General features: G+C 40.7%; 2 protein-coding genes across 34 annotated transcripts; one reads left to right on the top strand and one right to left on the bottom strand.

Annotated features, from left to right (window-relative positions):
• Positions 1-143: 143 nt before the first annotated feature.
• On the top strand, positions 144-6,431 carry LOC143852876 (uncharacterized). Of its 33 annotated transcripts, none has more exons than XM_077362565.1 (6): positions 145-299; positions 618-711; positions 3,469-3,518; positions 5,146-5,226; positions 5,352-5,392; positions 5,982-6,431. In XM_077362565.1, exons 1-6 carry the CDS (start codon positions 292-294, stop codon positions 6,050-6,052), a joined length of 345 nt encoding a protein of 114 aa, XP_077218680.1. In that variant the 5' UTR covers positions 145-291; the 3' UTR covers positions 6,053-6,431. The 33 variants fall into 33 exon arrangements, 7 of the variants coding, with proteins under 7 accessions (XP_077218680.1, XP_077218632.1, XP_077218665.1 ...); XM_077362517.1 differs by having other exon boundaries at positions 5,352-5,488; XM_077362550.1 differs by lacking the exon at positions 3,469-3,518 and adding an exon at positions 3,123-3,218 and having other exon boundaries at positions 5,352-5,488.
• Positions 6,432-13,144: 6,713 nt separating this feature from the next.
• LOC143852869 (uncharacterized) lies at positions 13,145-36,943 on the bottom strand. The gene is made up of 3 exons (XM_077362508.1): positions 36,415-36,943; positions 30,696-31,213; positions 13,145-14,493 (listed from the first exon to the last, which is right to left on the bottom strand). Exons 1-3 carry the CDS (start codon positions 36,878-36,880, stop codon positions 13,525-13,527), a joined length of 1,953 nt encoding a protein of 650 aa, XP_077218623.1. The 5' UTR covers positions 36,881-36,943; the 3' UTR covers positions 13,145-13,524.
• Between the last annotated feature and the right edge of the window lie 35,146 nt (positions 36,944-72,089).

The following is a 72,089-nucleotide window of genomic DNA, read 5'->3' as shown; positions in this document are numbered from 1 at the left end:
AAATCTCGGCCGAGAATATATATATCTACTACAATATAATATAAGAACCGGGAAAAGTGATTTTTTTTATCTCTCGATTTTTCTCCCTCATTCTCTCTCATAGGATTTTACTCTTAAGCCGCTCACAAATTTATTTTCATAAGCTTGACCTTACCCACCCACTCTGATATTTCCATATCTTACCCTTCAAGGTTGTCGTTTAGAGGAGGTGACATCTCAGAGAAGGATAAGAATCTGCTTCTCATCTTTCAATGCCCCTCCCTTACCACGTACCCACCGCGCCTGCCACGTATGGGAAGGCAAGAAAAAAATCTGAAAGTTTTTTAATATTTTTAAGATGCAATCTCGACAGCTGGTCTCTTCCTGTCCGCGCGTCTCTCTCTTCCCCATACTCTAACTCTTTCTCGAGATTAGTCAACTACTTTCTTCCCCAAATAGCTCTCGCTCCATCTATCTCTCTTTGTTTCTCTCGGGCTACAGCTTACCATTTCATTTAATAATTTGGTTTGGTATTTGGGTATTTGGGTTTTGCATTTAATCAGGGTATTGAGTTTGGGTTTTATATATAGTGTTTTGGGTTTTTGAAAATATATTTACTCCCTCAATTTTTATTGCAGGTGGAGTGAAAAAGACGAGAGAGAGAGAGGACCACAGGAGGAAGATGACCTGGCTTTTGTGGATGTTTTTTTCGAGCCGGTTTTCCAATTTCAGGTTAGGCTTTTGTGGGGATTTCTTTTACACATCAAAATAAGAGAAATAAATAAATTAGGGATACGGATGTTATGCCTTTTTTCAATCCGAGAAGAACAAACAAACTGAAGTGAATGTATTCCTTACCTGTAGCCAATCAGAACTATCAATGCAAACTTTATGTAAATTGTGATTTTCCTTCTTAATTTTGCTGCATTTTTTGAAACCCTAGGTTTATGTAAATTGTGATTTTCCTTTTTTTTTTCTTCTTTTTTGTTTTGCTGCATTATCTAATGCCTATGTTTAAGGCTGTAGATCTAACGATTTATATTCTTGCTTAGGTTGTTATTTGTCGGTCATTGCCGTAGATAAGGTCACAGATTTCCTACTCCCATCAAGCTATCCAATTATGTAACTCACGAGTATTGAGTAGTTCGAACTCTTAGGTTTAGTGTTCGTCTATCCCGAGTTCTGGATCTCCCTCTCATCTGTTCTGAGTTAGGGATGGCGTATTGGTCCCCCGCCAAACCCCAGCTTACACACCCAACAGAAAAGGAAAAAAAAAAGATATTCCCGTCATGCAGTAAAATTTAACAAGATTAGGACAACAAATAATATCATGAATTTAACGGAATATTTTTGCCTAAAATAAAATAGGAAGGTATCTGGACTATGTTTCATAATCTCGAAAAAAATTCGGGACTTTATTGTTTTATCAAGAAATTGCAAAACATTAAAAAAATAAGGAACATAGAAACATGTGATGTGCAGTTACCGAGTCTCCATTGATCTGTTTTGCTTTAAACAATGAGAAGACAGCTCAAGGGGGGAACATGAGAATTCTTGCCTTCAGGATGAGCTCAAGACAACTTATGAATATAGACATTAGAGGACTCCACTCAGAATGTGATAAAAGTTTCAAGAGGGTATGATCAAAATTCAATAGAAATCAGGTATCAATTAATACATACCAGTTTGTACTCTTAAGTGATAATTTAATTGCTTATAGACATCTTAGCTACTCCGCAATCAGATGTCTATGCTTCTGCAACGGCTTGAGTCTGTTTTATTCTCTTGTTATCTTTCACCTCATTCTGAACTGTATCACCTTCATCTTCTCTGACCTTTCTAACTTCGATCCGAGCAAAAATGGGCTTAGTTTCTTCCATGACCTGACCCGTTTTCAGCCCTCCCCATTTGGCATCATTCTACAAAATGAAGGGCATGAAATTGATCAGAAATCGAATTGGTGACCAACAGGGAGGATGAGCTACTTGAGAAAAAAAATATTAATAATAATTCATAAACCAATCTCATACTAGGCCAGCTTACAAAAGTAATCTGTAAAAGTTTCAATCAATTTTCTTAAAAAAGTTCATTTGAAGATCAATACAGAAAGGTCTTCAACTGAAAGGAGTTAAAATTAGATAAGTCATTCGCATTTTTTTATGAGTAAAAAAAAAAGGTCTCTAAAATGTTTCATTTATTATTTTATTGTGATTTAGTTTGATTTTTTTCCTGTGCTCGATTCAGTTAAACTCTAGAAAAATTGTAGCGGTGGGTCCCGGTGCTCGTGATAGAGGTGGAAATCTTATTCTTGTTGCTTTCAAAGAAGGAGACTCTGTTCTTTTGCCTGAATATTGAGGGACTGAAGCAAAGTTGGGCGAGTAAGTTCCTTTTTGTCTTCTTCTTCTTCATAAGGTCTTGAACAAATATTTGGTGTTGGACTTGGAGGATTATTCATAAAGCTTGCAATCTTTGACTAGTAGATTCCTCTCTATCTAATATTATTCATTTGCTAGTTACATCAATTGAATGGTTACTGCTACCTGTAGACAAGGCTTGCAATTTTCTAACTGATATAGGTTTTTTCTTATCAAAACTTTTTTTCTATTGCTCCTTGTGTTTGAAAACATTTGTTTCTCGACAAGTTGTCTCACAATCATCATAATTTTGATTTGCTCCGTGATGGCCGACTCTTTCGGTTTACTTCTTATGGCACTCATATATAGCAACCGTAGGCACATCCGTTGGCACTTCTAGGTTTCAAAAAGAGTGAAGAAATACCGTGATTCCTATATGAATCAGTTTCACCACATTGAGATCCTTTGTAAAAACCTTGAAGGTGTTTTGAAAGTTGCAAGGGCCTAAAATTATCATTTCATTTAGAATTATCGGAAAAGATATTAGATTATTCAGCTGAGACTCATCTTCATTTTGGTTGAAGATTGCTCTAAAATTCTGTATTTGGGTGGTTGACATTAGCTAATTATAGCGTCTATAGATATAATTTCCAGACAATTAACAAATTACGATATTTCTAGGCTTTTCATTGTTTAAAATGCTTAAATTGAATTATTTACTAATTATCATAATTTGTTTAAAATACTTAAATTGGATTAACTACTAATTATCATAATTGCTCTTCCAAGTGTTTTTTTTATTGAGCTTGGCTTGACTGAGGATATTTTGGTTGTTTCCCTAGCTATAGAAAATTGGTCGAGATTGGGTATTAGGGAACTTCAAAGGTGACCTTATTTTCAACCACCTCTTTTAAAGCAATTAAAATAATTACCATGCCTATTTTGAAAACCATCTGCTCTTTTCATTATTTATCTGCCCTTTTCATTATTTATTCTGTATATTACTATATTATGAAGCAATTTATACCTTGTGGAAGTTTCATGCGTGGAAATCCTGGGAATATTTGCCCAAATATTTCCAATAAATCAATCCAACCTTGATAAAGGTTCCTATGGGTTTTTTTCCTTTGCTTAGGGGTTTTATGCGATGCGAATAGGCATGTGCCCAACAAATTGTAATGGCAAGTACCATTCAAAGAGCTTCTTAAGTAGCAACTCTCTTTTTTTGCATGTAATTCAAATCAATTCAAATTAGTTACTGATATCCTGCTTTGTGTTCTTTTATGTTGCCGTTTTTCCCCTTTTGCCACTTATCCATTTATCTAATAGGAATGGATACCTCATAAAGCCACATGGGTTACATTTTTGTTTATTAATATCCTTTTGCATTATCCATTTTATATTCTCTGGAATCTACCAATAGTTATCTTGAGCAAAATATATGAAGGTTCATCATTAACTGACATTTGTATTGATGTTTTCAAGAGTTTTTGCTTTATTTTTTCTTCTACTCATTAACTCACATTAATTTTTTTCTTCTACTCATTAACTCACATTAATTTTGAGTCCAATAATCATAATAGGCTGCCACAATCGGCTACCACAATCTCAAACGAAAAGGGCCTTAGATTAGGAGATTCTGTAATATAGTTTATTTTGTGATTTCTGCCCTTAGTTTAATATTTCTTTGGAGTTTGTTTATCTTTTTGAATAAATCTTCATCGTTTCTTCTTCTACTCATTCTTTCATAAGAGAATAAAAGGAAAAAATAAATGGGTATTTCCCTATTAAATTATTTCTTTCAAGTTGGCAGTTAACAACTCTCAATGGTAAGTTAAAGAAAGCATATATAAAGCCCGTGAAGGGAACAAAAATTACTGTAAAAAGACAGATATTTTTTTGCTACAGTTTTTTCTTGGATTTATCCCTACAAACCATAGGTAGATAGACAGCTATATCTCTTCCTATTTACCTATCTATGATTTTACTTGATGCAGCTATAACATTATTTTGGTTGATTGTAAATACTGTTAAGTTTTTTTTTTTTTTTTTTAATTTCTTTCATTTTTCCACGGAATCTAGCCTAATCCCAAATGTTGTGTATGGCATTTATTTATTTTTCTTTTTTCGCTCCTCTTCTTTTCCTTTTCCCCTACCTCACACCCCATCGCAGCCCTCTCCATTGGTTGAAGAACTTGATGTTAATTGGATTCAGAAATTCTACATGATTGAGTATTATTTATGAAGACTTTTCTTTTCTATTACATGGTTGCATTACATTAAAAGAAATGACGTGACAGACTCAAGGCCCTGTTCGTTTGGGATTGTGGCAGCCAATTGTGATTATTGGACTCAAATTTACTGTGTGAACTCTGCCCTTAGTTTAATATTTCTTTAGTGTTTGTTCATCTCTTTCCTTTTTCAATGATGTTTCCTTGTGCTACTTATCCAAAAAATGGCTCATTGCCCTTTTCCTTCAAACCACAGGTCAAAACTTTTGCCTCAAATTAAATGCTGCCCAACTGCAGCCAGAACTCAAGGTTAGAGGCTTAGGGTTTATTGTAATCAACCATACAGTTCAAAATAATAGTGTGGATTGACAAACATAAATCAGTGACATGAATACTTACATACGAATGTGTTCACATTGAATCTCACATCGGACAGCATCCTTTATCAGCTATTCTGCTTATTAATTTGAAGTTCATGAGAACACATTGTGCAATTATGAAAACATGTAGTGCAAATATCAGTATTCTTTTCAGTCATCTATCTTATCTTTCGTAGGGCTGATTTCTAATTTATTTTACAGACACATACACAGACAAATGAAAGGTGTACACAGACCAAATATTAAGCTGAAGGAAATTCATTTACCCAAAAAAATTACAAGGTTGGAAAGGCTGCAGGGCCAGAATTAATGAACAACATAATCTGAAGAAAATAATCCATCTCAAATGTATTCCAAATCCAGATCAGTTATGCCCATTGCTGATTCTTTTCTCCATTTCCCCGTAGGAATTATGTACATTATCACGAGGGTGTTTCTCCTATCGAAAGTACGTTCTCTGAACCACATTTGTTTGGTTGCTGCCTTTCAGAAGGTTTCTTTTTCCATGCTCAGAAGAAATCCATTATAACTGAAGCAGAGCGTAGTGAGTATTTATAGTAATTAAGGGTCACGTTTGTCATCTAGAACATAGCCAGGTCAATCAAAGGAATTTTGCTATTGAGTTTAAAGTTATCTACGAACAAACATAATTGCCAATGAATGGGATGTGATATGGCTTAAAAGAAGTTATTAATGTTGAAACCAACAACTATTTTAAGGAGAGTACTGTATTTGATACTTTAGAGTGATAATAATGTTCTTTAAATGATGACTACTAATAGCAAACAAAGCCACAAGTGAGATTTATAGAATTCGTGTGCTTTTTTGTATGTAATATCATGTGTTTTAATCATTACATTTGATTCCTATGGGTTTTACACAATATATATGGTAGATTAATGGGTTAATGCTACAACTGCTATTGCACTTACGTTTCCTTCTTAGCATTAAGATTTAGGTGTTTGAGAGGAATGATTGTCTTGGCTAACTATGTTTTTTTTGAAATGGCTAACTATGTTATACTATTTCTTTTTTAGGAACAAGTCTGGGGAATCTCTTTTGTGATCCATTACGGACATTTGGATGCCATAAGATCAATGCAATTTAGTGGTAGCCACCAACCTCCAAGCAACTCCAAATTCTTGAAATTATTTTCAATCAATGCAATGGAACTCTGACCAAGCTGAGGATAAAAGAGATAAGCTTGTGCCTGAAACTAGGTTCAAATTATTTGTAGCCTCTTAGGTCTTTTCTAGCTATGCTTCCCGGCAATGGCTAACTATTGATTATGTAGTATGCATGCATATTTCCATGCGGTAATTTTCTACAATTATACCAATTTTTTTTTCTGTTTATGTAAATAAAATTATGGTACATATCAGGTTTCTTGGAAAATCTGATGGTGTCCATGCTCTTCCTCTTTAAACCAACAAGTATTGGTGAAAATTTTGACAACAGATAATATGATTTTGAACTTTGCTGTGCAATTTTTTTGTCCTCTTTTTTCCCGCCTTTCATAGCCATGTGTGTGCAATCTCTAATGCATCTTTTTCAGATGAAAGAATTATACTCACAAGTGACATGAATACGACTTTGCTTTGGATAATCAGAGGAAACACAACTTTTCCTAACTTTAAGAACACGAGGTCTGCTTACACACAACGCCTTTCAAAGTGTAACCTTCGGGTCACATCCAATCAATTCTTTAGTCTCTCCTCTTTCCACTTCTAATCTTTGTCGCAGGTTATTCTCTATATTTCTCTTTGTTGCCCGTTCCGTGCATCCAACGGGGTTTTATACTAGTATTTGATATTATTGTCCTAGCCATCAGAAAGCAGAACCAAAAGTCCATATCTTTAATACGTTCTGTTCTTTAAATCATGAATGCATTCCCACTTCCCAATGACTAGAACAAATCTTTTTGCGCAAACAAAACAGAAAGAAACAAAGTTCTAGATATCTTCCTATGTAAGAACACAGAGACCAACAGGCAACAAATGAACAAGTTGTAGAAAGTCATGACAAGCTTGCAAACCAACTTTGACAATCCATACGTATGAACAAGCAATGCCTATATAGATGATTTTTTTTTTTTAATTTGGTAACATCTATCCAATTTTGCACCGATGCCTTCTTACTCTCTAGACTGTCCATTTTACAAACATTAAATGAAAGGACACCATCCAAAACAAAACTAGTAAATGACTAAACTCAAAACAATATTTCAACCTTTCATGTTGTTGTTTGTTGCTTGGTCTTTCTGTTTTTGATTATAGACAAAGCATAGTTACCAGGGTGGGAAACAAATTCGGGAAACGAAACGTGAAACGGAAACGGGAAACACATGAAAAAAAAACAAGGGAAATGAGAAATGAGAAACAATAGAAAATTGTACGAGAAACGTCTTAGGAAATGATGTGTTTTTTTCCAAAATGATTTTCATAAGTTCCACAAATGTTTCATACACGTTTCATAAGCGTTTTCTATGAGTGTTGCATACGTTTATCACGCGTTTACACATTATTTACGTAAGTTTACCATATGTTTCCCATGTGTTTCAGAAACATTTCTCCAATTTTGTATCATATTTTGGAAACGTTTTCGAAACGTGTTTTTAGGGGAAACGGGTTTCCCACCCGCCCAAGGAGTTTCTGGCAACTATGAGACAAAGTATCATAAGAAAAGCAGGTAGCTTTCCTGTGGCTCCCATCTTCTTAGCAACTTGAGAGAGTCGGGATATCTTCTTGAGAGCTTCATTTCTCTTCTTTACCTTCTTTTCTGCGGCCTTCCTTCTCACCTCATTTATCCTTTGCTCCATCTTCTGGAATGCCTTCTCCCGTTTTTCATCCATTTTTCTCTGCCACAACATATGCATTAACTCCTTGTTTCGAACTTTTCATTATCCACAAAATTGCACTTGCCACTGATTTTTGAATTTTAATTATAACCATCCTGTCTGGATTGCAAGAAAAACATTTCTTGTGGAATTTTTTTTGCTAGGAAATTTTTTTTTTTCCTCAGTTTATGTGAAACTGCCAAGCACTCCAAAAGCTTAAATTGGGAGAAGGCGTTATTTACTCTTTTATACTATAAGACTCCCTCCCATGTGTGCCCCTCTTTTTAGGGTTGGCTTATGCGTGGCACATGTAGCCCCTCTTTTGGGTTGACCATTAGATGTGGATTTTTAATATCAAGGAGTTTTGAACCCAGGGCAATTGCCCTATACCATGTAAAAATACCAAATACTCAAAGCATAAGCGGAGAAGGCATTATTTAATCTTTTATACTATAATAATTTAGGCCCTGTTCGTTTAAGATTATGACAACCGATGCTGAATGCCAAACTGATTATTGAACTCAAACTTAAACGTAATTTTGAGTCCAATAATCAGTTTGGAAGTCACAATCGGTTGTCATAATCTTAAATGAACAGGGCCTTAGAGGTAAATTATATGATTATGATTAATGTAGAGGGATATCATCATAAATTGAAGGTCCCTCTAAATGAAAATTGAATTGGGTTGGGTCTAGTTATGGATTTTTCATGTTTAAAAGAAGTATAAAATTTTAGAAATATTTTCCTTTTGGCTGATTAATTTTCTCTCATTTAAAAACAGTTCTAAATTTATTAATCTAAAGTGAATACTTCGAATTCCTTCATGTCAGTCCTCGCCGTGTGAATCTGCTTTAATTCCCAATCACTGATTTCTGACTCCTTGCTTCTTAGCCTGCAGAAAGAGGAGATGAAGTCATTTTTAGAAACAAAGAAACAAAAAACTGGAGTGGAAATATCATTCCCTACGTATGTATGCATGCATAGGTATGTAGACATTCATACCTATGTGAGTGCCAAATGGATTATTGGATTCAAAATTACGTTTAAATTTGAGTTCAATAATCGGTTTAGCACTTACAATTGGTTGTTGTAATCTTAAGCGAACAGGGCCTTAAGCTGTTAGAGATGGTGTTATTTAATCATTTATACTTAAACAAGTAAGAGGAGGGGGCTAAATGTACTTATTGGTGAGCTTTAGCGCTTTAGATGCCTTCCATGCAGTAATCTTGGCCAGCTTTAGAGCTTTAGCTGCCTTCAATTCAATATTCTTAATCTCAATTTCTTTCCCTGAACTTCAGATATGAAGTCGGCAAAGGGCGTTGGCCCCGATCTTTGATGTTCGTTGATTGAGCTTTCCAAGTCTGAATCCTCGTATCTACTCAAGTTACTGCCCATATAAACTTCTGATACTGGAATAAAATACAATTTACCAACAGAGATATTAGAATATGTGGGATCCAACGGTTGGATTGAGATAAGATCTCACCGTTGGATCATCTTGGAGGTAGATTAGGTAAGTTAGCTAAATGAGGCACGTGGATAAATTAGGCACGTGGATTAGAAGAGGCAACCAAAAGAGATTAGGAAAGGAGATTTGATTAGGATTATTTTCTTGTATACTTATCTTGATCTCCCTTTTATGTTTATCATTTGAATTTTCTATAAAAACACTCCTTGTGCTTAGTGTAAATCATCGAAGTTTAGTGAAAATCATTGATTTTATCAACTTTATCATGGTATCAGAGCACAGGTCTCGAGTTCAAACCTCCCGGATAGCAAAAATTCCACATGCGATGGTCGGCCCAAAGTGGGACCACATGTGCCACATAGTTGCCAAGTGGGCCACACGTGAGGGGGAATGTTAAAGCATAAAGGATAAATAACGCCTTTCTCCAACAACTTAAGTGAAATCCCAAAAACGGAATGGCAACCCAAGAGGGAGGGTGAATTGGGTTTTAAAAAACTTTGCCAAAAATATTGCGGAATTAAAACTTAATGGCAAATTAAACTTTAAGCACACAAATGAAACAAATCACAAATGCACAAAGAGATAGAGAGAAACAGAGTGCACCCGAGATTTATAATGGTTCGGTCACGACCAAGGACCTACTCCACTCCACCAAGACTTCTCGGTAATTTCACTACGGATTCCCTTAACGGAGGGGAATCAACCCAATTACAAAGAGTGGCTCCGCCTCGCAAGACTCGTCAACTCGGAGAAAGCTCCGCGTCTCCAACACTCGCTCTTGAGATAGCTACACGCGTCTCTTCACACTCGCCCTGGAGAGATGGCTCTGCGTCTCTACCTCCACTCGCCCTTTACAAGATCTTTCTTAAAAGAAAATGAAAAATACAAAACTCTCTAGAAAGGGTGGATCAAGCACTAAGCTCACACAAATAAATCTCACTCAAAAGATTTACAAATTGAATCCTATGGAGATCTTCTTCAAATAGATTTCACAAATTCAAGCTCATTGAAGAATCAAGTAGATTTTGAAAGTTTAAGCTCAAGAATGATTTTCAATCTTTTCACTTCATGTTAAATATGTGAAGAAACGTCATATTTATAGTCCATAAGAGTTTGATAATGTTAGGGACTAATTTGGGCAAGAAACTATTCTAAACAGTAAAAAAGAAACTAGCCGTTTAAGCCCCAACGGTTTTTTTTTTTTTTTTTCAGACCGTTGGTAGTCGACTGGGCTAGACCAGTCGGTTGGCCAAAGGCTGCTGTCCAAATATATAAAAAAAACATGCTTAAGCCGCTCCTGTCGACTGGTGGGACCAGTCGGCTGCCCCTAAACTACTGGTGAACAGTAAAACACCAGTTTTGGGTGCTCCGGGATGGTCCAGTCGGCTGCTCCTGGAAAAACTGTTTTTTTCAGGTTCTGTATCCAGTTTTGTAAAAATCATATCTCTCTCATTTCTCATCGGATTTTGATGTTCTTATACTCTACGGACAAGAGAAAAATGAGAGCTACCTGTTAAAAATATTTTAAAATGTTTTGAAGCAGTTAAGTCTGGTTTAAGGTGCTGGATTCAGAATTTCTGTGCTAATGTCATGTTTTTCCACTTGTAAACTTTGGTTAACACTTAGGCTCTGGCTCTTGGGCTATGGACTAATGTTTAGGACCTTTGAAAATGATTTTCCATGAAGTACAGATAGGTTTTAAGGTTGGTTTTGAACGATATTTGAAAAATACTTTGAAATGCGAAACCACTTGAAAAATATCTCCAACACAATCTAGAAATGTAAAGTACTTTGAACTCCCTTGATTACATTGGCCTCAAAAGGTCTTCTTTGTGCTCTGGAACTTGCAAGTGAACTTTTGAGATAGCTTTGGTACAAGTAACTTCCTCTCTTGAATGATTTCTTCACTTTGTCTTCAAGACTTCAAGTCCGCCATGCTTCTTGGATCTTCCTAGCTTTGGGGCACACCAAAATCACTCCAAGTTAGCTTCAATGCTTCGATCCAAGCATCCTTGATTGCACACTAATGAGATCTACAACTTAGACAACCAAAAGCACATTAGTGATACAAAATCACTTGTGTGTGGAATTGTCAAAACAAGAAGGTAATGCCAAGGTGGAAACCATTGGGCTTAAATTAAGCTTTTGGAGAAGTTGGTAAGTTATCATGGTATCAGAGCACCTAGATCCTACACTAGCTTGACCACATCTCGTGCAAAGTAGTTCTCCAGCGGACGACAGATCTAGCCGGTCGTTTGCTGGCCCGTTCCATTTAATAAACCTTTGCTTCCAGAAAAACATGACGCCTCTGTTCATTCTCACAGTTGGGAAGAAATCCTTGCTGCTAGCCATGGTTGTCACAATCCCATACACCACCGGAGCACATGCACTTATTATTGCCTCTCATTTAGCTTCAACCCCATTCTCTCATACTTTTTCCAAGTTTTTTTCCCCAGTAGGTGTTGCCCTCATTTTTCTACAAACATCCCCTTTATTGTCATTTGTGAAAGATCCTCATATTTGATATTTGCACCCCTCTTTTTATGTCCAAGGGTTTCTTATGATCTTTGTTGTTTGCCATCAATGTCCTTAGCCATTGTTTTTGTCGCACCACTCAATTTCTTAATTTCTCTCTTCTTTTTCAAATCTTAAGTTCCTTTCTCATTTGACGTATTTCAGTTGGGGTACCTTATTTAGGTGCGTGCCTGAAATATTATCTCCTTTCAGTTGAGGTGCTTCATTTCTTTTGAAGTGCGTGCCTGAAAAAGAGTTTTCAATACCACGAGGATTAGTAAAACCGACCCATGTTGTCTTGCCCTTCGAGGCCTTTTCTTGCCTATTCCGGCTTTGGTCCATAGCGACCCAATTCTTGCCCATTCCGGCATTGGTTCATAGCGACCCAATTCTTGCCCATTCCGACTTTGGTCCATAGTGACCTATTTCTATTCGCCCATCAAGGCTTGAGTATCATCTAGTCTCATCGAGGCTATGATCTATTGGCTTTCAAGCCCTCTTCGTGACTCATCAATAAGCGGCATCTTCTTCGGCAGCCATCATCCAAGATCATTGGTAGCAACATCAGTCTTCATCAAAGGATTTTCGTCATCAACTGTTGAAAGTGTGTATCAAATCATTTGATTTTGATTACATTTGTAATTTGGGGAAGTCTATTGTATTAGGGAACTTTTTTTATTGTTGTCAAACGTATATCGATTTTCAATCCATATATGTTTGAGGGGGCATTTTAGAATATGTGGGATCCAACGGTTGGATTGGGATAAGATCTCACCGTTGGCTCATCTTGGAGATAGATTGGGTAAGTTAGCGAAATGAGGCACGTGGATAAATTAGGCATGTGGATTAGAAGAGGTAACCAAACGAGATTAGGAAAGTAGATTTGATTAAGATTACATGTGGATTAGACGAGGCAACCAAAAGAGATTAGGAAAGTAGATTTGATTAAGATTATTTTCTTCTATACTTATCTAGATCTCCCTTCTATGTTTATCATTTGAGTGTTCTATAAAAACACTCCTTGTGTTAATGTAAATCATCCAAGTTTAGTAAAAATCATTGATTTTATCAACTTTATGAAGAGAGAATTAGAAAATAACAACAAAATATGAATACTGCAGCTTTTTATTATGAAATTGAGCTAATGTGTAGTGTTTAAACTGAATTTCAATGCATAGAAGGTTGGGGGTGGCCACAAAGTAGTTGTGGAACTCAGGTCCGGTCATGGCAACCCTAACCCAACCCGAACCTCGGCTTGAGGAGAGTCAACCCTAACCAAACCCGACTTTAAATCTCTTAACCCTTGACCCATATGTTGAAAGAGAGAAGAGAAAACCAGTACTAATACTTTTTATCTGAGACTCCGTGGAGTCATGTGTATATGATGAAGTACAACAATTATGCTCGGATTGTGCCCTTCTGAAAGTTTTCATAGCTAAAATAAATCATATTATACAATACCCCATGAATATCATTAGTTTGAGAAATAGGAGGAAGTATTTCTATCGTACATACAACCCCATGAACCTGCATACAGAAGCATCCATGGTTATTTGCATCTTGCAAGGTCGACTATAGTCATAACTATCTAAGATTTTATATGGTGCCCGATTGGTCACATACACTGGTGTGGCATCCACCCTTGATATTTGATCCAACAGCAGTGCACTTTTTCAACTTTTCAAGGGGCTGCTGTTGGATCAAATATCAAGGGCAGATGCCCCGCTAGTGTACATGCCCGAGCGAGCGCCATATAATTTCTCTAATATATATGATAGCCCAACTTTTCGGCGGCCCCAATGTCCGAGTTGGCAGATCCCGTAAGAATATGTGTCCGTACTGACTCCTCAATGTCTGAGTTGGTATATGCTTGACTAACATTTCTCTTCACCTCCTCCTCAATGTTGGAGTTGGTAGATGCTTGACTAACCTTTGTCTTCTCCTTCCTCCACTCTATCTTCCTTAGCCAATGCCTAACTAGCAAAACTGCAAAAGCCACGAAAACAAACCCCACACAGCCACCTCCAACTGATGTCAAAGCCAACAAAACCCATTTGGTTTCCCTACCAGGTGGTATGATCACCCACATGGCTGCTATGTAGGCCATTGACATGAAAAACACAGCCATCCACATGACCTTATGTGTCATTACCAAAAATTTCATCATCGATTTACGTTGGAAAGGTATGATACTTACTTGGATGATGACAATGCCAAGTGACAAAAACAATGCCATATTGTTGCTGACTAAGAACACCTTGAAAGGGGCAGTTCTTCCCATAGTTGATTTTCCAGCCAATGCTCCATCTTGGTAGACACCGCCTGGTGGGTTGATTCCGGCCGCAAAGGCGACAGTGGCAATGAGAACAGCTACTACTGTTATCGTATTTCGGGCATTTTGGAGTCCTTCGAATTGGAAAATGATCTGCTTTTTTTGGTGGGGATGCGAATTGTTAGAGGAATTAGAAACCTTATTCTGTGGCAATATTTGATCATTCAATTTTTGTTGGGGGAACACTGTAGAGGAGGAGGTTTCCGTAGTTCTTGGTATTTCTGGCAATTTGGGTGGCAAATTAGTGCTTCTCTTACCACCAGCGTTCTCCAGCATGTAAGTAAGCTCGACTGCATGACATTTACTAGAGTCACTCTCGACGATATCAAGAGCTGTGAATCCACTTCGATTCAAGGAATTGACTTCAACATTGGTCTTGCTGACTAGGTAGCACACCATCTGTGCTCAAAGAAAAAAAGAACAATTCTTACAATATGGTGAAAAAGATCCTTTAACTTTTTTATGAGAATAAAAAATCTTCAGATACTTGAATTTGGGTGAATCTACAAAGAATAATAAAAACAAACAAAACAAGAGATACTAATAGGAACCTGCTATCTGAACCATCGTTTGATGCTAACAGTAGACCTTTGTTCCCACATGCTTACTCATATGTGGTTGGGATTATAAATTTGGTGGCTAATCACAAGGTAACCCACATAGTTCTGGTTAGATGCCAGAGGGACATTCAATCTATTTGAAACCAACATCTTCCCTGCTCTTTGGAACTTTAAACTCTCTTTATATATCAAGGGGTTAGAATCATCCTATTGTTGGGATTGTTTCTTGTTTCTCACAATTTAAGTGGATTATTCCTAATTTGACAAGGGTTAGAATCATCCTTTGGTCTAGGCCTTATGGTGGCGGTGGTGGGAGAAGTGACTTTAAACATTCTTGCGTTTTTTTTTCCTGGTGCTGAGGAGGTTTCCTCTATGTTATTTCTCTTGTGAAGAGAAGTGTTGGTTCTTGGTTGAGAGTGAAGGGAAAGGAGTACGGTTTTTGGATTTTGGCTTAATCCCATTGTAACTCTTTCTCGAACTGAAGATCTTTTTTTTTGCCTTGTGAATGTAGTCATTTTTGTCAAACTGCATATATCTTGTGTTTGAGCTTGTGTTTGTAACTTAATTATCTTTTTAGTAGTTTGCAGATGAGTGGATCGGGCTTACCTGTCAGATTTTTTTACAAAGTGACATGATGTTTGTTGGATCGAACTAATCGAAGAATAATGAAAGGTAGAAAGCTTATTTAGGAAATTCTTATTGGAGGTAGAGTAATGTGATGACGTATTTGTCATCTATATATTTCTTTGTGATTTCAAAAGGTTGTTGAATCAATCTGACGATATTTAGATCTATCTGTGCGGGGAAAGAGATCTAATGAAAAAACTTTACATGCCAAAATTTTTGACCAAATGATTTATATCTGAAGTGACATTTGTACGAGCTAAAGATCTAAGAGGATAAGAATCTTCTAAAACACATGAATATATTCAAGGTAGAAAGCATTTTGTTTCCTGATTTGTACAACAACATAGTGTCGGCTACTTTTAGGGAATCATAAAGTGGAGTTGGAAGAAGTAGTGACAGCGCTATAATGAAATAAAATTACTAGGCATGATCAAAAGAATAGATTGATTGTTCATGTGGAGAATTAAAGAGGAGGGTCATATAAAAGGGACTTGAAAAAGGTAGGCTAAGATCTAAGGTTGGAGAAAAGGGCTAGGTAAACCACCATCTGTGAAAAAAAAAACAGTTCTAGTATGATGGAAAAGTTTCCCAATTTTTTTGGGAATAAAAAACGTTCAGATACTTGAATTTGGGCTAATCTGCAAAGAATAGTGAAAACAAGCAAAACAAGAGATAATATTAATTGGAACCGGCTATCTGAACCATCTCTTCTAGCATTTGATGCTATTAGGAGACCGTTGTTCCCCCATGCTACACGTGTGATTGGGATTATAAATTTGGTGGGTGATCACAAGGTGACCCACATAGTCTTGGTTAGATGCCGGAGGGACATTCCATCTATTTGAAACCAGCATTTCCCTACTCTTTATGAAACTTAAAACATTCCTTATATAGAAAAGGGTTATAATCATCCTACTGTTGGGATTGTGTCCTATTTCTCACAACTTCAGTGGATTATTCTTAATTTGACTAGGGTTGAATCAACCTTTAGTTTTGACCTAGACCGTATAAGGCATGGAATACCTTATCGTAGTGGTGGTGGGAGAAGAGAGTTCGTATTTTGTTAAAAAGGAGAAAGAGGTTTCTTTCTCTTGTTTTTTCTCTGGTGTCAAGGAGATTTTCTCTTTGTTATTTCTCTTCTGACGATAAGTGTTGATTTCTGGTTGACAGAGAAGCGAAAGGAGTATGTTTTGTGGATTTTGGGTTAATCCCATTGTATTTTTTTTTCAAAGTGTAAGATCATTTTTTTGTCTTGTGAATGTAGTCAATGATGTAGAACCACTTTGTCTTTTGTTGTGTTTGACTGTGTGTTTGTAACTTTTACCTTTTTATTACTTTGAAGATGATTGGATCGGCTATTTACCTGTCAATTTTTTTTACAAAGTTGCATCATGTTTTTTGGATCAAACTAATCGAAGAAGAATAACGAAAGCTAGAAAGCTTGTTTAGTAAATTCTTGTAAGAGGTAGAGTTCTGTGACGATGTATTTATCATCTAAATATTTCTGTGATTTCAAAAGGTTGTTGAATCAATATGAGGATGTTCAGATTTGTTGGTGCAGGGAAAGAAAGATATTGGAAAAGCTTTACATGTCAAAAAAATTCTGTGGCATTTGTACGAGCTAAAGATCTAAGAGGACAAGAATCTTCTAAAACACACGAATTTATTCAATGGGAATGGGGATCAACTTCATAATTTGGATGAAAGGATGAACGAAGATGACAATGCCTTAATGTTTTTACTTTGTTTACTAATTTGTACAATAATATGGTGAATAAGCTACTATTAGGGAATGATACAGTGAATTTGGAAGAAGTCGCGACAAAGCTATAGTCAAATAAAATTATGAGGCCTGATCAAAAGCATAGATTGATTTCTCATGTGGAGAATTAAAGAGGAAGGCCATATGAAAGGGACTTGAAAAAAAGGTAGGTTAAGATCTAAGGTTGGCGAAAAAAGGCATGTAGCGTTATCATTACAACGGTTATAGTCACATCAAGCGGAATTGTCCAAAGCTAGCTAACAAGCCAGATGGTGGCACTGGAAATACACCTGTGGCGATGACAAATGAGCGGAGCAAAATGGTTGGAGATGTTCCCACTTTCTCCACAGGCTATCACACTTGTCATTATAATGAGTAGATTCTAGTTTCAAAATGGTCTATTCATATTCCATGAGAGAAGGGCCGTAGTTGTATCCTCAGGATGCATTATGCACTTGTGACGCTGCAGGAATTGGGATAGTAAAGATCAAGATGTATGATAGAGTAGGTATAACGTATGTCCCAAATATGTAGAAGAGTTTAGTGTTTCTAGACCAGTTGTACTCGAAAGGCTGCATCCATTCAACCCTAGGCGGTGCCATGAAAATCACATGCAATCGCATAATTCTAATTAATAGATCGAAGTGTGAAGGAGTGGATCATCCAGCGGGGAACACAATAAATTTTGGTGTTCCTAGTACCTCGATGGATAAATATTAGAAACGGAGGTGTGAACATGCATAGGGTCTCTTTAGTAGTTGATCCAAAAGTGGGTTTGTACGCAACATACAAGGTTGAGTTGATATTTCTTAATGGTGGAGATAACGGGTCAAGATCTTGCTCCTGAGTTGACTAAGTGATTTGAATCAGAGAAGCTAGACATGCGCATTAGCTGTACTGATTGAGTCGGGTGGAGTCAGAACTAAGATGGATTCGAGGTGTATAGCTAGTTCTTCAAAAGGGCAATATTTGTTCATAGAAATATATAGTAAACCGGTAGGGAAGTGATGTAGAGACTAGAGTGCTCAATGGAAGCCAACTTTTGTCTCGACAAGAGCATTGGAAACTCTGAAAGTGGTATCTGCTGCTCTTGTATAATATGTCACTCGGTTGAAGAAAGCAGTGTGAGGAAATATTATGACAGAATCCAGTCTAGTAAACTCAACCGACTGGTTTGAGTAGCTCATTGTCAGAGCTTAATTACATTACACTGTTGCAAAGATGATGTAGGCCAATACCTAATTTAGGGAAAATCCTACACTCCTAGCGGATTAAGACTTTAGGACAATTAAGGGCTCATGCGAAAAACTAAAAGAACACTTAACAACTTACCTAGGGCCGAATTAACGCCTAATTAATCTATGGGCAACAACAATAATGAGACTTAAATAGCATAAATAATTGTAATTAAGCATCCAAACGGATCAGATTTGATGCCTAAAAAGTAGGCTACAAACAAAATGATGAAAATAGAAAGTAAATAATAAAAAAAGATGACAATGTCTGTGACCCATGCTAGAGTCCCTGACATCAGTCTCGTCCACGTCTACGCTTGTAAACCTTGAATCCAAGCCCATTGTTGATGTCCCCATCAAAAGGAAATACAAGTTCTCTTAGAGAATCTGTCGAGCAATCAAAGTTCTGCAACCAATCCTGACCTCTGTACACTATAAATCCAGCCAGAACTAAAATTTTCTCAAGATCTGAACGTGCAACATTGGTTGCATAAATATTTCCCAGAAGAAATCAGCAAGCCCGTGAATTCTATAGCCTGTAAATTCTCACTGCTGCTAGAATCATGGCCAAAAATTTCAGCAGATTTGTTGAATTTTTTGCTACTAATCATCAGCCACAAGTACTGCCTTCAAATTGTAGGAACTGAACTACACTAATAATTTATTCCTCTAGAGAATAGTCCATGTTCAGTTTAGTTTGAACTAGCCACTTTCTTTCTATTGTAATTGGAAACTCACTAGACGTGCCATCTGTGATTCTGACACTAGTTACTACTCGAGGATATGTACGATAGAACAGTAACTAGTGTCAGAACCACAGATGGCACCTCTAGTGAGTTTCCAATTACAATAGGACTTCACCAAGGTTCAGCTCTAAGCCCTTATCTTTTTACCCTAGTTATGGATGAGCTTACGGAGGGTACCCAGGATGAGGTGTCGTGCTGTATATTATTTGCAGATGACATAGTATTAATCGACGAAACCAAAGCAGGAGTAAATGCTAAGTTAGAGTTATGGAGAACTACTTTGGAATCCAAAGGTTTTAGACTAAGGAGGACTAAGACAGAGTATATGGAGTGCAACTTTAGTAATGTAAGGAGGCGGGACAAGGATGTAGTAAATATGACTGGACAGGATGTACCTAAGAGGGATATCTTTCGCTATCTTGGTTCAATTCTACGTAAGGAGAGATTGAAGAAGATGTTAACTATAGAATAAGAGCAGGTAGGTTGAAGTGGAAGCTTGCCTCAGGAGTTCTGTGCGACCGTGAAATCCCTACCAAGTTGAAGGGAAAATTTTATAAGACAGCTGTGAGGCCAGCCATGCTGTACGGCTCAGAATGTTATACCACCAAGAAGCAGCATGTGCATAAGATGAGTGTAGCAGAGATGCGAATGCTTAGATGGATGTGCGGCCATACAAGGTTAGATAGAATTAAAAATGAAGACATTCTTAAAAAGGTGGGGGTAGCACCAATTGAGGAGAAGATAAGAGAGCACCCTTTAAGATGGTTTGGACATATCCAATGCAGGCCTTTGGATGCTCCAATGAGAAGAGGCGACTCGTGCCAAGTTGATGGAGTAAAAAGAGGTAGGGGCAGACCGAAAATAACTTGGGTAGAAACAGTGAGGAAAGACTTGATAGCTAGGAACATAACAGACAACATGACCTTGGATATGATAGAATGGAGGAAAATAATCCACATAGAATAACCCAACTAGAGCCAGGTAGATTCCTTTCACCTTCTTCATGAAATTTTTCTAAAGGATTCATTTAGCCGACCCCAACTAGTTTGGGATAAAGGCTTTGTTGAGTTGAGTTAAGTTGAGTTGAGTATTGTAGAAACTAGGGTTGCATTTAATGCATTTCACGTCGCCCATTAATGCAGGGGACACTGGCGTACTGCACAAGGCCACCTTGGCTATCATCCTTTGGTTCGTTTGAACATGTGTTTGAACCCAAAAAACCTTGGGTTTTTTAATCTTGGCTATCAGCAATAAGCAGAGACGGGTGGATCCTTGATACGTGGACAAATTTTGATGGAATGGTGGCGTCTTTCTTTATTGCTGGCTTTGTTTTGGTTTGAAGATGTGTATGAACCCAGAAAATCTCGGGTTCATTTAAATCTTGGTTGTCACCCATAAGCAGAGACCGTTGGATCCTTGACAAGTGGACATATTTTGATGTACTTGAGATCAAGGAAGCAGGAATCTCTACTCAGAATGGGGAATCTCAATTCACCGGATATCGATTTGGAAATGAGAATCTTCTCGATTCCCCGATATTTGGGAATCTCGTTTTGGAAGCCTGGGAAACACGATTCCCACTCTATGGGAAATTCAATTCCCACTCTATGGGAAGTGCGTATCTCACTCTATGGGAAGTGCGTATCCCACTCTATGGGAAGCACGTTTCCTATTACCCTCCTTGTCTCCTGCTAGTCCTCTTCTCTTCCTCTTCTTAGTATTTATATGTAAAGTCAATTAAGTACTTAAGAATCATATGAAAATAAGGGAATAACCCCCCTTTTAATTTATTAAAAATAGTTTCAAGACCCAAATCTAAAAGGATAAAAAGTCAACTTTCCAGTTCTAGTTCAAAATTAAAAAAAAAAATAGATCGGGTCAAAATCTTAAATTCCAAACGATGGGGTATTTTTTCAATTTTAAAAATTCGTAAATTCTATCATGTCCAAACATTATTAAATCTCAAAAGTCCGGAAAAAAATCTCATAATTTGGTTTCTAAATTTTTTTCTTCTTGTTAGGCAGTGGTCAACGCAGTGGTCAACACAGGTATTTCAGTTGATAGTGATTTTCCTTTAATTAAATGTTGGGTCTTTTAATAATAAAAAAAATATTTTTTAAAATGTTTGGTTCATATAATTATTTCTTCTATTTTTTTACTAATTTTTTATTTTTTTAAATATTTAAATATTAAAAAAATTCTCAGACCCTTCCCGCTTCCCTAAGAACCTTCGCTTCCTGCTCTCCGCTTCCCATTTCGCTTCCTGCTCTCGCAACCTTGCTTGAGATATTCCGGTGATGTACTCGATATGTTTGAACATGTGTTTGAACCTAGAAATTCCGGCGACGTACTCGAGATTCCGGCGGTGTACTCGATATGTTTGAACCCATAAATTCGGGCAGCGTACTTGATATTCCAGCGGTGTAATCAGGATTTTCGGGTGTACTCAAGATTTCGGCAACGTATTTGAGATTTTTGAAGATGTGTTTGAACCCAGAAATACCTGTAGCATACTTGATATTCTGGCAGCGTACTTGATATTCCGTCGGAGTACTCGATATTTCGGCATATGGTTTGTTAGAATAAGCCTATATGCCTATGGGCATTTTAGTCATTATAGTTATTGTACAGCTTTTATTATATTAATAAAAGGGTGAGGGGGAGATACCCAACTCACACACTTTCTCTCCAATCTCTTTTGCAACATGGTATCAGAGCCCTAGGGTTTCTGATCCCTAGGGAAACCTTTACCCTCCATCTTCTCCATCAACCATAACCCTAAACCCTCCCCCTTCTCCCTCTCTCTCACCTAACCCTAATCTGCTACAGTACTGCTACAGTACGGCTACTTCTCCTCTCTTTTAAACCCTAATCTATTATACCCTCTAAAACCCTCTTTTACACCCTAATCTATTTTCTGGTCTTGTGTTTCATTGTTTTTCTTTGCTCAATGTGCTGATCTTCTTTAATCCTCTTCTCCATTTCTCTTTCAGCATCTTCCTGGATCTTTATGGGTTTCTCTATACTCATGTCCTGCACCTTTGACATCGTCATATGACTCTTTCTATTGATTAGTTGGTTCTGCCTACCTTTCTCTCCTTTCTATTTGCTGTTGTCGTTGGTAGTGGTTTCTTTGTTCGTCTATATTCGTTGTCGTTATGGATCCTCCCGTCATTATTGATCCCTCCATTGGCATGACCACTGACGTCGGCGCCTCTACCACAACCTCGGCCCATTCTTCTTCTTCTTCTTCTCACTTGGCACCTGTGGAAAATTCTTACCCACAGTTGAATATTGCCAAGTTTGATGGAACTAACTATTTACCGTGGAAGGTTGCGATTGAGACTTACCTACTTGGGCGAGGCAAAGTCCATTTCCTTCGTGAGGATCCTCCTTCGCCTAAGGGTCTTACGTATACTCGCTGGGAGCAGGAAGATGCATTGATACGAAGTCTTCTATGGCAGAGTATGACTCCTGATATTTATTCTACTCTGATTCTTCTTCCGACTGCGAAGGAGATCTGGGATCATACTGCAGTGAAGTATTCTGGGGTTGAGAACATCACTCGTATATGTTCCACTTACTCTGAGTGGATACAGCTCCGTCGTGACGACATATCTCTTGAAACTCATTACGGGAAGTTCATCTCTTTATGTCAGCAGCTTGATGTCTTTCTGCCACTCACTTCTGATATTAATGTTCTCCGGCGTCAACGGGAACAGATTCGAGTGGTGCACTATCTTGAGAGCCTAGGCCCAGAGTTTACCCATCTGCGCTATCAGATTCTTGGTTCTGGGAACATTCCTTCGTTGCGCGAGACTTACTTCCGAGCTCAGCAGTGCGTTAGCGAGACTCCCTCCCGCCCTACTTCTGACCGTTCGACTCTTGCAGCATATGATGGTGGTGGTGGTACTCGTCCTTCTCGGGGTGGTGGTTCTTTTTCACGAGCTCGTGGCCGCGGTGGCCGTGGTGGTGGTCGTGTTGGGAGTGGGCGTGGCCGTCCTTATTGCACCCACTGCCAGCGCGATGGCCATGTCATTGAGACTTGTTACACATTGCACCCCAAGCTTAGGCCGCCTCGATCAGCTCACCTATGCACTTCTGTCCCATTTGACTCAGTTGTCTCTGCCCCTGCCTTGCCACCTACTGATGACTCATTCTCCTTTACGCGGGCAGACTATGAGGAGCTCCAGCGCCTTCGACAGAGTGCTTCACAGGCCACTGCGGGCTTTGACTAGCCAGGTAGTTCACATACTACATTACTTTCTAGCTCCGGGTCCTGGATCATTGACTCAGGAGCCTCGAACCATATGACTGGTAACTCATCGCAGCTCTCTTCTTTTCGCACTTTTCCATCTGCTTTTCAGTCCATTACTTTAGCTGATGGTTCCACTACCCCTATCACTGGTATTGGTACCACATGTCCTTCACCTAATCTTTCGCTATCTTCAGTATTGTGTGTACCTAAATCTCCTTTAAGTTTATTATCTGTTAGCCAAATTACGAAAAATCTTTCTTGCTTTATCTCATTCTTTCCATCTTACTGTCTTTTTCAGGATCTTTCGACTGGGAGGACGATTGGATCGGGTCGTGAGGTGGATGGCCTGTACCGTCTTGACTGTAGCCCCTCTTCGTCAGCTTTACACAGTTCAGTGGATGTCTTTCAGTGGCACTGTCGACTGGGTCACCCATCACTTCAGCGCCTCTGGGTGACATCTTTAGTTCCCTCTTCTGTCTCTCCATTTCATTGTCAGTCTTGTGAACTCGGGAAGCATCATAGACTGTCTTTCCCTTCTCGAGTTGTCACTAGAGTAGATAGTTTATTTCAGCTCGTTCATTGTGATGTATGGGGACCTTCTAGGGTCGCGTCAAATAATGGATTTCAGTATTTGCTGTTTTTATTTATGATTACTCTCGAATGACTTGGCTGTATCTATTGAAAGACCGCTCCCAAGTCTTCTCTACATTTCAAAATTTTCATAATGAAATAAAAAACTAGTTTGGTTGCAGTCTTAAATGTCTGCGTACTGATAATGCACGTGAGTTTTTTTCTGGTACTGGTGGCTTTCAGGATTATCTCTCCTCTCATGGCATTATCCATCAATCCTCTTGTGCATACACCTCGGAGCAAAATGGTGTCGCCGAAGGAAAACTGCACTATCTACTTGAGGTGGCTCGCACTCTCCTCTTCCAAATGCATGTTCCTAAAACCTACTGGTCTGACGCCATTCTCACTGCTTGTTTCCTCTCCAATCGTCTTCCATCTTCGGTGCTTCATGGGGATTCTCCATTTCACATCGTTTATCCACATCAGGATTCATTCCCTCTTACGCCCCGTGTCTTTGGCTACGTTTGTTTTGTCCATCATTTGGGACCAAGCCGCGACAAGCTTGACCCTCGGTCAGAATGATGTGTTTTTCTGGGTTACTCTCGTACCCAGAAAGGATATTGTTGCTATAGTCCGCGTCTACGCCGTTGGTATGTATCAGTTGATGTGACCTTTTTTGAATCAGAATCATTCTTTGGCTCTACCTCCGTTCCTCATGTTGTCAGAACGGAACCTGATGTGACCATTTCTCTTCCTGTTCTTCCTCCTCTTCCTCCGACTTCCTTAGCACCTCCTCCTGCTTGCCCCACTGGATAGGTTGATTCGTGTGCTCCTAGGGTGGATCGTCCCCCTACTAAAGTCAAATATCAACGTCGTCAATAACAGGCACAACTTCCTCACACCGACAAATCGTCTTCATAGGCAGAGATCTCTTTACCCTCTCATCAAGTACCTTCATTTCATGTAGTTGTTTCTGACTCTCCTATTGCTTCACGTACTCGTTCTCATTCTACTGCCCACCCCATTTCTAATTTTGTCTCTTATGATCGTCTAACTCTTCCTTTCAAAAGCTTTGTCTTGTTCGTGTCTTCTGCTGTGTTACCCCAGTCTCTAGATGAGGCTATTCATCACCCAGGATGGCGAGCTGCAATGGATCTTGAAATGGGAGCTCTGCATTCTAATCACACATGGGATCTAGTTTCTCTACCTGCTGGTGCTCGTCCTGTAGGATGTCGTTGGGTGTTCTCCATTAAATATCTACCTGATGGCACCGTTGATCGACTGAAGGCTCGTCTGGTGGCCAAGGACTACAGTTAGACATTCGGTGTCGACTATCATGAGACGTTTTCCCCAGTGGCGAAGATTCCTTCCGTTCGGGTTCTCCTCTCCCTTGGAGTAAATAATGGATGGCATCTTCACCAGTTAGATGTGAAAAATGCTTTTCTGCATGGCGACCTCCTTGAAGAGGTGTATATGGAGCAACCACCAGGTTATGTTGCTCAGGGGGAGTTGTCCTCATCAGTCTGTTGCCTCTGAAAAGCAATTTATAGGTTGAAGCAATCGCCGCGTGCATGGTTTGGTAGATTTAGCGAGGCAGTTATGAGGTTTTGCCTCTGCAGGATGTATTATGTTAATTGTATATGTCGATGACATCATTATTACAGGGAGTGACTCAGGGGGAATTCGGAAACTGAAAGCCTTCCTACAAAAAGAGTTCACGACAAAGGACTTGGGACGTCTCATATATTTTCTTGGGATAGAGGTTGCATATTCTTCTAGTGGCTTGTCTCTATCACAGAGGAAGTACGTTCTGGATTTGTTAGAAGAGAAAGGAAATCTTGGTGTGAAATTTGTAGCTGCACCCATGGATCCAAATGTGAAGCTGGTTCCAGAAGAGGGTGAGTTGTTGAAGGATCCTGGTAGGTATAGAAGACTTGTGGGCAAACTTATATACCTTACGGTTACTCACCCTGATATATCCTATGCCGTTGGGGTGGCTAGCCAGTACATGGCCTCTCCTCGTACTTCGCATTGGAATGCAGTGGTTCAAATACTCAAATATCTGAAAGGTGCACCAGGAAAGGGATTATTATTCAAAAGACATGGTCATACACGAATTGAGGGGTTCTCAGATGCTGATTGGGCTGGATCCCCTGCGGATGGGAGATCGACTACCGGGTATTGTACCTTTGTTGGAGGTAACCTAGTTTCATGGAAAAGTAAGAAACAGGATGTCATTGCAAAATCAAGTGCAGAGGCAGAATACAGAGCCATGGCGCATACTACGACTGAGATTATTTGGTTGAGATCACTCCTAGCTGAGATTGGTATTGTGTTTCCTTCGCTGTCACAGTTGTATTGTGACAACAGAGCAGCTATCTATATTGCGACGAATCCGGTCTTTCATGAGAGAACAAAGCATATTGAAGTTGACTCTTATTTCATTCGTCAGAGAATCCAGAAAGGGGAGGCACGCGATGTATTTACTCGTTCTGCAGAACAGTTGGCTGACATGTTTACCAAACCATTAAATAAATCAAAACTGAGTGACATATGTAACAAGCTAGGAATGTACAATTTGTACATTCCAGCTTGAGAGAGAGTGTTAGAATAAGCCTATATGCCTATGGGCATTTTAGTAATTGTAGTTATTGTACAGCTTTTATTATATTAATAAAAGGGTGAGGGGGAGATACCCAACTTACACACTTTCTCTCCAATCTCTTTTGCAACATGGTTGAACATGTGTTTGAACCTAGAAATTTTGGCAGCGTATTTTATATTTCGGCGGCGTACGCGAGATTCCAGTGGCGTACCATATGGCTTGACCCGAAGGAGTTAATACACAAACCGAATACCGACAACGTTCCAGATAATCTTTAAAATTTGCACGCGCTTTACATAAGGGAAACAACGTTTATACGTGATAACGACAACATCTATTTGAAAACACCAGCGCTATCCCCCTTTATTTGATGTGTATAGAGATAAGCCTGGAGAGGAAGTGAGGATTACAGGTGCAATTCCTTCAGCGTCCTATGCATTAACGGGGAACGAGAAAGGCATTAAATGCAGCCCCATTTTCTCATTAAGAAATACTAAAATAATGAAAAGGGGGCTGCAAATAGAATGATTGAGGTGTACTGCCTTCCATCAAATACAAGGAGGCTATCTGGGCCCCGTTTCTGAAGAATTGTGCGTGTTTCGTCAATAAGATGAAAGGTGCGAGCGTTCCTCGTTCTGTACTTTCTCGCTGTTCACCATTCTTGGTTAGTGGTTCTCATTGTTAGTTTTTCGCATTGTTCGTTGTTCCTTCTTCGTGTTCTTAGTCTGTTCTTCCTACAAATGTGTGTAGTCCTCTTGCGTAGTTTTATGCATTTATCGTGGTTTGCATTACAATCCACTTGTCATTGTCTCAGGCTATATGCCCGGTCGTTAGCATTGCTTTCAGCCTTGTCTTTTCAGGCGACATGCTGTTCGCCGTCGATCTTGTCTCTCCAGACGACAGTGGTCCCCGTCGTTAGCTGGTTATCTCTTCAAGAGACATGTTGTCCACCGTCGGCCTTGTCTCTCCAGATGACACGGTGTCCCCGGTCGTTAGTTGGTTATTTCTTTAGGGCTCTGTTTTGTTGCAAAAAGCAAGGAAGACGGCTGAGCATTTTTAGGAATATGAAATACCAAATGTTGTTTGGTTGTCAAGTCTTAGCTCAAATTCCATTGGACTACTAGACAGGGAAGAGACATCATTATTAGCTTTTTGCTTAGGTGGCGCCTATGTGGCGGGATTGTCCCCTCTCCTACTTTTCCAATGCAAAACCTTGTTTTTGGTGGATTTTAGAGGGGAGAAGAGTAGAATATGTCTTGTCATGTGTAATCATTACTTTTTTCTCTCTTTCTCTCTCTTCTACTATTTATTTTGTTAATGACACCCCTCCATTCTCCACATGCTTTGACATCCAACCAAACACACTACCAAAATTCCCCTAATCGTCTCTAGACAAGTCTACACATATCCCACCCTTATCACCTCCTTGTTGATTACTACTTCCACTAAAATCCCAGCTAACCAAACAGAGCCTAGGTGACGTGCTGCCCGTCGTCGGCCTTATCTCTCCTGACGACGATGTCCCCTGTCGTCAGTTAGTTATCTCTCTGGGCGACGTGCTGTCCACCGTTGTTGGTCGGTTGTCTCCAGACGACGGTGTCCCCCGTCGCTGGATGGTTGTCTCTTTGGGTAACATGTTGTCCACCGCCGTTGGTCGGTTGTCTCTTCAGGTGACGTGCTGCCCGCCGTCGTTGATTGGTTCCTCTCACCTTTATGGTGGTGGGAGTTCTTCTTCTATAGGCATTATGCTACTCAGTTGATGTCTCTACTCATGGTACTTCGCCGTTGCTCGTGTGCGCGCCTTCGACGTGCTTATTTTGTTCAAGGATCGTTACTGTTTTCCCCTGCTGAGGCGCTTCTGTTCGATCGTTGATATCGTTGTTCACCGTTGCTCTTTTTCAGGGGGAGGCCTTGTGGTGATCGCCCTCACTGTAGTGCTGATTCAGAGGGAGCTATTATCTTTGGTGGCCATTGATCATGTTGTTCTATTTACAGTTGCCGTTGCCATTTTTTTCACTATGCATTTCACCTCACCAACTTGATGGAGAGTGTTGTACCAAGCTAGCTATGTCTATGAGATTATTGTCTTTCTTGTTGTATTGGTATCTTTAGTTGTTGTAGTTTTCTTTGTAACAAGCTGGAGTTCCATAGTATATACACTCCATCTTGAGGGGGAGTGTTGAAGAGTGTATAAGGGTATTGTAGTCATTCCATGTATTGTGAGGGGTATTATAGTGTTTATATCATGTTTCCCTAGTTGGGCCTCTATATACACATCATATTACATGGGAGCTACCAAGTGGAGGCTCTCCATTCTCTTCGTTCCTCTTCTTCTTCCTCTTTACGCTATCCTCATTCCTAACAATTACATTAAAAAGGAAACATAAAGATGGAGGAGAGGTTTCTTACATCGGAGGCATCTTTAATACACTCATCAATGGAGGGAAGCTTCCATCCAAGAGCTTAGAGCTCTCCAAAACTCTAAAATCTCAAACTCATGACAGAAAACTCAGACTTGAATTTCAGATCTAAACAAACTTACAGAACTTGAGTGATTGCGTTAAAAAAGAAATATAAAGATGGAGGAAAGGTTTCTTACATCGAAGTCAATTTCATACAGTCATCAATGGAGGGAAGCTTCCACTCCCAAGATCTTAGAGCTCTCCAAAACTCTTAACACAACTACATTTCAAGAAATCAAGAACTATCTAAAAATCCTAGCAGGACACCTATTTATAGGTGAGTTTCAAGAGCCAGCTAAGTGACATCTCATGGCCCGCTGTCATCAACAGCTAAGAGCCAACTAGCACTTGTTTAGGTGGCAGTATGGCCAGCGAAGTGCTAGCTCACTCATGTGCTGATGTGGCAATGAATTCCATGCATGCTATGGTTTCATAATTCAGTTGCCATCTTAAGCTTCCTTTCTTCAATTTTCTTGGAGTTCTTTGAGAGTCTTACAGTGCTCTTAAGAACTTTGTTTCTTCCCCCTTTGATTGAAAAAAACATATATATACAACTAGCCCTTAACTTTCCTGGTTTAGATCTACTTCAAGCTAGGAAATGAGTCAAGGTGAAGATTGTTGGGATTGTATCTCGTTTCATACAGCTTGAGTGGAGCCATCTTAGTTTGACTAGGAGTGAGACTAGCTTGTAGGATTCCTTATTTTATTAAGAAACAAAGAGGAGACAGGACATGTGATTTCTCTTGAAGTTTTCCTATTTGGACCAGGAGAGAGAGAGAGAGAGAGAGAGAGAGAGAGAGAGAGAGAGAGAGGGAGAGAGAGACTTAGGTTAAGACCTAGTCAATATAAGGTATAGAATACCGAGACATAGGTTAAGACCTAGTCTATATAAGGTATAGAATACCTTAAGCTTCTGGCCATGAGAGAAATGAATTTGTCATTTTTAAAAGAGAGAAAGAAATGATTTTCTATTGGTTTTCTCTTGTGTTGAAAAGAAGGGATTTTCTCTTGGCTATTTCTCTTGTGAAGAGAAGTGCAAGGTCTTGATTGAGAGAGAAAAGAAATGATTACGATTTTTGGGTTCTGGGTTAAACCTATTGTAATCATCTGTTGTTTCTTTTTCTCATAGCGGAAGATCAATTCTTGCCCCATGAACGTAGGCATTACCGCCGAATCACATATCTCATGTGTTTGCATCCTTATTATCATTCCATTTCTTTGCACGTGATCAGATTGGGTTTTGCCTGTCAAATTTTTCCACACTATCAAGTTGTGATCAATGTCTATGGGTCAAACTTTTGGTCGCCTACGCGGGGCCCCAATAGTGATCGCTAGGACAAATTGACTGGTGACTGTTAGTAGCTCTAACAACAAGAAATCCGGGTATTGCCGGTGTATGTACACTGACAATCACAAAAAAACGCCGGTACAGTAGATTCAGTAGATTTATAGCGGCAGGCTTTTATGACCACCGGTAATTTGCATAAGTTTACCAGCAGTCCTTAAAAAATCACCAGTAAATTTTATTTTTGCCGGTGGACGGTGGTCAATCAGTCGAACCTGACTTTTTTATTGTGAGATCAAGACAGTTTTCATACTGATACTGTCCTTGAAAGTCTGGGATGTATTTAGCCATGGGTATTAGTACAGTTAAACTCTTACCCCATAAAGTGGCTAAAAAACTCTTCGCATGTTGAGATATTCCCATCATCCCAACTGTTGCATTCCATGCATATGTGAACTAAAAGTGCTCCTAGAATTGCAAGAGATTCTTACCAGAGGGAGTTTTGCAGCTGTTGCGAGGTGTAACACGGTGTCCCCATTGTTGTCAGGCAAGTTTATGAGGCCTCTAATGTCAACTGTTTCCACCAAAAACAGAACAGCCTCATACTGGTTGTTCCTCACGCTTAGATGTAGGACAGTTTCTACCTCTTTTGTTAGCATCCAAACTGGTTCGAGACTTATGGAGAGAATCTCTTTGAGGATGGAAACTTGTCCTTTGGCTGCTGCTGAATGGAGAGGTGTTCTTCCCTCATTATCTCCTAGTAAACAGAGGTCTGAGTTGACTCTTAGAAACTCTCTCGTTACCTCCAAGTGCCCTTTTCTTGATGCTAAATGGAAGGGTGTCATTCCCTCATTATCTCTTAGGCAACAGAGGTCTGAGTCGACTCTTAGAAACTCTTTCGTTGCCTTTACGTGCCCTTTGCTAGAAGCTAAATGTAATGGAGAAAGTCCTTGCCCATCTCTTTTCTGTGCAAGATCTGGACGCACATTTAGTATTTCTCGAATGATATCTGTAACAAGTAATAATTATCCAATAATTAGAAGTATGCATAGCTGTTTAGGCTATGTGTCGTGCCTCATTTCTTTTTCATTTGGTTAACAACTTACAGCTGGAGTGTTAGCATTGTATGACAAGAAAAATCATACTTTCACAACATAAGTGAGGGTAGCTTACATCTATCTCTGGTGTGAGTTGATTTTGCTGTGTTTTTTAATTTGGAAAGACCCCAAAGTGAGGCTAGCTTATTCCTTTCTTCTTTTTTTTGGAAATTTGGTATGCTGCTTCTCTTCTTTATTCTGCTGTAATAGTATTTATATTAGGGAAGATCCGAGTCAAATGTCGACTCTTGGCGTTTCATCAGGCTTCAGAACAGTTTCTAGTTAAGGTGACCTATTTATTTTTTGGTGGGGTAGTAGATGAAGTCTCTGTGGTGCTTCTTTGGCAGTGAAGTCTCTGTTTTAGTTCTGGTCTTTTTATAAACGACTAGTAACAAGAATTTTGGCAATGCATTGGTTAAAAGAGCCCCACAATGTGAACAATTTTGTTCCAATTGGAATAAAAAAACATTGTTGTTATGGCTAAAAATTTAGGAAAAATATCCAGAAATTGCATCAAATTTCAGAAATTGTTACTGAATGGTGGTTGAATTTCAGTTCCCTACTTTATGGAGCCGTACAGTCCAAAAGACAATTTTGTCCTCAAATGCAAATATAGCATAGAAAAATGGTATCTTCTTCTTCTCTGATTTTTCCTGTTTTTCATCTCTACAACTTGCAAGAGAAGGAAGGAGAAGGAAAAGGGAATGTCGGAAAAATGGAAAAGAAGAGGAAGGGAAAAAAAGGAGAATCAATGCCAGATAAAATGGAAGGTGGCGGAAAAATGGAAGGCACCGGAAAATGGAAAAGAAGCGGAAGGAGGAGGAAAAAAAGAAGAATTGATGCCGAAAAACTGAAAAAAAAAAAGAGGAAAAAGAAGAACCAACACCAGAAAAAATGGAAAGGGAAAGGAAGAAGGGAAAGTTGGGGTCATCTAGGAAAACTTGGGGTCTTGTCGCTAAAAATTGGGCTCCTGGAAGAGGCTTGGTCCTTTCCAATGGATGGCAAACCATTAGAAATCCTATCACTCAAGCTCAAGAATACAAAAAAGAATCCTGAAATTGTGGAACAAAGAGACATATGAAGATGCATTCCAAAATATTAAAAAAGAGGAGGATGAAGTCCTCATTGCAGAAGCAACTCACCTCTACAACTCGAGCCAAGCCAATTCAAAAGCTCTCTTTGAAGCCAGATCTAAACTGAAAGAAACCATCATCCATGAGAAAATCATCCTAAGGCAAAAATTAAAAGAGAAATGTCTCTAGGAAGGTGACAAAAAAAGCAGGTTCTTCCATGCTTTGTTGCACCACCAAAGGAAATTTGGAGGCATCTCTAAAATCAAACATGAAAGAAACTGGATTTCAAATAGGAGCAGGATAAGGTCCTAGCAAGTGAATTCTTTGCATCAGGGAGTAACGAAGGACTCAGATTTGCTCTATCTCATTCCTCCTCTGATTTCTAAACAGGGCAACCAAATGCTATCAGCAGTGCCTTCGAAGAAAGAAATCAAAGAAGCAGTTTTCAACAGCCCTCTAGAGAGCTCCCCCGTTCTAGACAGGTTCTCCGGACTATTCTTGTCATCTTGGTGGGATAATATAACGACAGACCTAGTGGAAGCTGCCATCTCTTTCTTCAAAGGAGATAAACTATCTACACATTACTCCTCTACTTTTCTTGCCTTAATTCCAAAAACTGAAAAACCAAGACTATTCGGAATTCTGACTGATTAGGCTATGCAATATCTGTTACAAAATATTTTCCAAACTTATGGTAACAAGACTTGCAAAAGCCTTGCCTAATCTAATACCTTTGGAACAAGGAGCGTTCGTTAAAGGTAGGTGGATATCAGACAATATCGGCATTCCCCATGATGATCTTCCTTAAGAAAAAAGTGAGACGAGGAAATGTGATGCTAAAACTTGACATGGCTAAATCTTTTGACAGGCTAAACTAGTAGTTTCTATTAGAGCGATTTGGCTTCTCAGCAAAGTGGAGATCGCTTATAGCGGAGGCAACCCAAAACTGCTGGTTCTCTGTAGTGCTAAACGGGGAACCCCAGGGGAAGAGAGGGAAGAGCAGCCTACTACCTCAGGAACATGGGAAGCATTCCCATCACCCACTACTTGTTCACAGATGATATAGTAATACTCTCCAATGGATGTAAGACAAGCCTCAATCAAATCATGAAATTCCTCTCAAGGTATGAAAAGTGCTCTAGCCAGAAAATCAACAAAGGCAAAAGTTGCTTCACAATATCGGACAAGTCCCCTCAAGCAAGGAGAACAAGCAAAGCAACTTCAACGGTTTTTAGAAGCAAAAACTCTCCAGTCACCTCTCTGGGCATTCATCTTTACTCCGAGAGGCCGAAATCAGCATTCTTTGATAGCCTTATAGAAAAGATCCATACCTTATAAACCATGATGTTATCAAGCACTGCAATCCACATTTTTCCCGCAATAATCCCACCAAAATCAGTCCTCAAGCAGATTGATAGTCTTCTTTCCGATTTCTGGTGGGGTAATAGCGATTGCGGGTATAAAAAGTGTTGGAGAAGAACCAAAATGAGAGAATAGAATGAGTTGAGGGCTTCTCCCTTCACTCAAGTATTTATATTAAGAGAGGAAAAGTGCAGAAGACAACCATGCCCTTATGGCATAACATACACACAAACACACACATACATAGCTATTCAACACTCCCCCTCACGCTGGAATGTATATATTACACATTCCCAGCTTGTTACAAATATCAATAAACTTAGCTTTGCTCAATGGTTTGGTGAAGGTGTCGGCTAACTGATCGGCAGATCGAGTGAATGTAGTACGCAACATGCCCTACTGGATCCTGTGTCTAATAAAGTGGCAGTCTACCTCAATATGTTTGGTACGCTCATGAAACACTGGATTGTTTGCAATATAGATAGCCGCCTTGTTATCACAATACAACTCTGCAGGAGAAGATGGAGGAAACCCAATCTCAGATAGAAGAGAACGTAGCCAAATGAGCTCACTACAAGTGTGAGACATGGCCCTGTACTCGGCTTCTGCACTTGACTTGGACACAACATTTTGCTTCTTGTTGCGCCGAGACACAAGATTTCCCCCAACATATGTTCAATATCCAGTAGTGGATCGTGTGTCAGCTGGAGATCCAGCCCAATCAACATCACAAAAGGCCTCTAATCTCATGTGACTATGTTTCTTGAAAAGTAGCCCTTCGCCTGGGGTACTTTTCAAGTAGCGAAGAAGATGCACCACAGCAGCCCAGTGAGAAGTGCGATGCTCACTCATAAATTGGCTAACTATTCCCACAGCATTGGAAATATCAGGACGAGTGACAGTGAGATATATGAGCTTTCCAACAAGTTTCTTATATCGGCCAGGATCCTCTAATAAGGAACACTCTTTATGATGGAACTTTAGTTATACGTTTGTGTGTTGTTCCCATCAAATGCAACACATATATATAGAGATTTCGGTACACAAGAGTTTGTCCTTCCACACCTCTAACACTAATGTGTTTTAGAGTTTCAAAACACTTGGGACATCCCTCAGACTCCCTTTGTGAATGGAATTCAAAGTGATAAAGGAAAAGCCAACATTTTCTCTAAAGTGGGCCTTACCAATGTGGGCCACACCATAAAACGCTAACAAGGCATAGCAAGAAAGCTGTGGGAGATGAACATTCGGGCAGCATGGGGGGTTTTCTACATTCATGTCCGGATGGCAATGGAGGTTCTACATCTGGTTCTTTAGGTGTATCTGTCCAAACGAGGTTTACTCGGTTGGATTTCCCTAAATACGATGGATCAGAAGAACCGACAGGATGGACTTATCGCGTGGAGCAGTTTTTTCGGTTCCATCAAACCAATGAAGAAATAAAGATGCCTCTATCTTCATTCCACATGGAATGAGAAGGCCTCCAATGGTTCCAATGGTATGAGAAGACTCATAAGATCATGGAGTGGAATGAGTTTAAAGTGGCCTTGTGTGTTGGATTTGGACCTACATAGTGTGAGGACTTTGATTCGGCACTCACAAACTTCGCCAAACGGCTTCAGTACGAGAATATAAAAAACAATATGAAAGGCTGTCCAACATGGTTGAAGGATGGACTGAGAAGGCCTTGGTTGGGACTTTTGTGGGAGGCCTCAAGGATGAGTTGGAGGATGAAGTTCAAGTCTTCCGTCCAAAGACATTGAATGAGGCTATTGGCTTGGCACGCATGATGGAAGAGAAAATCCAGCGTGGCAAGATACTTCAGAAGGCCACAATGGTTGAGCTCAATATGAATACCCCACCTTTAGATTTGAAGGCTCCTCGAAGGCTTACAATAGGCGAGATGAAGGAGAGACGTTCTAAAGGGTTGTGTTACAATTGTGAAGGAAGCTTTATTCCTGGCCACAAGTGCAAGTTTCCCCAATTTTAGTTGATTAAAAGTTTTTGACAGTGGTAAGGAAGACGAAGAAACTCAGGAAGAAAAGCACCCGCCTTGAGAACAAAGCTGTTTTCAAGGGGGAGGAGTGTTAAGTTCCAGATTTTCTGAGATTTTTTAGCTACGATTAGGCTCACTAGGAATGGTTTTTATTGGCATTACTATAGTGGGCGACCGCCGCTCCCCGTCTCTCTGCAAGTCCATCCAAGTGCGAGGCATGTGGTTGCCACGCACAACTCCGCCAAGTCTCACGACCCAGCCGTTAGGCAGTTTCGATTAGGAATCCTGAATAATAGGGTTGTCATTATCGTATTTATGTTTTTTCATGTTGTGTTGGTAGAGTCCTGGCTGTTGAGGACTTGTAGTTTATATAGCATTAAGCTTTTATGAAATAAAGAGAAGATTTCAGCTCATATTTTTGTTCTATCGTACGTGGACTGGTTCTCCAAAAGAGAACCATTTTTCTCCTCTTCTTCTATTCTTGCAGGTACCTATCAGAGTTTTCATCCAAGCCCAACTTTAAAAACACTGGTTTCTTCTTGGATGAGTACTCTGAATTGACTAAGGTCAGTTGGCGATTGACTCGGGATGCCTTTAATAAACAGTGATCGATTTTTGGCTTTCCTATTTTTAATCATATAATAAATTCCATGACTTAAAACCAACAAGGTTGTAATGTTACCTGTATATCCTCCAGCCGAAGCCACATGAAGAGAAGTCCATTCACAGTCCTCTTCGAAGATAAGAAGCATCGGGGACTTGCTCAAAATATGCTTCACCACTTCCAAGTGCCCTTGAGCAGCAGCGGCAAAGAGAGCGCTTTCTTTCCTGCGGTTGAGTTTATAGGCGACACTAGGATCGGTCTCCAATAGTAGCTTCACCACTTGTACATGACCCTCGTAAGATGCCAAGTGCAGTGGTGTCACCATGTTCTTCTCATTCACCCCTGAAACCATGCTGGGCATTATTCTAATCATCTCCGATACCAATTCCACATGTCCACACCTCGACGCAATGTGCAACGCTGTGTTTGATGATTTCTCACTCAGGACTTGTTCCAAGATATTCGGGTCTTCTCCAACGATACTCAGAAAGGTGGCTAACTCGCCCCTCAGAGTTGCCTCGTAAAGCCAAAGCCTCCGATCCATTTCCAAAGACTATAATTTGCAAGATAGAAAGGTAAGAAAATTAGGTTTTAGACATGGTGCTTAAAAAGAAGAAGAATTGTACGAAAACGCGGCGGCTGACACGCGGTGCTATAAAAGAGATTTTGACCGAAACGACCACACTTTTCTTGGCTTTTTTTGTATGCCCGGTGTCATACTAGAACCAGATAGGGACCTACGCTGGATTTCGAGTGGCATAAATTCAATAATCACAAATACATTTTCTTTTCTTAGCTACTACGGAGAAATTATATGGTGGCCGACCGTGAAGTCCCGTCAAGGTAGTACGTCCAATATTTTAAAATGCTGATGTGACGCAGAACGTGGCCAAGAAAAATTCTTATCGACTTGGCGAGGACGCGATCATAACTCGGGAGAGTCGAAGGAGTTTATTCACTCTGTAGGGCAAAACGTGGAATGCAGATGTGGTGCAACGCGGAACACGGCCAAGGCAAAAATGAGTCGACTAGGGGGAGTTCCTTATCGAGTCAAGGAGTTTTTAAACACTGATAAGTCAGAGGTACCACCCTTGATATTTGATCCAACAACAACCTTTTAAAAAGTCGTCTGCGGTTGGATCAAATATCAAGGGCCGTACCGCTTTGACGGTACTTCACGGTCGGGCACCATATAAAAACTCGCTATTACAATTGTCTCTTTGGATTCAATTGCTGGGTGGAAAGATAAAAAAAGATGGATTGCGTTAGGAAAAAGAGATTTTGACACTACCCAATTTTCTTGTTCTTTATTTTTTTTTTGAGAAAAAACACTTCATAAGAACCGAGCCAAAGGGACCACGAAAGAGATATGAGAGATAGGCCAAAGTGAAAGATCCTGGTGACGTGCAGCATTCCTCGTATTATAAAATGGAAAAATGCCAATAGGGGACACCAAAATACAAGAATTGGAACGGGGAACACACTTTTGAAAAATTGTTAAAGAGGGTTGATAACCCCCCTTTGAGAGTTTGATAATCCCATTTAGAGGGTTGATAACCCCCTTTTAGAGAGTTGATAACCCCAATTTCGTCCCACTCTAACAATTTTTCAAAAGTGTGTCCCCCATTCACAATTCTTGTATTTTGGAGTCCCCCATTGGCAATTTTTCCTTATAAAATACTACCTTTTGTTTACCAAATTTTTGGGGAGTGATAAATTGACCCCTATCTCTCTTTCACAATTCTTGTATTTTGGAGTTCCCCCCATTGGCAATTTTTCCTTATAAAATACTACCTTTTGTTTACCAAATTTTGGGGAGTGATATATTGACCCCTATGTCTCTTTCTCAGAGGGGGTCGCTTTAAGATATTTTTCTACCTTTCGTTTACCAAATTTTGGGGAGTGATAAATCGGCCCCCTATGTCTCTTTCTCTGAGGGGGTCGATTTAAGATATTTGGGGGTCGATTTATCATTGCACAAAATTTTAGGGAAATGATATATACGTCCCCTTTTGATTGCTTGAGACATCTAGCAGCAGTGTATGTGGCAATCAACCCTATTGAATCCTTCTGACGTGAAGTACATCAGCCGTCCTGCAGTCATTGATACACTGTCAGCTCCATTGAATCCTTTTGACGTGAAGTACATCAGCCCCTCTGTAGTAATTGATACACTGCTGTTGGCACAAGTAACCAAAAGGGATGGATATATCACTTCCCAAATTTTATTGGCCCTTTCTAGCGTCCATCGCAAAAGGCATTATGGGGATGAGCTGTTGCATGTGAGTAGGGCTGGCAACGGGGCGGGTCGGGGCCGGATGTTGGGGTCCCCTACTCCTTCCCCTCTGCGGGGAATTTCCCCCCTCCCCTTCCCCTCCCCACTGCGGGGATGGTGGGGAATCCCCCTCCCCTCCCCTCCCCACGGGGAATATCTAATCCCCATCCCCTCCCCTTCCCCGCCCCGCATCCTTCGGGGAGAATCACTTTACTTTGTTAAATGTTAGGTTTAAAACTAAAGATTTGCTAGGGACAATCACTTCAGGCATGTTGCGGCTTGGCTGTTGCATGTGAGAGTAGCCACACAACCCACATAGGCTAAGATTTTATCTTATTCATTTTATTAACCTGGGGACAAAGGTGGTTGCTCTTAGATTCATTTAATTGATCAATAGTCCATAGCAGATCCCTAATTCCCAATCCCACTTGCCAAAAAGTATTGTACGTGTCACACCATAGGAAGATCCAAACCGTCCATTTGATGGGCACACCATACTACCATAGGCATAGGATGATCCAAACCTTCCACTTAATGGGCACATTGTAGGATGATCCAAACTATCCATTTGATGGGCCACAACGTAAATAGGTTGTGGCCCAAAAATCATTTCCATAGGATAATCCCAACCCTCTGATCTATAGAGGAATTGCATATTATGGTACCTTCTATAGATCGGAGGGTTGCAATCATCCTATGGAAATTGCTTTTGAGCCGCAATCTATTTACGTTGTGGCCCATCAAATGGACGGTTTGGATGATCTATGGTGTGGCCTATAAAGTACTTTTAAATTGTAGCCTATCAAATGGACGGTTTGGATCATCCTATGGCGTAGCCCATGCATTACTTTTTGAAAAATAATGGACTATACGAGCGCACACCATATAAAATCTCATTATTCATCAGAAAGATGTTGCCTTTATTTGGGGGAGGGAGATTTTCAAAGAATTTAATATTGCCTTAACAGTGATGGTTCGATGGAGAGATTTTAGGGATTTCTAAGGGTAATATAGTAATATAATGAGTGACAATGCCCAATGGATTATGGGTTAAAGAAAACATAAAAAGCTATTTCAGGGACAAAACTGTATTAATGGAAATTATGAAAATTTTGGGGGAATCTTGTAGATATGTTTTGATTCAAGGGGTTTCTAGTAGTTTTCCCAAAAAAAAAAAACACTAAAAAAAATACAAGAAAAAAATGGCATTAATGCGGGGCGAGGCGGGGCCAACTCCATCCCCTTCTCCTCCCCTTCCCCGCACCGGGGAATTTTTTAAATCCCCTTCCCCACTCAAATCGGGGAATCCCCTCCCCAAGAGGGGCGGGGCGGGGCGGATCCCCGCTTTCCCGGGTGAAATTGCCAGCCCTACATGTGAGAGCAGCCTCTTATTATAAATAAAACCTTTTGTGCCTCTTGTTATAAATACGACATTTTGTTTACCATAAATTTTATTTGCCATCACAAATGCAGTATATTATAAATAAAACCTTTTGTGCCTATCCGATGATTCTAGACGTTTCATCAAGCTGACGAAAAAATAATCCTTTCAGATATCAAACAATTGATTTTTGCATCCTTTGCAAATGAGATCTACTTATGGTGTTGGATTGAGACTCACTAGGTCACCCTATGTGACCCTTCAGATCAACGGTCCCAATCACGGAGAATATGTGCAAGGTGCACGGATTCATGTTAACTTTCATTCACAAAGAAATCTTAACTGCTACCCTATATATGGCACTTTGTTATTGAAAAAATGGTATATGATTTTGAATAAAATGGAATTACCCCAACAACTATGGGTGTAAACGAGCCGAGCCGAGCTTGGCCCAGCTCGGCTCGGCTCGTTAAGCTCAAGAGCTCAGCTCGGGCTCGAACCAGGCTCGAGCTCGGCTCGGCCAGGCTCACGAGTCTTACCGAGCGCGGGTTATATTAAGGGCAATGATATATTCACACCCCTCATCTTCCCTGGACAACCCTTTCTAGTGTAATTTGACTACTCTTTTTACACCACTGGGGTGGTCCAAGTAACAAATGGGATTCCAAAAAAGAAGTGACATATTTTGCCTCCCCCTTTCACTCCCTGGACAACCCCTTTAGTGTATATATTAATATTATAATATATAATACATATTTAAATATATTAAATCTTTAACGAGCCGAGCCGAGCCTGGCCTAGCTCGGGCTCGGCTCGTTAAGCTTAACGAGCCTGGCCACCCAGCTCGGCTCGGCTCGGCTCGTTAAAGATTCGAGCCGAGCTTTTACCGAGAAGAGCTCGAACGAGCTTCCGAGCCCGAGCCAAAATTGACACCCTTACCAACAGCCATAATTTACCGAGGTACATCATAAATTTGCAACACTATGAAGACAAAACCTGCTGAAAACTGAGCTGGTGTGGCTGCTGTCGGATGCAACAGGCCATCTGCGAAATGCATTCTGCAAAGGATGCTAGTAAATCCCAATCTTTTATTTACAAACCATTCCAGTAACGCATGTCCTGAAATGCGATATATTCTATCAACTGTATCCTTGGGCATTTTTCTAAGAAAATCGGTACGTCTAAAGCTTTTCATACCATCATAGAGATTTCATTAGGGGTGCAAGTTTGGCCCTGTCAGCCCTGACCTGCCCTGAGCCCAAACAGGGTCAGGCCTGGATTTTCCAACCCTGAGGGTGGGTCAGGGTTCATTTTTTTAGACCCTGACTCAGGTCGGGTCGGGTTCTGGGTTAATGCCTCGGGTACCCTCACCCGGCCCGACCCTAAGCTTTCTATTATAGAATTGAACCATCTGTGCATGTTTCTTTTGCTAATGTTTTCTATTATCTTGGATTGATGTTTCTTTAGATTATTATTATTAATTGTTTATGTTGCCCATCATGTTGTTGAATTCATATTGTCTTATTTTGTTCCCTTTCTTGATCATTTTGTTCTATATGATAAGTGGTTGCTTTATTTTTGGCACTCTTAACACGTATTTGCACTAGGGTCAATTAGGGCTGGCCCGGCCCGGCCCTGCCCAATCAGAGCCAATCAGGGCGGGCTAGGGCCAGCACTAAGCCCTGTAGGGCGGGCAATGGGTTGAGGTTTTTCGACCCTGACCTAGGGTCAGGGCGGGTCAGGGCCGAGATAATGGATCCAGGGTTAGGCTAGCGTTTTGAAAAACCCGACCCAACCCGACCCTGTTGCAGCCAGATTTCATGAAGTAACTGTATGCAAGCAAAATACAGTGTATATAAGATTTTCAGTCAAGAACCTCAGGAAAGATGTCACATTGTAACACCCGGCCCCAAAGCAGCTAAATAAGATTTTATAATATTTGAAATATAGATTAGATAAAGAGTTGGACCCACTTGAAGACATCTATAGGGAAATGGTGTGAATGCATTTTAGCTGGTCGAGGGTCGGATAACTCGTTATGGTAATTGGATCAGGTTCATCGGAAGGATTTATGACACTTAAATTGACTTGAGGAGTCAGGTAACGCCTAGCAAGCCGTTTTAGGAAAACTTTGAAATAATCAGTTAGTAACGATTTCAACAAGGGTGCTGATAAATTCGCCCTCTGCCAGAACCTATTTGCCCCTTTTTACTCGATTTACAACTATGTGCGGACCAGATTATATGTGGTGGGCGGCCATACATGCACGTCCAACCCAAGATTACAGTGGGCCCCACATTGTTTGTGTGATCCAAACCATTCATTTGTTGGGCCCTGATGTAAATAGGATGTGCTCTAAACATCTTCTCCATAGGATGATCCGAACCCTCAGATTTGTGGAGGTTTAAAATTAGAAGCACACATAGAAATCTCCATGCATCAAAGGGTTAGGATCATCCTATGGAGAAGACTCTCTCTGCACACATCCTATTTAGGTTAGGGCCCAACAAATGAATGGTTTGGATCACCCAAACAATGTGGGGCACATTGTATCTTGGGCTGTGCACGCATGCACGGCCTTCCACCTTATAATTCTCATGTGCAGATGCCGCACATAACATATATATATATATATATGAGAAAACGGTTCCTACACATATGTGTAGATAAGTTATCTACACACTAGCTTAAAATACAGTGGGGGCCATATTATTTGGGTGATCCAAACCATTCATTTTTAAGGCCCTCACATAGATAGGGTGTCCACAAAAAATCAGATCCATAAGATCATCCTAACCATTCGAACTGTGGAGACAAAAAATGGACTAATTTGTGAAGGTTTAAAGACATTCATTTTACCTCAACAAATCGTAGGGTTGGGATGATCCTATGGATCTGATTTTTTGTGGACACCCTATCTATGTGAGGACCATTCAAATGAATTGTTTGGATCACCCAAACAATGTGGGCCCCTACTATATTTTAAGCTAGTGTGTAGAGAACTCTCTACACATATGTGTAGGAACCGTTTTCTCTATATATAGAAAGGAAGGGCATACTCCGAGGTAGGAAAGTCATTTTTAAAGATGTCGAAGTTTTTAATGTGAAACCCTTATTTCTGGCCTTTGGATGGGTCAATTTTCTCGAAATTCACTGTGACTCGTACCCGACTCTCGTCAAGCAATTCTATGCCAATTACAGATTCGACAGAGATTTGAAGGTGTTCCAATCCAGAGTAAACAATAAAACCATTCATATGACAGTTCACAAGTTTTGTGAAGTTGTCTCTCTTCCCACCACAGGCGACGAAATCTACTTTTGGCCCGGAACCATGGATGACATTAGTGCCTGTATACATGATCCGGTCGCCGCCTATGAGGAGCTTGGTTGCGAAGCCCCACCTACTGACGGGTCAACCAACGTATCCTACAATTCCCTCAGCCCTATGTGCAAAGTCCTACACAAGATTCTGACGAGCAATATCACGCCTCGCGGAGGCAATGCTGACATGGTCCGGCCTTTTGAGGCTTTTATTATGCACCGACTTCTTCGCGGCACGCCCCTTCACCTTGGCTATATCCTCCTTAGGTTCATGGAGGATACGAGGATGAAGGCCTTGGCTAGTCTACCATTCAGGATGCTTCTCACGCATGTCTTCAACCATGAGAAGTTGATACAAGGTGGTGAAGAACGCCTTAGTCCCTCTACTGTGTTCAATGCTAAAACTATAAAGGCCATGCGGCTTGATATACAGGGCCCTGCTCCCCCTCCTCGTCAGCCGGCTCAGCGTTTTGCATCACAGGAGTTTGTTGCGCAGGAGCTTCGTGCACATCGTCAGTACCTTGACGGGCAGTTTACCGCGGTTCATCAGCTTCTACAATCCCATTATCAAGACCAATTGGCGACTCAGCAAGCTTTGACTAGGGTATGCACCGAGGTGTCCACCCTCCGCCAGGACTACGGCACAGCGGTCACCTCACTCACGGAGCAGGTTTCTTCACTCACCAACTTGGTCCGCCGTCTGTTGCCCCCAGATCATTAGAGCGTTGCTGTGCAAATTTTTTTCCCTTTACTGTTTTTGGCATTTATATGGATCGTATGTTATTATGGTTGTTGTGGTTGATTTATGGATTGATGGATGTTATGTTATATACGGGTTTCATATGTTATTATGGATGGATGGATGAAATGTTATTATGGTTATATTTCTGTGTCTTCCTTGCATGGTATGTTTCTGATGGTTCTTATGAATTTGATTCAAGTATCTATATAGCTATGGTTGTTTTAAGTGATTTTTGGTGGTTTAAGTTTGAATGGTTTAGGTTGAGTCTCGTACGGTTTGTTATGGTTGCTATTAGTTGGGGAGCCATATGTTGTTTGAACCGATGTTTGATTGTTTAAATTTGAAGGGATTAGCTACGGTTGTCATATATGGTGTTGATGATCTTTACGTATGGTTGTTTCATGTTAGTTGGGGAGCCCTGTGTTGTTTAAAGTGATTACATATGGTTTCTCTATCCTTGTTGTTTCAATGGAGTATTACTGTGTTTGAATAGACTAATATTGTGTTTCAAGTGATTGTTGCTGGTTTCGACAGATACAGACGAAGTTAAGAAAATTGTTGATCTTTCCCATCAATTCTTTCCATCTTCGTCATGGTGAGTAACTGTTATATTTTTCGTCTGCATCTCCTCGTGTTTCTAGCTCAACTGTTTAATAGTGGCATTTTTTGCAGGCTAAATATGTCTTATCTAGATGCTGTCCGTCACGCTTTCACGAGTCCCTACAAAATATTCGGTTACGGGATGTGCATAGGGATTTCATAAAGGATACTCCATTTACAGATTTGATTCTGCATGAGGGCCTCGAAGATGTGGAGTTGCGGAAGAAGATTTTGACGACAATGGTAAATAAATGGGATCCCAAACGGAAAGTTTTTTGTTTGGGCGGCATCGTACTCCCATTTCTAGTTAGTGATGTAGCGAAAATATTAGGTTTAAGTATGATTGGGGAAAGGTCGCAATTTGATTGGTCTAGCAGGGATACTGTGGATGGTTGGAGGTTTGGGGGTCCAACCGCTACCTTTGACGAGGTGGTCAAGGTTATTCATGCCGATATGGATTCAGACGAAGAAGACTTCGTGAAGTCGACTGTGAAGCATTTGATATTGTTATTCTGCAGCACTGTCTTGTTTGCGCAGAGGGACCAGAAGGCATGTTCTTGCCTCTTCCCGTATATTGATCTGCAGACCATAGGAAATGTTGCATGGGCTTATCCCGTTCATGAGTTCTTGGTCAGATCATTAGATTCACATGCTGCACTCCGTGGAAAGGGACATATATTGGGTTACTCTATCCTTTTACAGGTAATTTTCCATTCATTGCATATAATTTTTTTCTTTCTATCTTATGCGGATCTAATCTAGTTTGATATCAGGTATGGCTATTTGAGCATACCACGTTATGGGCACCTAATTCTCCTCATGCGTATCCGCGTCTATTTAAGTGGACCGCTCAGATGAATACGAAGAAGATGGAGCATCAACAGTTGATTAACTGTATTCTTCATGGGAAGGTGAAAGCCTAAGAGGTGAGAGTATAATGCATGTTGGTCGTTGTATGTCTTTCGTGTTATTTTTACAGTCGTATTTGTAATTAATAATATGGAATGTATTCCAGGTGGTTAGGAGGGTCGAAGCTACGGCAAGGGAAGAATCTCTACTTCGAGTCGATGTTCAACCCGACGATGGTAGTATTCGTTGCAATTCAGTCGGTTCAATTGTGGTTGCAGTGGGGGATTGCATGGGTCCAACTGTGCCTGTACTGAGGAATCCAATGAGGCCAATTGCGACATATCAGAGGAGGGAACGAAGGAGGAGAAGTAGGAGAGGAAGATGGGAACATGGGAAGTCTGAGGTACATGACTCCGTTACAAAGAGGTCAGTGGGGGATGGCATGGGTCCAATTGTGCGTGTAATGGGGGATTCAATGGCGCCAACTGCAGCAGAGCAGGGGATGGAAAGAAGGAGGAGGAGTAGGAGAGGAAGTGGGGCACATGAGAAGTCTGAAGTAGATGAATCTGTTACAAAGAGTTCATTGTTGGAGAGGTTAACCAAAGTTGAACGTGAAATGAATGAGGTAAAAACTCATTTGTTCGGGAGAGATTCCAGAAAGAGGGAAGGTTTGGAGTCAGGGAATAATATCCCAACGAAGATAACGAGAAAGAGGGAACGAGAGGCCGACAATATGGATGGGGAAGCCGAGATAGTGACTGCGAAGGGGGAAGTAGGGGATGATGTTTTTTTAGATGATATGGGGAAACACATAGTTGATGATAGCGTAGAACATATCTCTATTGATAGCCTAATTACTAGGGATGTCAGGGATGCTGCAGCGAATATGGTTATCTTGCTTGACAGTCCTGATTTGAACCTCAGTCAGAGTAAGAAATCAAATAAGAAAGAAGATGAAAAAGTGATTGGGAGCATTGAAAAAAATGTGAAGCAACGTCGAAGGAGGTTACAACCTAGTAGAGCACTCAGTTCACCGTATGTCATAAGCAACCGGAAAAGCACGTATGCTCTTCGCAATATCACCGGGCCTGCAGCGATGAAGGTGGATGCATTGGCAGCGCTAGAACCTAGGTAAATTTTCGTACAACTTACATTGTTTTGGAATTCTAATTTCTCCGATTAATTTCATACATAGGTTGTTTCAGTACAATTATATGACCAAAGATCCATAGAGGTAGGTGACTTTTTACTCCATTTGCAGTGAGAGAGTCATTCACAGTGATGGGTACTACATGTGTAAAGAAGACTTGCTTATACTAACCGATCGTAGAGGGTGGTGATCATCTCTGGTAATATGTTATATGGTTCAGTTAGTAACGTAAAGAGTGAATAATGCGTTGGTACACATATCTTCTTAAATTCCTTCTCGTTGACCTATGGTCTGTTCTGTAGATTGTTAATGTATATACGGATTACTTGAACTTGCGGGACGAATGTTTGCGAGCAACAGAAAAGGGATCATGCATTTGCCTTACTACCCATCTAGCTGTGAGATTAAATTCACTTATAAGTAATGGTTTTTATTTTTTAAGCTGCGGGCAATTCTAACATTTCTTTTTCTGGTTGCAGCAACTTATTCTTGACGAAAGATGTGAACGTCCCGATGCATGTTCCAGATTCGTAACTCGTGTACAGAACATCCCTCTTCAAGAGATACGAAAAGTACTCATTCCAATTAACATAGATATGGTTCGTTGGGTACTTCTAGTGTTGGATATGGGGCATCGTACCTTCCTTCTTTACGATTCTCTTTACAGTCGCACGGATTCTAGGAGGGTCCAACCCCTTGTGAGTACTACTCTTAACTTGATTCGTATGGCAATTATTAATTAATTTTTTTTACTACTGCCCTAACGTACGGAATCCTTGATTTGTAGGTCGATTACCTTGTTAAATGGTTCAGAAGGGTTAAAGACATTGATATAAGTGCATTCCCCATTGATGTAGTGGTTGATCGGCCCCTACAAGGTAACAGATATGTTACGTGCAATTACTTAAGTTTACGAATCCTCCGTAAATGATTAATTCTTCTTCTTGCATATTCTTCATGTTTTGCAGCCACGACTGTGGCCTGTTCGTTTTGAAAGAGATGGAATACATTACCCATGACGCTAGCCTCGATTTCACCCAGAAAGATATTACGGCTATGCGAGCTTCGCTACTTTCGGAAATGTTGAATGGGGTCTATGGGAAAGTATCCCTATAAGTTGTTGACATTCTTACCTGGGAGTCATTGTTGTTGGTTGTACATGTATTAGACTTCAATTGCTAAGCGACTGATCCGATACTTGCTCTCTTCATTCCAGAAGTAGGTGGCGGAAATGAACCTGCTAGGGTGAGTGGATATTTTGCAAACATTTGGGAAACATCAAAATGTTGTAGTAATTCATTATGATAATTGTGCTTGTTTGCAGGTAAGCCTTGTTCCAAATCCTGGCTCTCTTCAGCATTAGTGGTGCCAACTTGAAGAAGTCGTGGATGAGGAATGGCTTCAACATCTGCTCCTGCAATAGCAAGCTTCTGAGTGACCAGGATCGGGAGAAGCGGAAGAAGTTGCAGGAAGAATGGGGGAGATGGGAGAAGCACTAGAGACAGTTGCATGAGATGGCGAAGCTAGTGATGAAGAGGAAGAATATGAAGCCAAAGAAGTGGAAGTTGAAGAAGTCGTGGATGTTACATAAGAGATTGTCTCATATGATTTTTTAGTAGTAGTAGTCATTGTGCACACTGAAATTTGCGTTCTTTTTAACTTCTAAATGTTGATTGTATCTTTATGTTGAACCCATAAATGACACAGCTGTGACTTTTTGTTTCTGCCTTTTTGTAGCTCTCATATATTCTTGTATGTCACATTTACATGGATGTATATCTTATGCACTCTGTAATTCCGACTTTGGGTCTATCTGCGGATAGACATTCACTTTTCACCCTTAGCATATGATTTCAGCTTATATATAGTTTTGTTGATGCAGTGTTTTCAAAGGCACCAAAGTTGTACGCTTCAAAGCGTGCCTCAAGGTGAAGTGTTAAAAAAAATGCCTCAAAACGTGAAGAAAATGATGTTATTCCATGAAGCCATAAGCCTTGTGAGGAAAAGGCATAAGAAACATGAAAGGCGTACACATATCACTTAAGACACATGCATCCTACAGAAAGCATAGACCTTTCAAGCCTGCAACAAAAAGCCAACATTTTTACCACCTGAACCCCCCAAATTTATATTTTCACCTTTCTACTGGTCTTTTCTTCCCCTAAGCACCTACTAATGTTTAAGTTATTTTAAGTATGGTCTAATAAGACGCATTTGAAGATCTAATATTTGTTTTTTTAGAGATTTTGGAGTTTTAGGGGACGTTGTACTGGTCTTCCGTTGGAAGTCTGACGGATGGTTCGGACGTCCGATATGGACATCCGACTAACCTTTCGGATTTCCGATTGAAGCCAGTTGAATGCCAAATCAACTGGATTTCCTTCGGATTTCCGGACCTTGTTTCGGAATTCCGACATGGAAGTCCGAACCATGCATCGGACTTCCGATTCACTTTCACTAGAGTTGCTTTTCTACTGGACTTCCGACGGAAGTCCAAAAATGTGGGCGGACTTCCTAGTCGGAAATACAAAAAAGTCCAGTAGAGTTGCCATTATACTGGGCTTCATTCGGAAGTCCGAAGCTGTTATCGGAATTCCGACTCGGAAGTCCGAAACAACGTCCGGACATCCGAAGGAAGTCCAGTAGAGTTGCCATCCTAGTCGACTTCCTTCGGAAATCCGAATATTTACTCGGATTCTGCCCAATATTTGTATGTTCTTCGGACCACCAACGTCATTTCGATTAGGTGTTGCTGACGCTGCACGGATGGATTTAGTTATGAGGTTCAATGGCGGTTCAAGAGGACGAGAAAAAGGTTCACAAATATTTTCATATAAAATAGGTTCTTCATAATGTTGAATTCCATCTGTCATATTCCTGAGCAATGACAAATTTCACATCACCTAATAGTGTAATCGAATGAGAGTTCAAAGAATGAAAATTTCCACCTCAGTGAATATTTTACCTCTGGATGGGGATCGGTGCAGAACTAATTCCTCCTACTCTGTACTCTTTGGTTATGTACAGGCTCATACAATTGAAGAGGCTATTCTCAAAAAGCATCATCACCATAGCTAGGTCATCATCATTTTGAATGTCGTACAACACGATTTGATATGGATCCACGACATATCGACATTTTATAGATTGTGAGATACCGGTAGCTGTGGTTTGAATTTTTTGGTGAACTAAAAACTCAAATTCTGCAAATTTTATATGCCGATTCACAATTAAAGACATCTTCGTCCAGCCAATATACTCAAATGATACTTTACCCTTCAAGTACCCATCAACGTGTAGCATAAAAGAAGCCATTCTTTCCACCATTTTCGCAAACCCTATTAGGATAAGAACCATTATTAAACCCTCATAAAATTTGAATACAAACTAATATATGAACAACCATTTACAATGATACAACCACTTTAGAATGTGAGAACCACAATTGGAACAATCAGTTAGACTCTTCGAACCACATTTTATTCATTCGAACCACTGCGGATCCACATTTTATACCTCGAAACCACTAGGGAACCACATTTTATACCTCGGAAGCACTACGGAACCACATTTTATACCCCGGAACCATTACGGAACCACATTTTATACCTCTGAACCACTAACGAACCACATTTTCTATCCCGCAACCACTCTGGAACCACATTTTATACCTCCGAACCACTACGGAACCACATTTTCTACCCTGGAACCACTAGGGAACCACACTTCATACCCCCGAACCACTAGGTGACCACATTTTCTACCCCGGAACCACTAGGGAACCACATTTATTACCCCGGGAGCACTCGGGAACCACATTTCATACCCCGGAACCACTAGGGAACCACATTTTCTAACCCACAACCACTACGGAACCACATTTTATACCTCCGAACAATTACGGAACCACATTTTCTACCCCGGAACCACTAGGGAACCACATATTTTACCCGGGACCACTCGTGAACCACATTTCATACCCCGGAACCACTAGAGAACCACATTTTCTACCCCGGAACCACTACAGAACCACATTTATTACCTCGGGACCACTAGGGAACCACATTTCATACCCCGGAATCAGTAGGGAACCGCATTTTATACCCCGGGACCACTACGGAACCACATTTTATACCTCAAAACCATTAGGGAACCACATTTTATACCCCAGAACCACTAGGGAAACACATTTTATACCTCGGAACCACTAGGGAACCATATTTTCTACCCTCGAACCACAAGGGAACCACATTTTATACACCGGAACGACTTCAAAACCACATTTTATATGCCGGAACCACTAGGGACAACATTTCATACTCCGGAACCACTACACATTTTATACCTCGGAACCACTAGGGAACCATATTTTCTACCCTCGAACCACAAGGGAACCACATTTTATACACCGGAACGACTTCAAAACCACATTTTATATGCTGGAACCACTATAGACAACATTTCATACTCCGGAACCACTAGGGAGCCATATTTTATACCCCTGACCCACTACGAAACCACATTTTATACCCGGGAAGCACTACGGAACCACATTTTATACCCCACAACCACTACGGAACCACATTTTATACCTCCTAACCACTAGGGAAAGACATTTTATACCTCGGAACCACTAGGGAACCATATTTTCTACCCTCGAACCACAAGGGAACCACATTTTATACACCGGAACGACTTCAAAACCACATTTTATATGTCGGAACCACTAGGGACAACATTTCATACTCCGGAACCACTAGGGAACCATATTTTATACCCCTGACCCACTACGAAACCACATTTTATACCCGGGAAGCACTACGGAACCACATTTTATACCCCACAACCACTACGGAACCACATTTTATACCTCATAACCAGTAGGGAAACACATTTTATACCTCGGAACCACTAGGGAACCATATTTTCTACCCTCGAACCACAAGGGAATCACATTTTATACACCGGAACCACTAGAGAACAACACTCTTATACCCCGGAACCACTTGAAAATCACATTTTATACGCCGGAACCCTTACGGCACCACATTTCATACCCCGTAACAACTAGGGAACCATATTTTATACCCCTGAACCACTGCAGAACCACATTTTATACATCAGAACCACTAGGGAACCACATTTTATACCCCTGAACTACTACAGAACCACATTTTATACCCCACAACCACTATGAAACCACATTTTATACCTCGTAACCACTACGGAACCACATTTTCTACCCCGGAACCACTAGGGAACCACACTTCATACCCCAGAACCACTAGGGAACCACATTTTCTACCCCGGAACCATTACAGAACCACATTTATTACACCGGGACCACTCGGGAACCACATTTCATACCCCGGAACCAGTAGGGAACCGCATTTTATACCCCGGGACCACTACGGAACCACATTTTATACCTCAAAACCATTAGGGAACCACATTTTCTACCCCGGAACCACTAGGGAACCACATTTTATACGCTGTGACCACTCGGGAACCACATTTTATACCCCGGAACCACTAGGGAAACACATTTTATACCTCGGAACCACTAGGGAACCATATTTTCTACCCTCGAACCACAAGGGAACCACATTTTATACACCGGAACGACTTCAAAACCACATTTTATATGCCGGAACTACTAGGGACAACATTTCATACGCCGGAACCACTAGGGAGCCATTTTTATACCCCTGAAACCATAAGGGAACCACATTTTATACCCCGGGACCACTACGGAACCACATTTTATACCTCAAAACCATTAGGGAACCACATTTTCTACCCCGCAACCACTAGAGAACCACATTTTATACCCTGTGACCACTCGGGAACCACATTTTTTACCCCGGTACCACTAGGGAAAAACATTTTATACCTCCGGCCTAGTAGGGAACCATATTTTCTAACCTAGAACCACTACGGAACCACATTTTATACACCGGAACCACTAGGGAACCACATCTTATACTCTGGAACGACTTCAAAACCACATTTTATACGCCAGAACCACTAGGGAACAACATTTCATACCCCGGAACCACTAGGAGCCATATTTTATACCCCTGACCACTACGGAACCACATTTTATACCCGGGAACCACTACGGAACCACATTTTATACCCCACAACCACTACGGAACCACATTTTATACCTCCTAACCACTAGGGAAACACATTTTATACCTCCTCACTACTATGGAAACACATTTTATACCTCGGAACCACTAGGGAACCATATTTTCTACCCTCGAACCACAACGGAACCACATTTTATACACTGGAACCACTAGGGAACAACATCTTATACCCCGGAACCACTTGAAAACCACATTTTATACGCCGGAACCCTTACGGCACCACATTTCATACCCCGTAACCACTAGGGAACCATATTTTATACCCCTGAACCACTACGGAACCACATTTTATACATCGGAACCACTAGGGAACCATATTTTATACCCCAGAACCACTACGAAACCACATTTTATACCCCACAACCATTATGGAACCACATTTTATACCTCGTAACCACTACGGAACCACATTTTCTATCCCGCAACCACTCCGGAACCACATTTTATACCTCCAAACCACTACGGAACCACATTTTCTACCCCGGAACCACTAGGGAACCACACTTCATACCCCCGAACCACTAGGGAACCACATTTTCTACCCCGGAACCACTAGGGAACCACATTTATTACCCCGGGACCACTCGGGAACCACATTTCATACCCCGGAACCACTAGGGAACCTCATTTTATACCCCGGAACCACTACGGAACCACATTTTATACCTCATAGCCATTAGGGAACCACATTTTATATCCCGTGACCACTCGGGAACCACATTTTATACCCCGGCACCACTAGGGAAGCACATTTTATACCTCGGAAGCAGTAGGGAACCAAATTTTCTACCCTGGAACCACTAGGAACCACATTTTATACACCGGAACCACTAGGGAACCACATCTTATACCCCGGAACGACTTGAAAACCACATTTTAGACGCCGGAACCACTACGGAATATGACACCTTTTTATATGCGCTACCATGATCTATTGAAGAGGTTTCCAGATTCAAACCTTGACTGACTATATGAATAATATGACACCTTTTTATATGCTTATAATAACTTAAGGTAATCACAAACACCTTTCTATTTTGCCTTTATACTATCTTGCGACAAATTTTAACTCCTACCTAGACGTCAATGGCTTTCTAATATCAGTCCCATTCACTCTTGAGAAGCATGTTATTTTCTAACTTACCTAATATCAGTCCCTAAAGATGCACCTTGTTATACTGTTAGTGGCCCTCTCAACCATGCTACTGATGAAATATCATCTCATGCGGAAAGATTGATAAAAAAAAAAACTAATCTCTTAAATTGAACAACTCTTACGATTGAACAATGAATGAAGAACTGGTTCATCACCTATGCTGCCTTCGTACAAGAGTTCACCACTTTCCCAGGTGGATCTTCCTATTTTGGTTATGATTGCAAGTTAGCATGTTATTTGTTGCTCCCACCAACTGAAAGCTTCTCCTCTTTGAGGGATACGGACATGCCACACTTTGGCACCAGGTTATAGATTGCTCCAGAGGAGATGAGACTTTATAAAAAGACATGATTGGAAACTGGTCAGGACTATTCCATGCCCATACTCTTCTCTCCTACCCTTGGGATTTAGATCTCCTCTGATTTTTCTACTCATTATTCCCATTTAAAGCCCTCAACCAAACCCTTTCAAACACAAAATCAAAGCCCAACCATTTAAAACCTATAAACCCTATATCAAAATATTTTGTTTCTAACAATTAATGGTTCCACCCCATTAAAACCCAAAAATTTCTAAATCCATTCAAATGAAACACCTTGCAAAGCATTTCAAAGGCTTCAAAACTACATACTCATGCAAATCCCTCTCACAAACTACCAAAGAGGTACTTAAAACAGCTTCAGATACGTCAGATCCAACCCATCACGAAAAAACCCAAAATTAACAAAACCCTAGATGAAATGTTTAAAATTACCTTGGAATAGTGGACGAATCTGATTTCCGGCAAGAGGGGATGCTTTCCGGCGAGTAGGTCGTGCGTCAGCGAGATTGATGCCGACGTACGATGGTGAGAAAGGGAGTTTCTCCACCGACGGTGAGAACTCTCGTCGGAGAAGAGAGACGAGAAAGGTGTAAACGAAAGTAACAAAATAAGAAGTTTAAAAAGGGTATATTTGTCTTCATACAAATCTTCTCTTACCTCACACCCCTTTTTCTATAATTTACAAATTACTACCCTTTATTAAGAATTTCGAATAAACATTGCATTTTTCTCATCATTTGCCCTATATATATATATATAGAGGAAACTGTTGGTGAGCTAGCTTGCCCAATCACATGGGTCCCACATTTTGGGGAGTGATCCAAACCATTCATTTGCAAGGCCTTATCATAGATAGGGGGTGTACCAAAAATCAGCTCCATAGGATCATCCTAACCCCTCCATTTGTGGAGGACAAAAATGGACAGACACAAATCTGCCCCATTTTTATCCTCCACAAATGGAGGGGTTAGGATGATCCTATGGAGCTGATTATTGGTACACCCCCCATGTATGTAAGGGACTTTCAAATGAATGGTTTGGATCATCCTAACAAAGTGGGCTCCCATGTGATTGGGCAAGTTAGCTCACCATAAGTTTGGTAGTTTCCTCATATGAATATATATATATATATATATATATATATATATATATATATATATAGGGCAAATGATGAGAAAAATGCAATGTTTATTCGAAATTATGAAAAAGGGTAGTAATTTGTAAATTATTAAAAAAGGGTGTGAGGTGAGAGAAAAAATGTATAAAGACAAAAATACCCTTAGTTTAGGTTTTTACCTTTTACACTGTTTATACTTTTGTTTTTTACTTTTCACACGATTTTTTTTTACCTTTCTCTTCTCCGACGAGAACTCTCACCGCCGGTGGAGAAACGACCGTTGTCACCGTCGTACGTCCGCGTGAATCTTGGTGACGCACCACCTACTCGCCGGAAAACATCCCCTCTCGCCGGAAATCTGCTTCGTCCACTATTCAAAGGTAATTTTTAAACATTTGATGTAGGGTTTTCTTAAATTTGGGTTTTTTTCGTGATGGGTTGGATCTCACGTATCTGAAGCTGTTTTAAGTACCTCTTTGGTAGTTTGTGAGAGGGATTTGCGTGAGTATGTAGTTTTGAAGCATTTGAAATGCTTTGCAAGGGGTTTCATTTGCATGGATTTTGAAATTTTTGGATTTTAATGGGTTTTGATATAGGGTTTATATCAAAGGGTTTCGTTGGGCTTTGATTTTGTATTTGAAAGGGTTTCGTTGAGGGCTTAAAATGTGAATAATGAGTAGAAAAATCATAGGAGATCTAGATCCCAAGGGGCATTGCGAATCTTCCGCCATTTTTCCTTCGCTAACGATTTGGGAGTATTTTTTAGAAGCAATTGCATTTTGAATCTGTGTCCTTGTATGTTCCTTCTCTTTTGGTAAATGAACTCAACACTAGTTATCTACAAAGCACCTACATGCAAATACACAGATATGTTAAATCAATGGGTTCTGGTTTTTCTATTATTTATACCCAGTTGCTATCTGATATTCTGTAACTTGGGATGGTTTAAGGTTCTCTACAGAAGCACATACATGCAAAAATTTTTTTGCTTTTAGAGTTTCATATTGGAAATGTTATTTTTAAAATGTTAAATCATGAAAGCCCAATATTTAATTGTAGGGATTTATAAGTCAATACAACTTTCCCAGACCTACTTACTTTTAGAAGCATTTACCAAAACTTTCTTGAGAGAGATGTCTTCACTTAATATCAGTTCCAAGATTAGCTTACGCTTCAAGTAAATATAAGAAAAAAAGGAATATTTTCCATCTCAAACTTATGACAACCTATGCAACAATTTAGCACTCTAGCAAATGGAAACTGAAGTAGACAAGAACCATCTCAAAGTTGTTCTATATTACCCCCTCTCAAACTTGTTCTGTATTACCCCCTTCAATTCCATTAAATGTTTAATCCATGCCATAGTTTCAAAACTCCCCCACATCATCATGGACTCACCCAAGTCAACTCTTTTTAACTTGGCTGTGTTCTTGGCCGAGTCCGCGTTTTGTCCTACAAAGTCCATCAAAGCTCCTCTGATTCTCCTGATTTATGTGGGGGAGTCAACCGATTACTCAGTCTCATCAACCAAGTACTCAGCCGCATCAACCAAGTCGACTAGGATTCACTTTCGCTGCATTTTCACCCCATCGGCATTTTGAAAAATTGATCCATACTGAGTTACAGAACAACCTGCTAATCATGGAGCAACTTTGCCTGTATTTTTTCCCTTTTAAGATTCCCTCCTGTTCTTGAATTTCTTTTTGTTGGTTAAGGTAATGCTAGCCTCGAACAAACTTGATGATTTGAAGTTCTAATTGGCATTGTGATGAATATTTGTTGTCCCTTTTGTTCTTCAACATCTATAATGAAACTTTCATGTAGTTAATGTATTTTTTTTAAAAAAGGGAAAAATACAGATACACCCCTTGTGGTTTGGCCATTTTCCACTTTTAACCCTGTGGTTTGGAAGTTAGCAATGACACCCCCTCAACTTTATGACATTTTTTAGTAGACCCCCGCTGTTGACGGTCCGTTAGTTTAACCTGACGGAATGAGTAAAACTAAACATGGTTAATATATTGAGGACAGAAATACCCTTATCACTGGTTTGAAGCCATTTGCAGAGGGATTAGGGTTACGCCATTTGCCACCGCCACCTCCTTCCACCGCCACCTTCGCCATCTCCGGCCACCGCCGTCACCTCCACCACAGACAATGAAACCCCACCCCATGGCTACATTAAACCCACATTTTAAGAAAGAGAACATTGATAAAAACAAAAAAAACCCTAAAATATTAGGGTTGTTGTGGAAATCATGATATTTGGACGTGCTCATTAACGGGAAGACCACGAGGCTTCAGTGTACATATGCATAACTCGCAACTTCGTGTTGGAGGATGCTATGCCGTTAGGCCTACAATTTGCGAATGACTTTACACCCGTGAAGGTCGTAAACTTGGAGGCCCACCCTAGGGTGGAAAAGGTGTGGAAGTAAAGTTCGTAGAGTTCCATCAACCTCACGACAATGCCCTTGTACGACTACCAGGTGATACAAGGAATGGAGTTCTCATGTGCAGCAAAGGTAGGTAGTTCCCATACCTCATCTTGTAGTGGTAAGTACCATGGGCGAGTGGTTCCCATACATGTTCCCCATTGTACATACGAAGAATGGCAAGGATGGGAGAGTCTCAACCTTACAATTAGTTGAAGGCCCTATGATGGAAAGAGCAATATGGGCAAGAAGGAATGGGCGCTTGGAGTGTCCCATTCGGTCGAAGACTCGATGGGAGGATCGAGCTCCTCATCGGAAGAATTGATGGAGGAATCGTTGAAGGAGGTGGTATGCTGAAGGAAAGAAAAGGACGTCAACGAGATTTGGTAGGGGAGGATTGTCCTGCGATGACAATTGGTCTCCCTTCATATCATTTTATAGGCCTAAACGAGGCTCAACCAAGGTTTTAAACTTCAGTTTTGAATTCGGTTTCAGTTGTGAGAGAAACAGAAATGTTTCGGTTCGGAATTTTGCTGGAAATCCTGTAAAATCATGAAAACCTATGGAAATGCTGGACATGTAAGATGAGATTTAGGAAGTGCTAGAATAAGCACAAATATCTAATCTCTGCTATTACGTCATCTTGCTTCCAAGGTCCTGACGATTTACTAGCAGCCCAAGCGATGGCGTTAGAGGAGTCCCCTTCGATGATCAGTGGCTCTAGTCTAGCATTTGAATACCATTTCAGCCCCCATAGTAAGGCACGGGCTTCTCTTGTTTAATGGCATGGGATTGTTTACCCATCGTAGTTACGGAAGATTACCCCAATCCTTACCCAGCCCGGGCTTCCTTTGTAGCTTCTGTCAAAATTGAATTTGATTGATCCAAGGGGTGGGGTGTACCACTTTAGCGAGGTTTTAGGTTTTTCACTCTTCTCCATGATAATCGTTGTCCGACCCCTTAGAATATCACTCACCGTGTTTGTGGCTTTGAGCTTGTTCCCTCTTCCCCATAGTATAACAATCTTGATATCTAGCAGTATTCTTCCTATTTCTCTCTCGCGCTCCTTCACTATTCAGTTGTTCCTTATTTCCAAAGTTGACATATCAAAACAAATGGGACATTCTTCCATGTGATTCAACCAGCTTCACCGAAAGGGCCTATACTCCAATTAAGAATGACTTTCTTGATTGATCCTTGAGATACCCTAGCTATGCCAAAATTCTTGATAACGTGCATCCACAGTTGATAGGAAAATTGGTAAGTCAGCAGGAGATGATCTTAGGATTCTTCGCTTTTGTTGCATGCCACATACCTGGTGGTGTCGTTGGTAACTTCCAAACCACGAGATTAAAAGTGGGAAATGGCCAAACCACAGGCTTCTGTCTTAACTCCACCAAAAACAAGAAATGTAACACCAAAATAAGAACTCTTTATGCTCTGTATGGTTGCCAGGTTTTTTTTGTTCCTGGGAGTTATGTGGGAGAAAAAAAATACCCTGGGAGATAGGTGGGAAAAAAAAAGTCGTAGAAGTATCCCGGTAAAATAAAAATCCCATGTTTGGTTATGTGGGAGAAAAAAATACCCTGGGAAATATGGTGGGAAAAAAAAACCTTTGTTTGGTTGGTTGCACTGTTGGGTAGAAAAAAAAATCTTCTCAAGCTTATTTTTGGTTCCTGAGTTTATTTTTGTTCCTGGGGTTATCTTGGGATGGGATGACATTTCAATCATTACAAAAGTGGGATTAAAAATTTTACCCCAGAAGTAATCATTACAAGAGTGGGATTAAAAAAAACCTAGTGCTAAAAGGCAACCAAACATGGGATGGGACCAAAATTTAACTTACTCTCCATAACTGACACCACAATCACTCAAAACCAACTCCATTACATAGATGGGAGTGACCCTACGGGAAAATTAACATAAAGAAAAATAACTAAAAAACTGGTACAGATTCTGCACGTAACAAGGATCCTCTATTTTGGCATTTTTCAATAGGTTCATCTGGTTTCTCTTTTTGTATATAGTTCGAACCAATTTTAGTTCCGAAGGGTTTCAAGAGTTTAATTTTTGGTTTGAAAGGGTTTCAATGGTTTAGGCTCGCATTTATGGTTTCAATGGTTTGCCTGGTTTCATTTAGGGTTTAAATTGTTGCATATAGGTTTTCAATGGTTTCAAGGGTTTCATTTGGGGTTTCCATGGTTTTCAATGCTTTTCAATGGTTGCATTGTTTTGAATTTGTTTGAAGGGTTTCAATTAGGGGTTTGAAAGTTAGAACCGTTATTCCATGGAAGTTGCATCCATGAAACCACTTATTCTGCTGAAGTTGGAACCAGTATTCCATGGACCCTGTATCCAGTATTACTAGTTCAAACTGTGTAATGTGTGGTTCTGTACTTCCTCTATCCAGTTATTGTGGTTTGAATTTTCTAATATGTGGTTCCACTAATCATATTTGTGAACTTTCTAATATGTGGTTCCGTAGTTCCTCTATCCTAACATTGGTTTCAAGTGGTTCGAAGTCTCTAAATAGTGTGTTTGTACAAACTTTCTGAAACATGGTTTTCTTTGAAGTATCTTTAATTTCAACTTTTCAACTATCTCCTACTTAAAGTATCTTCCCCTCCAAGTTATTCTCCTGCTTTGTGCAGATAAGGACCGGAAGCGGCTCCCCTTTTACTTTGTGAACCCCACTAACCACCTAACCCAAAACCCCTATAGTCATGCAGCGCGCAAAGCAAAGAAAGAAGAATGTGAATGTAGATGTAGGGTCTTCCACCCGCAAACGGCGTGGGAAGGCTATCTGTGAGCCCTCCCCTAGTCCTCCTGCCTCTGATGAGGATATGGGCAATGAGGATGCAGATGTAGAGGTTGGGTCCCTCGGTCGTATAGAAAGGAAGGGCATACTCCGAGGTAGGAAAGTCATTTTTAAAGATGTCGAAGTTTATAATGTGAAACCCTTATTTCTGGCCTTTCGATGGGTCAATTTTCTCGAAATTCATTGTGACTCGTACCCGACTCTCGTCAAGCAATTCTATGCCAATTACAGATTCGACAGAGATTTGAAGGTCTTCCAATCCAGAGTAAACAACAAAACCATCCATATGACAGTTCAAAAGTTTTGTAAAGTTGTCTCTCTTCCCACCACAGGCGACGAAATCTACTTTTGGCCCGGAACCATGGATGACATTAGTGCCTGTATAGATGATCCGGTCGCCGCCTATGGGGAGCTTGGTTGCGAAGGCCCACCTACTGACGGGTCAACCAACGTATCCTACAATTCCCTGACCCCTATGTGCAAAGTCCTACACAAGATTCTGACGAGCAATATCACGCCTCGCGGAGGCAATGCTGACATGGTTCGGCCTTTTGAGGCTTTTATTATGCACCAACTTCTTCGCGGCACGCCCCTTCACCTTGGCTATATCCTCCTTAGGTTCATGGAGGACACGAGGACAAAGGCCTTGGCTAGTCTACCATTCGGGATGCTTCTCACGCATGTCTTCAACCATGAGAAGTTGATACAAGGTGGTGAAGAACGCCTTAGTCCCGCAACTGTGTTCAATGCTAAAACTATAAAGGCCATGCGGCTTGATATACAGGGCCCTGCTCCCCCTCCTCGTCAGCCGGCTCAGCATTTTGCATCACAGGAGTTTGTTGCGCAGGAGCTTCGTGCACATCGTCAGCACCTTGACGGGCAGTTTACCGCGGTTCATCAGCTTTTACAATCCCATCATCAAGAGCAATTGGCGACTCAGCAAGCTTTGACTGGGGTACGCACCGAGATCTCCACCCTCCGCCAGGACTTCGGCACAGCGGTCACCTCACTCACGGAGCAGCTTTCTTCACTGACCAACTTGGTGCGCCATCTGTTGCCCCCAGATCATTAGAGCGTTGCTGTGGTTGATTTATGGATAGATGGATGTTATGTTTCTTTTAAATTTTTTTTTTTAATGGTTCATGGATGTTATGTTATATACGGGTTTCATATGTTATTATGGATGGATGGATTAAATATTATTATCGTTATTTTCTGTGTCTTGCTTGCATGGTATGTTTATGATGGTTCTTATGAATTTGATTCAAGTATCTATATAGCTATGGTTGTTTTAAGTGATTTTTGGTGGTTTAAGTTTGAATGGTTTTACTTGAGTCTCGTACGGTTTGTTATGGTTGCTATTACTTGGGGAGCCATATGTTGTTTGAACCGATGTTTGATTGTTTAAATTTGAAGGGATTAGCTACGGTTGTCATATATGGTGTTCATGATCTTTACGTCTGGTTGTTTCCAGTTATTTGGGGAGCCCTGTGTTGTTTAAAGTAATTACATATGGTTTCTTTATCCTTGTTGTTTCAATGGAGTAATACTGTGTTTGAATAGACTAATATTGTGTTTCAAGTGATTGTTGGTGGTTTCGACAGATACAGACGAAGTTAACAAAATTGTTGATCTTTCCCAACAATTGTTTCCATCTTCGTGATGGTGAGTAACTGTTATATTTTTCGTCTGCATCTCCTGCTGTTTCTCGCTCAACTGTTTAATAGTGCCATTTTTGCAGGCGAAATATGTCTTATCTAGATGCTGTCCATCACGCTTTCACGAGTCCCTACAAAATATTCGGTTACGGGATGTGCATAGGGATTTCATAAAGGATACCCCATTTACAGATTTGATTCTGCATGAGGGCCTCGAAGATGTCGAGTTGCGGAAGAAGATTTTGACGACAATGGTAAATAAATGGGATCCCAAACGGAAAGCTTTTTGTTTGGGCGGCATCGTACTCCCATTTCTAGTTAGTGATGTAGCTAAAATATTAGGTTTAAGTATGATTGGGGAAAGGCCGTAATTTGATTGGTCTAGCAGTGATACTGTGGATGGTTGGAGGTTTGGGGGTCCAACCGCCAACTTTGACGAGGTGGTCAAGGTTATTCATGCCGATATGGATTCAGACGAAGAAGACTTCGTGAAGTCGACTGTGAAGCATTTGATATTGTTATTCTGCAGCACTGTCTTGTTTGTGCAGAGGGACCAGAAGGCATGTTCTTGCCTCTTCCCGTATATTGATCTGCAGACTATAGGAAATGTTGCATGGGCTTATCCCGTTCATGAGTTCTTGGTCAGATCATTAGATTCACATGCTGCACTCGGTGGAAATGGACATATATTGGGTTGCTCTATTATTTTACAGGTAATTTTCCATTCATTGCATATAGTTTTTTTCTTTCTATCTTATGCGGATCTAATCTACTTTGATATCAGGTATGGCTATTTGAGCATACCACGTTATGGGCACCTAATTCTCCTAATGCGTATCCGCGTCTATTTAAGTGGACCGCTCAGATGAATACGAAGAAGATGGAGCATCAACAGTTGATTAACTGTATTATTCATGGGACGGTGAAAGCCGCAGAGGTGAGAGTATAATGCATGTTGGTCGTTGTATGTCTTTCGTGTTAATTTTACAGTCGTATTTGTAATTAGTAATATGGAATGTATTCCAGGTGGTTAGGAGGGTCGAAGCTACGGCAAGGGAAGAATCTCTACTTCGACTCGATGATCAACACGACGATGGTAGTATTCCTTGCGATTCAGTCGGTTCAATTGTGGTCCCAGTGTGGGATTGCATGGGTCAAACTCTGCCTGTACTGAGGGATCCAATGAGGCCAATTGCGACATATCAGAGAAGATACGAAGGAGGAGAAGTACGAGAGGAAGAGGGGAACATGGGAAGTCTGAGGTACATGACTCCGTTACAAAGAGGTCATTGGGGGATGGCATGGGTCCAATTGTGCGCGTAGTGGGGGATTCAATGGCGCCAACTGCAGCAGAGCAGGGGATGGAAAGAAGGACGAGGAGTAGGAGAGGAAGTGGGGCACATGAGAAGTACGAAGTAGATGAATCTGTTACAAATAGTTCATTGTTGGAGAGGTTAACCAGAGTTGAACGTGAAATGAGGGAGGTAAAAATTCATTTGTTCGGGAGAGATTCCAGAAAGAGGGAAGGTTTGGAGTCAGGGAATAATATCCCAACGAAGATAACGAGAAAGAGGGAACGAGAGGCCGACAATATGGATGGGGAAGCCGAGATAGTGACTGCGAAGGGGGAAGTAGGGGATGGTGTTTTTGTAGATGATATGGGGAAACACATAGTTGATAATAGCGTAGAACATATCTCTATTGATAGCCTAATTACTAGGGATGTCAGGGATGCTGCAGCTAAAATGGTTATCTTGCTTGACAGTCCTGATTTGAACCTCAGTAAGAGTAAGAAATCAAATAAGAAAGAAGATGAAAAAGTTATTGGGAGCATTGAAAAAAATGTGAAGCAACGTCGAAGGAAGTTACAACCTAGTAGAGCAGTCAGTTCACCGTATGTCATAAGCAACCGGAAAAGCATGTATGCTCTTCGCAATATCACCGGGCCTGCAGCGATGAAGGTGGATGCATTGGCAGCGCTAGCACCTAGGTAAATTTTCGTACAACCTACATTGTTTTTTAATTCTAATATCTCCGATTAATTTCATACATAGGTTGTTTCAGTACAATTATATGACCAAATGTCCATAGAGGTAGGTGACTTTTTACTCGATTTGCAGTGAGGGAGTCATTCACAGTGATGGGTACCACATGTGTAAAGAAGACTTGCTTATACTAACCGATCGTAGAGGGTGGATATCATCTCCGGTAAGATGTTATATGGTTCAGTTAGTAACGTAAAGCGTGAATAATGCGTTGGTACACATATCTTCTTAAATTCCTTCTCGTTGACCTATGGTCTGTTCTGTAGATTGTTAATGTATATACGGATTACTTGAACTTGCGGGACGAATGTTGGCGAACAAAAAAAAAGGGATCATGCATTTGCCTTGCTACCCATCTACCTGTGAGATTAAATTAACTTATAAGTAATGGTTTTTGTTTCTGAAGCTGCGGGCAATTCTAACATTTCTTTTTTTGGTTGCAGCAAGTTATTCTTGACGAAAGATGTGAACGTCCCGATGCATGTTCCAGATTCGTAACTCGTGTAGAGAACACCCCTCTTCAAGAGATACGAAAAGTACTCATTCCAATTAACATTGATATGGTTCATTGGGTACTTCTCGTGTTGGATATGGGGCATCGTACATTCCTTCTTTACGATTCTCTTTACAGTCACACGGATTCTAGGAAGGTGCAACCCCTTGTGAGTACTACTCTTTACTTGATTCGTATGGCAATTATTAATTAATTTTTTGTTACTACTGCCCTAACGTACGGAATTCTTGATTTGTAGGTCGATTACTTTGTTAAATGGTTCAGAATGGTCAAAGACATTGATATAAGTGCATTCCCCATTGATGTAGTGGTCGATCGGCCCCTACAAGGTAACAGGTATGTTACGTGCAATTACTTCAGTTTACGATACCTCCGTAAACGATTAATTCTTCTTCTCGGTTTTGCTTCATGTTTTGCAGCCACGACTGTGGGCTGTTCGTTTTGAAAGAGATGGAATACATTACCCGTGACGCTAGCCTCGATTTCACCCAGAAAGATATTACGGCTATGCGAGCTTCCCTACTTTCGGAAATGTTGAATGGGGTCTATGGGAAAGTATCCCTATAAGTTGTTCACATTCTTACCTGGGAGTCATTGTTGTTGGTTGTACATGCATTAGAGTTCAATTGCTTGGCGGGTGATCTGATACTTGCTCTCCTCGTTCCTGAAGTAGGTGGCGGAAATCAACCTGCTAGGGTGAGTGGATATTTTGCACACAATTGGGAAACACCAAAATGTTCTAGTTATTCATTATGATAATTGTGCTTGTTTGCAGGTAAGGCTTGTTCCAAATCCTGGCTCTCTTCAGCGTTTGTGGCAACTTGAAGAAGTCGTGGATGAGGAATGGCTTCAACATCTGGTCCTTCAATAGCAACCTTCTGGATGAGGATTGATTTATTGCCACCTGCAAAGTCTCCCTTGGGAAAATCTTTTCAATGATCAGAAATCCACCCCTTCATCTCCAAGCTATTCTGCCCCTACCAAACGCAAAGAAATCACTTCTGGGGAGGAAGAAAAATCTCAGCCGTCCGGACTTCCCGGATTCTATTAAGCTTAAAACATCCTCAGGTGAGATCATTCAAGACCTGAGAGGGCTGTAGCTGTGGCTTGCTCCTTGCCTGGTGATCTGCCTCTCTGGTTGTTTGTTGCTCTCATGCTTGTTGGGGCTTCGAGCTTTGTTTTTTCGTTTTGGGCTGTTTTTGCAGGTTTTGTCCTGTGTTTGGATGTTGTTGTTTGGGCTTCTTGCCTCTTTTTGTTCCCCCCTTTTATGTAAGGGGGTTGTTTTCTTCCTTCATGTATATCTTTGGTTTCCATAAATATATCTGGTCGGGGTCCTGCCTAATCCCAGCTTACTCATAAAAAAAATTTAAAAAACAACAACAACAAAAAAGCTTCTGAGTGACCAGGATCGGGAAAAAGCTCTTTCTACTGGGGTAAAGATGAAAAATGTAGTGGGGACCGGTAAACTGACATGTTCCACAATTCCACTCTTTTCTCCATCCGACACAAAAGATATGTGCTTTAAACATCAAGTTTTTAACATTACGAGTTCACCACCCAAATGATCATCATTAATATATAATCTGAATGATCTTGCGCCACAAATGATGTATACATGTGATCAAGCCCATTGAATTGGTAGATCCTAGTGTAGTAACGTACATGAACCCGGTCCTACACCATATATGCTGTTGTACTGGACTTCCTTCGGACTTCCGATTGAACTTCGGACTTCCGACTCAGAAATCCGAACCAATTTCCGGACTTCCGACGGAACTCCAGTAGAGTTGCCACTCTACTGGAGTTCCGTCGGAAGTCCGGATGTTGGTTCGGAATTTCGACTCGGAATTCCGATCGAAGGGGCGGACTTCCGAATGATGTCCAGTAGAGTTGGCAACTCTACTGGACTTCCTTCGGAAATCCGAGTATTGGATCGGAATTCCGAGTCAAAATTCCGAACCAACTTCCGGACTTCCGAATGATGTCCAGTAGAGTTACCAACCTACTGGACATCATTCGGAAATCCGAGTATTGGATCGGAATTCCGAGTCGGAACTCCGAACCTACTTCCGGACTTCCGACGGAACTCCAGTAGAGTTGCCATCCTACTGGACGTAATTCTTTGGATCGGAATTCCGAGTCGGAAATCCGAACCTACTTCCGGACTTCCGACGGAACTCCAGTAGAGTTGCGAACCTACTGGACTTCCGTCGGAAATCCGAGTATTGGTTCGGAATTCCGAGTCGGAAATCCGAACCAACTTCCGGACTTCCGACGGGAATCCAGTAGAGTTGCCAACGTACTGGACTTCCTTCGGAAATCCGAGTACTGGATCGGAATTCCGAGTCGGAAATCCACTCCGAATTCCGGACCAACTTCCGGACTTTCGAATGATGTCCAGTAGCTTCCCAACTCTACTGGAGTTCCATCAGAAGTCCGTATCTGGGTTCGGAATTCCGAGGCGGATTTCCGAACCAATATTCGGTTGTCCGAAGGAAGTCCAGTAGCTTCGCAACTATACCGGAGTTCAGTCGGAAGTCCGAACGTTGGTTCGGCAATCCGAGTCGGAATTCCGAACCAACTTCCGGACTTCGGACGGGAAAGAAGTGATATTGCGCTTCCGCTCTCGTCATTGGGAAGTCTAACGCTAGGTTCAGACTTTCGAGTAATCGTATGTACACTTTGTTCGTCCACAGATGGAAGGATTACCTCGATTCGATGGACCTGATAATTTGAGCACACCCAATATATGTGACGGCGTATCAAATGAACGATTTAGATGATCCAAACAATGTGGGCCGACTGACTTTTCGGTAGTGAGTAAAAACCAATGATATTGCCAACACCAATGATACATTAATGATATGTTTTACAACAGTCACGGTCAGCTGTACAACCAATGTAATACTATAAGTCTATAACAACGTTTAATTTATACAAATTCTGTGTGAGTAAATATTTATGTGCAGTATGAAGAGTCCCAAAATCAATGCCACTTTGTACAAACAAACCAACAACTCCATCCCTAAGCAAAGAAAGGAGGTGCGAATGAGACACCGGACCTACAAAAAAAACATGCAACAATCAATAAAATGATAGGTTTGATAGAGAAATCATATCAAGTGAGTAATAATGGAACATACGTATTTTCTGTAGGTGCGGATGGACCGATAGGCGTCATATTTAACTGAAGATTTACAAGGGGGGATTTTTGCACGTTCTTTTGTTGTGTCCAGGTTCCCCACATGATTTGCAGTTGTGATGTTGTCCAAATTGTAGCCCTCTTTCCATTCGTACTTTTTTTGGTCGTCCAGGCTGTCTTCTTACTCGTGGTGGCAACACTACTTCTAAAACATGGGATGGCTCCGGCCATTGTGTACGATCTAAAGTAGGGTGAATCACGTCGTCATATGTAGTCCGATAAGTTGAAGCCAAAAACCAATCCTGGCAGTACCTATATTTGTCCAGCTTGTTGACTCCCATGGCTGCTATGGCATGCCCACACGGCAATCCCATAATTTGGAACAGACCACACGTACACGTTCTGTGCTCTAAGTCCACACGATCCGTATTAGTTGACGATATCACTTCATATTCATTCCAACTACACGGCCGGGGTGTGAACTTACTGCCATACAGACATGATCTGGCTAACCATTTTTCTGCATTAGGGGTCAAATGCGTTTTCCATTCAGAAGCAGCCTTGCGGCGAAGGTGGAAGTACTCTTGTACTTTCCATCTAGTGTGATCGACTAGAGCCGCGATGGGTAACTCCCGTGCGCCCTTTAATACGTTGTTGAAGGACTCCGCTGCATTAGTTGTCAACATATTCCACCTAGACCCTTTAAAGTATACATTAGCCCACTTTTCTTTAGGAATCTCAGATATCCATTTCTCTGCTTTTGCGTTCTTCGCTTTAATACATTCTATCGTCTCCTTATAGTCTCTCTCCCTTAAAGCATATGCGGCTCTCGAAAAAAGTTTGCAAAGTATTTGGCTCTTAAAGGTCTTCAGGAAATTGGCATTGAGGTGACGAATACAGTAGCTATGGTATGATCCCGGCAATGCTTCGTCTATAGCTCTAGGCAAACCCTTCATCCTATCAGAGGAAATAGTGAATTCGTTGTTGTTTTTTTCGGCTGGTATCACCCTTTGGCGGAGTAAACGAAGAAACCATAGCCAGCTCTCATACATCTCATTCTCAACCACTGCATATGCTAACGGAAATAATCCACCGTCACCATCTACTGCAGTGGCAGCTAATAAAATTCCTTTATACTTGCCTCGCAAATGTGTCCCATCAATTAGTATCAGTGGTCTAATTGTTCGACAGAAGGCGCGAATGCTATGGCCGAATGACCAAAATAAACGACAAAATGTATTATCTCCACCCGTCCATAGCTGACGACTCCGATATACACACATAATGGTGCCAGGATTGCATCTCTCCATCTCTTCAGCATATGCAGGAAGGATGCGGTAAGACGCTTCGGCATTTCCACACATTTTTTCGTGTATAATGACCTTCGCATTGAAAGCCTTCACATAGCTTATGGTTATACCCCACTTATCCTTGATGTATGCTCTTATCAAAGTAGGCCTCACGTCTCCTGGGCAGGAAAATAACCCAAGACAGGTGTCTGCTGCCCAAGCTGCTGTCAGAAGGGGATGGTCATTACCCCTCATAGTACCTGAGCATGTATGCTCTGGCACAAACATTTTTACCACAACATGATCCAAAGAAATTCTCCCACTGATTCTGAAGGGGCAACTTTTATCCTTGCATCTAACAGCATACTTTGTAGGCTTTGAATCTACTGGGACGAATACAAACTTCCGTTCAATTGCGTACTCTTTCACTTTGTTCTTAAATACTTTCAAATTCGGGAAGATTCCCCCCACCTTCATCTCCTCAAGTCCTATACGTCCCTCATTTAATTCATCTACAACCATCTCATCTACTTCCAACCGCTCCCTTCTATATGTATTACACAACGGGTCGCCCACAACATTCTGTAGACCAACGAGGGGGCGTACAGCTTCGCACTCATCTTCCTTACCAAAGTCACCTTCGCGCACACTGTCCTCAACGAAGTCATCATCACCAAATGAATCATCACCCTTTATACTGTTACCATCCTCGCATTCAATGCCATCACTAAAATGCATATCACTATGGAAATCCCTGCTGAACTCTGCATCGTGCCTGCACAGTAGGGAGTACGTTAGAATGAATATTGTATGAGAGAAACATAAAACTGGCGAAGTAAATGTAATTAGTAATTACAAGATTACATGGCAGTGCTCATATGTTACCATGTATTTTCCTCTGTCACATTAAAAATAGGGTCCTCATAGTCTTCGTTCAAGTCCACTGAATATCTTTTCGGATTCCGAGGAATATTAGTATCTTCTCGGTTTCTGCCCAATATTTGTATGTTCTTCGGAGCACCAACGTCATTTCGATTAGGTGTTGCTGACGCTGCACGGATGGATTTATTTATGAGGTTCAATGGCGGTTCAAGAGGACGAGAAGAAGGTTCACAAATATTTCCATATAAAATAGGATCTTCATAATGTTGAATTCGATCCCTCATATTCCTGAGCAATGACAAATTTCACATCACCTAATAGTGTAATGGAATGAGAGTTTAAAGAATGAAAATTTCCACCTTACTGAATATTTTACCTCCGGATGGGGATCGGTGCAGAACTAATTCCTCCTACTCTGTACTCTTTGGTTATGTACAGGCTCATACAATTGAAGAGGCTATTCTCAAAAAGCATCATCACCATAGCTAGGTCATCGTCATTTCGAATGTCGTACAACACGATTTGATATGGATCCACGACATATCGACATTGTATAGATTGTGAGATACCGGTTGCTGTGGTATGGATTTTTTGGTGAACTAGAGACTCAAATTCTGCAAATTTTATATTCTGATTCACAATTAAAGACATCTTCGTCCCGCCAATATACTCAAATGATACTTTATCCTTCAAGTACCCATCAACGTGTAACATAAAAGAAGCCATTCTTTCCACCATTTTCGCAAACCCTATTAGGATAAGAACCAATATTAAACCCTCATAAAATTAGAATACAAAGTAATATATGAACAACCATTTACAATGATACAACCACAATTGGAACAATAAGTTACACTCTTGGAAGCACACTTTTATTCCTTCGAACCACAGCAGATCCACATTTTATACCTCGGAACAACATTTTATACCTCGGGACCCATTACAGATTCACATTCTATACCTCCGAACCACTACGGAGCCACATATTATACCCCACAACCACTACGGAACCACATTTTCTACCCCGAAACCTCTAGGGAACCACATTTTATACCACGTAACCACTACGGAACCACATTTTATACCTTGGAACCACTACGGAACCACATTTTATAACTCGGAACCACTACGGAACCACATTTTATACCCCGGAACCACTACAGAACCATGTTTTATACCTCAGAACCACTACGGAACCACATTTTCTACCCCGGAACCTCTAGGGAACCACATTTTATACCACGTAACCACTACGGAACCACATTTTATACCTTGGAACCACTAAGGAATCACATTTTATAACTCGGAACCACTACGGAACCACATTTTATACCCCGGAACCACTACGGAACCACATTTTATACCTCGGAACCACTACGTACCACATTTTCTACCCCGAAACCTCTAGGGAACCACATTTTATACCACGTAACCACTACGGAACCACATTTTATACCTTGGAACCACTACGGAACCACATTTTATACCTCGGAACCACTACGGAACCACATTTTCTACCCCGGAACCACTACGAAACCACATTTTATACCACGTAACCTCTACGGAACCACATTTTATACCACGTAACCTCTACGGAACCACATTTTATACCTCGGAACCACATTTTCTACCCCGGAACCACTACGGAACCACATTTTATACCCCGGACCCACTACGGAACCACATTTTATACCCCGGAACCACTACGGAACCACATTTTATACCACTTAACCACTACGGAACCACATTTTATACCTCGGAACCACTACGGAACCACATTTTCTACCCCGGAACCACTACGGAACCACATTTTATACTTCCCAACCACTATGGAACCACATTTTATACCACGTAACCTCTACGGAACCACATTTTATACCTCGGAACTACTACAGAACCACA

The sequence above is a fragment of the Tasmannia lanceolata genome, unplaced genomic scaffold (genome assembly GCF_043159265.1).
Source record: "Tasmannia lanceolata isolate RefF3 unplaced genomic scaffold, GAP_Taslan_0.1 ptg000003l, whole genome shotgun sequence".
NCBI classification, from domain to species: Eukaryota; Viridiplantae; Streptophyta; class Magnoliopsida; order Canellales; family Winteraceae; genus Tasmannia; species Tasmannia lanceolata.
This window is presented reverse-complemented; position numbering and strand designations above follow the sequence as displayed.

Excerpts from the sequence above, each read along its gene's own strand:
- LOC143852876 (XM_077362517.1), top strand. Across the intron at positions 712-3,468 it reads AGCCGGTTTTCCAATTTCAG|GGGTTTTATGCGATGCGAAT; the intron begins GTTAGGCTTTTG and ends TCCTTTGCTTAG. Across the intron at positions 5,489-5,981 it reads TATAACTGAAGCAGAGCGTA|GAACAAGTCTGGGGAATCTC; the intron begins GTGAGTATTTAT and ends TTTCTTTTTTAG.
- LOC143852869 (XM_077362508.1), bottom strand. The coding sequence starts at position 36,880 with ATGGATCGGAGGCTTTGGCTTTACGAGGCAACTCTGAGGGGCGAGTTA. Across the intron at positions 31,214-36,414 it reads TTCGGCTGGAGGATATACAG|ATATCATTCGAGAAATACTA; the intron begins GTAACATTACAA and ends TACTTGTTACAG. Across the intron at positions 14,494-30,695 it reads CAGCTGCAAAACTCCCTCTG|ATGGTGTGCTACCTAGTCAG; the intron begins GTAAGAATCTCT and ends CTTTGAGCACAG.